Source organism: Ips typographus, linkage group LG11 (assembly GCF_016097725.1).
Source record: "Ips typographus isolate SLU linkage group LG11, UJ_Ityp_2.0, whole genome shotgun sequence".
Taxonomy (NCBI): domain Eukaryota; kingdom Metazoa; phylum Arthropoda; class Insecta; order Coleoptera; family Curculionidae; genus Ips; species Ips typographus.
In genome coordinates, this window is record NC_138432.1 from 10,855,415 (window position 1) to 10,916,315 (window position 60,901).

Genomic DNA, 60,901 nt, shown 5'->3' on the forward strand with positions numbered 1-60,901 from the left:
ACTGTATCTAAATCATTTAACCGTGACAAATGCAATTGATGTGGATATATAGGAAAAAAGGAGGAAAACATCTCCCCTACTGATATATTAATGGTTCTTAAGCTCGACAATACAAAAAGGGGGACAATTTCCGTACCAATAATCAAACAGATTAGAATGCTTTGCATTTTGTCTCTTAGAAAGCCAAAAACTAAGTACGTAATAGTTTCCTTTTCGATTACATATGAACTGAGCAAGATGGATTGTTTAACTTTTAATTACCGTATAATTGCTTGGTAAATTAAGATGTTTGGTTGGTTTGGGGAAAATGTTGCTTTATATGCAAATATTTACCCAACGTGGAAAAGTTTGAAAATAGGACCAAACTGGGTCGATTAGTTTTTCAGGTCGTTTAAATTTTTTATTGACCTGTTTACCGGCCCTTGATGGAATATTTAAGTGACACGTATTATAGGTTATTTACTTTTTTCTTATTTTAATTACTCTTTACTAGGACAAGTAAATTTAAAAAAAAATTAGGACAGTAGTCTTCTTAAACATCATTTTTAAACTAAACTGGTGCTTTTACCTACAGAAAAATCTTGGGTAGAGTGAAAAAAAAAACAATATCCACTCTTGCAAATGGGCCATAGCGGTCTCGTAAAAATATTAAATATAAGAGAAAAAGGTCCTTCCCCAGGGTTTCAACTAGGTCGAAAGCTAATAATGCCTGCGTAATTTGGACCCTTGCTTAATTACCTTTACCCTGGTTATCTCTAAACAGATAAACCCGACCGCGAGAGCATATTGACTAATTATACTCTGGATATGTCCTGTATGGGTACGTCATAATTCTGAAGGATATGATACTCAAATAGTCGTAAAAGTTGCAAAAGCAAGTTATTATTACGAAGTGGAATTTAATAATAATTATAACACTCTACAATTTAGAATGAACAACCCTTAATTTCTTGGTGTTTTACACCTGAACAGCTGGAATTACTGGCAAATGTTTGAATCGCGTGCTTACATCGTCGATCCGATTAATCCCTTTCCAATACAAGCCTGGATAAATTTTTGGGCAGGTTCACATCGAACAAACCTAACCGGAAATGACTGCCTTAATATATTCTAGACGAAAGTTAACGACGAGTTTACCATCGTAACAGGTGCTTAAGCAACTAAAAGCAACGATAGTCGTTTCCGTATAATCTTGCAAGCTTATCCGGAAAAGGGAGCTTTTAAGCTCAGGATAAAATATGTTTGAGATTTTGCTTCGATGCTAGGAACCAAAAAGTTAGAATAATAGTTATTAACACTTTTGCACGCACTGTTTCTACACTCTGTGGAGTACAGTTACATTAAAGTTTTTACGTCAGCAAAAAGCCAATAAATCAAGTCCAATGACAATGAAATGTTTAGAATTTAACCAGAAGTGTAATTGGGTCGCAGTTAATTTAAAATTTCTTTTGTTAAAGGTAAAACGTTACTATGAATGCAGTAAATATCCAAATAGAGCAGTTTTCAGTTTGTCTCGAATTGCGGAACCAAATAACGTTTTGATAATTATTTGGAACCAAAACCAGCAAAACTTAAAACATAGAAGAGTGATAAAGAAGGTGAGTTCTGTAAACTTCATGGATTATTAGTATTGGTGTTAAATGAATTTAAAAAACAAAGTGATTAAGGATGAGTGTTTTGAAATTTGTTGGCTTTTTTGTTGGTGGCAAATCTATCTGTAACATCCTTAATGAGAAACAATTTTGTAATGCCAGAAGCCTTTGAAACCTTCTTAAGGTAGTTATTATAAGTTATTATTGCTCTAGAAGCAAATTTTGTCATGTAAAAAGCCTCTGAAACTTTCTTAGGACATTTACAAAACCCTTTTAAGCTTATCGAGACTGTTTTTAATGTGCCAGATGCCTCTAGAAGAAATTTTGTCTTAGCAGAAGCCTTTGAAACCTTCTTGGGACATTAACAAAACCTTTTTAAGCTTACCAAGACTGTTTTTAATGTGCAAGATGCCTCTAGAAGCAATTTTGTCTTACCAGAAGCCTTTGAAACCTTCTCGACACAATAAGAAAACCTTCTTAAGATAGTTATTAAGTTATTTGTTGCTCTGGAAGCAAATTTGTCATATGAGAAGCCTCTGGAACCTTCTTAGGACATTAAGAAAACCTTTTTAAGCTTATCGGGACTGTTTTTAATGTGCCAGATGCCTCTAGAAGCAATTTTGTCTTACCAGATGCCTTTGAAACCTTCTTGGGACATTAATAAAACCTTCTTAAGCTTATCAAGACTGTTTTTAATGTGCCAGATGCCACTAGAAGCAATTTTGTCTTACTAGAAGCCTTTGTAACTTTCTTGATACATTAAGAAAGTTATTAAGTTATGTATTGCTCTAGAAGCAATTTTGTCTTATCAGAAGCCTTTAAAACCTTCTTAGGATATTAATAAAATCTTTTTAAGCTTATCGAGACTATTTTTAATGTGCCAGATGCCTCTAGAACCAATTTTGTCTTATCAGAAGCCTTTAAAACCTTCTTGGGACATTAACAAAACCTTTTTAGGCTTATCAAGACTATTGAAACCTTCTTGGGACTTTAAGAAAACTTTCTTAAGTTAGTTATTAAGTTATTGCTCTAGAAGCAATTTTATCTTGTCAGAAGCCTCTGAAACCTTCTTGACACATTAAAAAATCCTTTTTAGACTTGTCAAGACTTTTTGACGAGTTTTTGATGTGTCAGATACCTCTATTGTTGACAACGTGGTTTAGTAGCTTTGTCCCTAATGTCCAATACAGGAAAATGCCCATATTTCCCACCTTAACAAAAATTAAATGTTTGAAACCATATTTTTCAGTGACATTAAAATGCATATATGATAATTCGCGATTCTCTGTAGAAAATGGAACAAAAATAAATTATGGTCGGATGAAGACGGGACCCGTAAAAGGCACCGAGGTTTCTCGAGTAATAAATCACCTCTTAGAAATCACCTACAAGCAAATTCGCTTTTAAGAAGAGAAACTTGATTGGAGTAATACAAAGGCTTCGCAGTTCGCTGAGCAGCTACTGAATATGTATAAGAGAGTAAATCAAGACGCTTTGAATAGAATATAAGTTGCCCAGTGTCGCTGTCGTAAAACCTTTTAATTACGATCCTGATTTTGAAAATCGTTTCATTTTCAAACACAACCAATGTCCGTGTGCAAGTAACAGCGCTCCATTCCGAAAAATGAATTACGACAAGAGACCGGATATATTAAGGCAGAAAGCACTTAAAATATTCTCCAACGAAATTTACATTGACGTAGTCCTTTTTCTCCCGTTTCGAAGCAGTATTTAATCCAGGAAAGAGGTTCCCGACACACACAAAGTCTTAATCCGGCTCTCTTTCCCAGATTACGAATTTTCCGCGCAATCTTATAAATTATACTCGTACGGAGGGACTTTTAAAACTACAGCGATTTTAGCTGCTTTCAGTTTACTCTTATTGTCTGTTTGCCCTCGTCGGGTTAGTTTACTGCAAGTGGCTTTTTACTTAAATAAAACAAGGGTCACTTGGACACCAGATCGTTCTAGTATTATGTTCTCTGTATACAACTTAAAATTGTATTTATTTATTTAATTATTAGTAGCTAAAATTAATAATTAAACTAAATTGATGTTCGCTAGGAGTTTTAAAATTTTGAACGTTTACATCTCTTTAAACCGGTTCTGTCTTATATAACGAGGTGATTCTAGGAACGACTATCCGCCTTAATGTATAATTTATGATTTGTTTGGTGTTGGTTTTAAAGGTTCTCGAAGGTAAGAAGAGAGGGTCGTAAATAGTATTTAGAGGTGACGTTGTACTCGAAAATCCGAACACAAATTTGCCGCGGAACGGAGGCGATTTGTCACAATTTTCCCGGGCGCTTTTCCAAAACGGTATCAAGAGGTACTTGTCGTAGTATTTAGACGGAATTAATGTTCGGGAAACACTCGTGGCTAAAAGGCCATTTCGAATAAATTTCAGTGAGATTTTCAGTTGCAGACCTACCAACGAAAATTGATTGGAATTATCCACTTTACGTCTAAGTTATACTTTTAAATCGATTTTATGTTGTATTCAAACATGACTTAAATATTAACAAGCTTATGAATTAATTACTATTTGTCACCAAGTAGGTTTTCCAACACTAGTTCAATGTGTAACTAAAAAATAATTAAATTATTCATGCTTTACCACTGAAATTTTCTTTTTGGTTTTTCCTTTCCAAGACCATGGTTTAATACAAGGTTTTTGCGGTGAACCTTTTCCAATATGGCTGGAAAAAGGAAAAAACGCCAAAAAAACGCCCCATTAAAGCGGAAAGCTGGCATCGATTCCCTCTTTCCTCCTTCACTGCCGTCGCCGACAAATTTACCGAAATATAGGCTCTAGTTTGCTAATTTGCAGCTGTCAGGTCAAAACCTTCTTGAAATATGGCGCCTATGTAGACACTTTTGGGGTTAAAACAGTTTGAAGCACGCCACTATCGATCCCCTTATTACTTAAAATCCCATAAAAATTGGTAATCACCCTTCTTAAGTTATTTAGCATAAACCTCATTTAGATGCATGGGCAGGTGCTTGGATGTGCCAAAGACCGGCAACAAACTCGTAAACTTTGGCAAGTTGCTTGTGTGCTTCGACGATTTTCAGGAATCGTTAATCTCCCACTAATGGTAATAAATTTTCAGGCACGTACCTAAATAAACATGTGTGTCATAACCCACCAAATTATGTTTTGAATTCATTTGGTTTTCTAAGCAGGGGAAGAAACCTTAGCATTGCAACCTGATTGACTTAATTCATATTATCTTTAAAAGACATTGTTAATCTTATGCTAAAGATGATAACACAAGCACGTAAATAAACGTGTGTCGTAACTGAGTCGATAATGTTAAACACTTAAAAAATGTATCATCATCCACTTTTTTCCAAGTACAATCAAACTGAATTCAAGGGTTTCGCAAACATTTTTTCTCCATCACAATGAGAAAGCGTTTAATCCCTTTCCATTCATTCGGGACGCCCGTCGGGGGGTCCGCTAGCGATATTAAAAGAATAAATAAATTAACGGTCCGAATCCTCCGGACACCTCCTGAAATCCAAGTAATTGAAAAGGATCGGGGCCGCCCTTGCTTCTAACGACTTTTGTGGCTTTGTGTATCGGTCTGGTGTTAGGGCATAAACAGAATTAATTGTAACCGTTTCTAGTTTCTCGGTTCGGGATTTTCAGACCAAAAGCTTAACCCAAAAAATGTTTTTTAACTGTACAGGGTGTCTCAAATTTGATAGTTTTATGGGGTATCTCCAAAACTAGCAAAGGTTTTTACTTGTGCTCGATTTTTACAATTGACAATTTGGAACCCCCCTTCGTATTTTCTTTTATACTAGCGTTGTAAAAAAGCTACAAATGGTTTCCTATAAAAACACACACACATTGTTTTAAAATTATGAACCAAACATTTTTTTGTAATTTGGACACACTATATATTTTTGCAAACTTGGAATATCAAAAAATTATTTAAAATTTTTGTAGAAAAGCTTCTAAATTTTGCCAGAACGTTCCAGAGCTTTCTGCAATATTTCAAACAATTCCACATTTTGAGGAAGCATTTTGAATTAGTCAAAACGTTCTAAAGCCTTTGGCAATACGTTTCCCAACCTTCCAAACATTTGCAAAAGTTTCTGGAACATGCCAGAATGTTATAATGCCTTTGGCAACATTCCAGAACCTTCCAAATCTTTAAAGAAGCTTCAGAACGTTCTAAAGGTTTTTGCAACATTTCAAAACATTCCACATCCCTGATAAAGCTTTTAAAACTAGTCAAAAACGTTCTAGAGCCTTTGGCAATATGTTTCCCAACCTTCCAGACATTTGCAAAATTTTCTAGAAGTTGTCAGAATGTTATGGAGCCTTTGGCAACATTCCCAAACACTCCTCACCTTTGTAAAAGCTTCTAAAACTTTTCAGAATGTTATAGAGCTTTCTGCACCAATCCAGAATCTTCCAGATCTTTGATAAAACTTCTAGAACTGGCCGGAACGTTATAGAGTCACCTGAAATGTTTTAGAACCTTCTGTTACGAAACTGTTAAGATTTTTTGTCTTTTTTGACTTTTTCTAGGAATTCGGTCAAATTTAGATGTTTTCTCGAATCATACCGAAATCGACACAAAAAACGAAAGGGGTTCCAAAAATTGTCATATTTTTAAAATCACCCTGTAGCTCAGAAACGAGGTCAGTTATGCAAGAAACGACTGTTCTATCGTTCTTTTCACAAAAATTGAGCAAGGATTTTTAAGAGATTGTAGACTGGAGTGATCAGTAAAAATTTACAGAGAAGTAATTTCAAAACGTGGATGTCGTATCTTCATAAGTTGTGAAAACTCTCTAACAAAATTGTTTTGTTACTTATTCAACCGGGTTTTTGTTCCACTAATCCGTAACAAGGACAAAAGCGATGTGTACTCGGTGCTGGCGCTCTTTTAATTGAATAAATACCATTTTTTGCCATAACGAAGAATGGAGCAGATCAAAGCGATGCGAGCGGTAAAGCCTGGAACTGAATATAGCCAATTTGCGTTTGCAAATTAAAATTCGATTCAGTTTTTTTTTTTGCTCTAATTAAGGTCCCATTTTGATTTTCACATTATTATAACACAGTGGCGTACCTCGGTTCGAAACTATTAACATGAAAAATGCATGACTGAATTAAGAATGTGCACGAACCAGCCCATCTGTCAAAACGGTAATAAATTGCCGTCCAGGTCCACTTACTGCGACTAAGAGGTCATAAATAACCCGAAACTCTTTAAACTGCTAGACGATTCGAAATAGGAATTAGTTATTTTTGTCCACTAAAAATGGGGTAAAGTGGAAAATTCCTCTAGGGTAGTATCGGGCTCCGGTAAAACTTTCTTCAGTTTTGATAAAACGAAACTTATCAAAAAACTTGGAGGAAACAGCACGTCTACGCCCAAGTTTAATTTATTGTTGAAACTTTACCGTTGTGCAGACTCCTAAAACCCGAAAGCAGAAATCCAGCATTCGACTGGAATTTATATTGGAAAGGAAAATTGAGATTTCTCGGTATGACGTCACGGGTACAATGTTTTCCAATTCGTAGTGTCTAGAAACACATTGTATCTTCACCAACTGTCTGTTGTGTATTTAATTAAAGTTTGAGAGTACCTTTGGGTGTCCAGAAATTTGAATATTGCTGTTACCGCATGCAAAATCGTTTGAAGGGTCAAAACTGAAACAAGCATGACAAGTGGGCGTATTGTTCGTTGCAGTGGCAAAGTTTCAGCACATACGTAACACAATGTAAGTTTGCACGAAAATTAAATTTAGGCAAACCCGTCAACTTCACGTAAGCATAAATTCGTGACCGGACTCTGACCTACATCTCTTCCAGAGCCGAAAATCAGCTGCAACTATAGAGATTAATATTGCAGCCAAGTATACGTTTAGTCGACTTTAAAGGGCACTTTTAAGTAATAAATCACGCGAGTTCAGACAGCTACAAGAAAATTTGCGTCTCGCCGAGTTACGACTCATTCGCAGTAATACAAAAGGTGCTCGGTTCGTTGAGAATGTTCGAAGAGAAAAATGCGAAAAGGGGGATAAATCAAGTTACACCCGATGGAATATTGAATCGTATCGAAGTCGGAACTTAATCGGTTTTCGAGTTTTATCGGGCTTTTCTGACGCAAGAACTTTGATAAGCAGTTAGTTATCGGCAACTATTTCGCGTCATAAAGGTATAAATTCACTTCTTGCCCGAATTTGTCAGCTAAATAATCCCCGTCGCTTCGCATTAATCGTTGTATACAATGATAAGCTTAAGCCCTCGTAAAGTGCCAAGTGCTATTGTTCGATTTAATTAAGTCGGGAATTACTATTGTCTTCGAATGAACGGCGAGGGAAAATAATCGAGTCGCGCTGCAGATAATTCGCGCCCCAAAGCGGATAAATATTCCAACTATCCAAATTGATTTACGCTACAAACATTTGTGCTAAAAGTCATTCATAATGCAGTTTTCACAATTTCCAGAGCTATGACACACATTTATTTATTAACTAGTCAAAACAAATTACAAGAGTATACATAGTTGTAAGATTGTATTGCTTGGTGCTTTATTGGCTTTGAACGTGTACAAAGACAATTTGCTTTCTGGCCTTGTCCTGAGGGACCGAGGTGTAAAACTACGTTCCTGTTAACTTCCAACTCCCAAAGGGAGCTGTCGCGGCGTGTCCGAGTGCCGTGATTGTCCAACTTTACTAACTTCAGGAGTTATTTAGAGTCAACGGGCAGCTCTATTTACAATTATTGCCCTCCATTTCGGATTGGTGAGGCGTTCTCCAATTGTTTTGTTACCGTCTTAATTTGTATTTCAAAAAGTGTTTAGCCGCTATAGTTTTTTTTTGTTTTGGTGTATCCTTTTGTTTAATATTCAAAAACCCGTTTAATTGCACTATTTTTGTTATAGTTTTATACGTCAATGGATAGCAAATAGAATGAGCTTTTTAAAAATTTCCCATCCGGTTTGGCCGCTAGAGAGCGTCAAAGTTGACAATTTTTTTATGACTTTTTTTGGTGCATCCTGTTGTTCAATCTTCAATAACTCGTTTATTTGCACCATTTATCGCAGTGTTTTATACCTCAATGGATAGCCAATGCTATGAGCTTTCTAACAGTCTCCCAATTTGAATGAATAGGTTAGATGGTTTGGCCGCTAGACTATTTTTTTCATGACTTTTTTTGTGTATTATTTTGTTTAATCGTTAAAAATGCTGCATGCTCTTGCAGAACATCTCGAATGTATCCATCTGCATTTAAAGTTTTATTAATGCTCCATGCCTCTAAGCATATTCCACCCCAGACCATCACTGAGCCTCCACCATAGGAGACAGTGGGAGTAAAATTAAATTGTTTATCTGGTTCTCCTCGGCGGCGATATAAGCTTTCCTTGTCGTCGATGGAATTAACACAAAATCGACTCTCATCTGTAAACAAAACATTGGCCCACTGATCATTTTCCCAATTTTCGTGGAGCAAAGCCTAGTTTGGCCACACAATGACGTCGCTGGACTAAAGGAGCTTTCTTGGTTCTATAGGCCTTCAAACCAACTTCTGCTAATGGTTCGAGCACTGGTTCTTCTTCCAGTTCGCTTCTTAGTTGCGGTACTGTTTTACGCCTATTCAATAATGGTTGCAGGTATGAATCTGTCATCTCTAGCCGTGGTTGACCGTTTTCGTCCCTGACCTCGTCTCTATCCCGTTTGTCTCCAACATCTTACATTACATTTTGATTTTCCCAACATGTCAGCCCATGTTGGATTTTTAAAATGAATGTTCTTGATTTTCGCTTGACAAAAACCAATGACGTATAGAAAATTTGATTAGGAAACCATGGCAATAGATTACCTCTAAAACAGGTGTGGAAAAATAAGATCAATATCGGCATTTTCTTCGAAACTCTGTATTTTCTTTACTAATAAAGATATCAGAGGGAGTAAAAAAGGGAAATGTTCAGAAAATAACGGGCTACAATTTGATGTTACAAACTATTTTCAATTCTCAGTTGTTTTCTCCACAGGGTGTCTCAAAGAGCACGGAAAATCCCTTACATATATTTTTTGCCGGTGTGTATATAATATAAATTAAAGGTAATAAATAATTATGAATTTGATTGCATCGTTCTAGAATTGTGTATACTGTTTTGTGGTTTTTTGCTTGGTTTCACTTCGTAAATTTTTCAATTATCAAATTGTGATTTTAATTAAACTCGCCGAGTGTGGGACGAAAGAAAAAAAAAATGGAAAATTTCGAGGTAAATGCGGAACGCTTCATTTCAATTTAAAACCTGTCACGGAACGTATTTTTATTTTCCGACGCTCGGAATAAGAGTTCCCGCAAATACCAGTATAAGTACTCAAGCCAACAAAAGAGAAACCGTCACGGCATAATAGCTGAACCTGGCTCACGTGATGAATCGTCGCATTAAGTTGTAGAAAACTTGAGTTTGGGCTATCAGTTTTGTACGCTACATTGCGCCCTTCGCTTGATGAAATATCCCCTAACCCTCGGTAATGGGGGTGTATTTTGCGCCCTTTCGTTTGCTACGTTGTTCTTATACTTTCAGTTTAAATAAACGCCCTTTCAACCGTCCCATCACTTCAAACTAATTGAATCATTCGTCTAGTCTTACCACCACAAAAAAAAACGATTAACACTTTCGAATAATATGTAATCACAGAAATAGACAAGAGTTACATCAACTTAATTCAGTAACAACCTTTTCAGGAATCTTGGAAAAAGGGTCTTAAGGTCCAAACCGATGCTGAAAAGTCTCGGAATTTCAATTACACTAATTGAATAGATGTTTGGATTTCTTTTTAGTAGTTGACGTTTGATTTTCCCATTAAAAAGTAGGTCAACCAGCATGTAATGGTAGCTATTACTCACGAAGATGAAGTAAATCATTGAATGAGATAGAGCCATTACATGCGTGTAGAATTCTATACTTTTTCTACAGTTGTGATAAGTATTATAATAAGGAATATTGTTTTGTGCCTCCATGGGAGAAAGGTAAAAGCGGAATTTTTAAAAAAAATAATATTTATAAATTTATGCAAGGGTTTAGTAATCTGATTTAATGGAACAGATGTTCTATATGTCCTTCTGGACAACACATTCCCGATATAAAGACTTCAATCTTTCGGTAGCGTGACATTGCTACTATATATGGTATACAGGGTGATCAAAAGACAATTTCAAGGGCTACAAATTGGTATATTGAACCACCCGATAGTATCATTGTCAAAATAACCGAGGTATTGAAAATACAATGGAGTAGTTTACAGGGTGATTCAATGAATTTTTAACATCCTTGTAACTTGTTTAATTTACATTTTATTAAAAAAAATACCAAATATGAAACTTGTAGATATTTGCATGCACTTTATTCCTAGATAATCAGTATACAGGGTGTCCAAACCAAACTTATAATTTTTTATTCGATTTAAAATGTTTGTGTCGATACTCAATTGTTTTTGCTCTAGCAGCCTTACTTTGACCACCCTCCTCGAAAGCGAAAATTCCCAATTTGAGCGAAATTTTGGTGCACTTTTCCAGAAAATCGTCCATAACTCGCTTATTTCAAACACCCTGTATAAACACACTGTAAAACAAAAGAAAGCTAATGAACAGTGCTATCACGTGACGTTGAGCGGGCACGGCTAAGTTACCCCGTTTAGCCGCTAGAGGGAGTCAAAATTGACTCTCGTTTTTTGCAGTTTTTGATCAATATCTCAGGAACGTTTCAGGTTAGAAATCTGAAGTTTTTACCACAAATACACACACACACCGAAAATTTTCTGGATAAATTTCATATATTTAATTTTCCGGAAAATTTACATCCCTGTTTCTAGGTTTAGAACAAAAACAAAAGAGAGAGTTGTAACTGACAGCCAATGACATTACTCACGGATAGGTAATGGGTGTTATTATTATCTATTTAAAACTAGTGAGTATTTAAAACTAAATTTACTTAATGTATAACGAGCAGTCAATCGACACGTAAATAGTTGTTTTAATTTAAAATATCTCCAATTATTATTAGTCGGTAAAGCTAAATGGATATTCGCAAAACTGATCAATTATTACAAAGTATTTTTGTTTAAATCAATGGAAATGATAATTATTATAAAGGACTTTGAAATAAAAATTGTATATTTGACATCGCATCATGATCTAAATTAAACAAGTGGCTTACTTACTCAATCATCATTGATCCACTTAACCCCAGTTTAAGTGTTTTCTAAACTAGGCAGGTGTTTTAAAAACACGTTATGTTCAACATTGTGACGTGTAACATTAGCTGCAGATCTATTTAAATTAGATTCATATTGAATATTAAAACAGTTTAGGAAATTTTCGATTTTTCAGTTTTTCCAAAGACTTTTTTTATGATTCGAATTAGGAAATTCAGGGTTTTCTTACTGACGTAAACAACTCCAAACAGAAGAAAAGTTAGGAAAGCCAACACATCTAAATGGTAGTTTTGGTAAAAAGGTAGGTTGGCAGCTTCGTACTTTAAGTGGTGGGCTCCGTTATGTCTGAGGACGTACTCGATCCAAAACGTTGCCGTGTCTAACGAACTCATCGGTTGGTCTTGCAGGATTTTAAACTGTTTTTCCAAATTTTCCTGGTAGCTAATGGTATTAAATGTATTTTTTTGTTATGCATCTCGATAATTAGTGTTACCTTTGGTTAGTAAGTAGTTTCAACATTTTTTCTTTCACTTCCTGTTCAGTGAACGACTCATAGTCAACCGACTCAGCTATTCCCAACTTAACACTTCTAGCTGTGTTTTGTTTTTGATCTGCAAACACGGGAACCATTAGTAATGGTACCTTTCTCGATATGGCCTCATCTATGGACTGTATGCCTGTAAATTGCCCTTTTGTTAACAGTATAAGAGGCAATTTATTGACATTTACCTCCTTGCATAATGAATAGCTTTACATTAGGATGTCCTAAAACGTCTTGTTGAGGAAACCACTTCCTGACAAGAAAGTTTTCAGGAATATTCTCTAAATTAGATTGGTTGGCATGTTTGAACAGCACTGTATAAGGTAATTGACTAAGGACATTGATAAATTTCTTTAGCATATCCTGAGAGACTTTGGAGGCATCCACGTTAGTCCCCATACTGAAGTAGATTACCCCTTTACTTTTGTCAAGGATGTCTTGCAAATCCTTTTTTAAAAAATGTTACTAGAATGCTTAAGAAAATCAAAGAATACTTACTTGAGGTAAGGGTTTTTGAGGATGAACGTGTATGGCACTAATTGGAATGTATTGAGGAGTCATTGGGTGTGGTTTTTGATTAGCAAAATTGTAGTTGGCTAACACCAAACTGACCTCATCGGACAGCTGAGCTGCAGACTTGCCTATTGTACCGAAATGTTTGATAATCTGATCGTTTAGTACTGGAGTCATTTTCAAAGGCCCTATCAGTTTTATAGTCCAAGAAAACAGAAAAGATTTCACTCTTTGTTGAAAATTTTCTGCGGTTTCAAATCCCAGAAAAAACTCAGGTTCCACCACTGGATGCCGATCCATTCCTATAGCTTGCAAAGACTTTAAAGTCATAGGCAAAGATATCATTCCCACCATAGGCACTTGGTACAACTCCTTAAAAGCGTAATAAGTTGGCCATAGATATTCAACCATTAACAGATCGAAGGTATCATTATTAGCGTTTTTGATTAAATCTTTTAAAAACTCATGACTTAATTGAGCTTCTGAGATGTTGATGTATGCCTCAACAACCTTGCTAAAGTCATATCCAACCTCACCAATTTTTGCCAAGTACGGAAAACTGAACCCTAAATCATACTCAGTCAAGTTGGTCAAACTTGGATCGTTTAAAGGACAAGGAGTATACACAGTCACTTGATGGCCTCTCAACGATAACTCCTTCCAAACTGGTTGGAACATAATCTGGTGACTGTAACTGGGGGTGAGGAACACACCCAAAATCCTCGCCCCCATTGTAAGGGTGGACAAAAGAGAAACACTCACTACACAACGTAACCACATGGTCGAGAACTGACTGAAGAGGAATGATTGTCAGGAAACTTATTATAAGAGATAAGATAATTCAAACTTTTAGATTTTTTATTTAAAACCACTTGAAATATAGTTGAGTGACAATACAATATTGTAAGTAAACCATAAATCTTCAAAAAGAAAATATAATAATAGGACTTTACAAAAAAATACTTTATGTAAAGTCCGTCTCAGGGCTAGTGGCAGTGACGTAATAGTTGTCATTTACGAATTTTTAAATTAGCTGGTTTGTACGTTCAGAAATAACTCCACATCTGTAATTTGACAGTGTGTCATCTGATTAACATATTTTAAAAAAGTACGGGTGTCACGTGACAAACTGTCAAAGGACCCCATTGATTATTAGGCTTGTTCGCAGAGGCAATCCCTGATTGGCTTCCAAGTCAGAAACAGTAAATATCAAGTTTTATTGGTTGAATGCTCACGTGACTGTGACGTTTTCTGACTTGTGGCCAATGGATGGATTACTAGTTGGAGATTCTCTCTGCAAACAAACTTATTCATTTTGACTTTTTGACGTTTGTTTTCTCGACATTTTTTCCAGCTATAATTTGAATTTTTTGATTTAGTTTTTATTTAGTTGTATTTGGAATTTTGCCAATACAATTACTTTTATTTTGTGTCATTTTGACAGCAGAATCATATGCCCAAGGTCACCGTAGTAAATTTTGTTGAAACTTTTCTAAAAATTCTCTATAACTCGCTTATTTTAAGCATTCTGTATAAACACACCATACAATAAAATAAAGCTAATGAATGAGGCTATCACGTGACGTTAACCGGACTAGGCTAAGTTGTACCGTTTGGCCGCTAGAGGTCGCCAAAGTTTTTTAAATATCTCAGGAACGTCCCAAGTTGTTGCACGTCGTTGGATGTCTGGTTCAACAAAAACAAATCTTGTTAAACCAAAAAGAAACTGTGTGAATATATCAACAAACTAATCTAAGAGAAAAGTGAATTTTAATATGACATCACAGTCACTGCCACTTCTCCTGAGACCTTTTACAGCATTGTTATCATATCATCAGCTTTTCCAAAAAGCCCCTTATTGTCCAACAATGAAAATAATTCCCTGACCACCTGCCTGACTTTCCAGGTGAGTTCAGACGTACGTTCCGAAAATTAGGGATGCGTGTAAAGAGTGGGGGAGAAGCGTAATCGAATATGATTCCTGAGGGACCTTAATTAGGGCCCGTTATGGCGGCTGAATTTTGCCCCCAGGACAGCCTATTCGAAATACGTCCCGTTAACAACCGCATTTAAATATTGAGCAGTGCCTGAATGTTTTTTTTTGCTGTTTGCTGCTGGAACTACCATTTAATTTCACGGTAACCGGTAACAATTAATTAACCCGTTAAAGCTAAACTCCCACATGAATTACTGAAAAGAGCAAAGTTTTTCCATCCAACTATTTTCCAATAAACAGCCTCTTACCGAGTATTTACCACTTGAGGAAAAGCCCGAAAACGTAAAAGTAGAAAATTAAATAATGCATCGGCAAAAGGGAATCGAAAAAGCTCGGTACATTCGCCAGTTTAAATAATGACCGTGTTGCTCCCGTATAATTTTAAATAAGGGCGTTTTCACGTTTAGAAAACCGGAAACGTAACACCGACCATATATTTTATTATGCTATATAAGCCGGGGTGCGAATAAAAGCTCTTGCGCAATTTAGAGGTTAGAATTCTGGATTTTCTTTTGATAAAAAAAAAATCAGGAAAAAGGTTAAATTAAACTCTTGCGGTGTACAAAAGCGCAACGATCAAAGCTTTAATGCCCCTCTCGTATCAAAGCTTTTACTCGAACAAAATGTTCGCTTATCGGTCATTTTTTTGTTGCAAGAGTGTACTTTTCTGTCTAATTAACCATCTTAAATGCGATATTTATCCGAATTACCAGACTTGCTTGGTACTAAAGTTCCAGACACATTAAAAGTGATACGGGGAAAGAGTTTTATAATCTACAATAATTTAAACAAAAATTCTTTAAATCTTGAATGAATCAAATTATCTCTCAGGAGATTTTCCTGTTCTGACGAATTTTTTCTAAACTCCCTTCAGCTTAATGTAATTTTACCGTAGTTTAAACGGTTATTAGGTTAATGGCTGACGTTAACTTCATACAACGATATCCGCAGGGAGTTGAGAGCAAGACGGCGCCCGAATAATTATCATCATAATCGCATCTGCGGTTGATGTGGGTGCAAGGACAAAATTTCACCCCTCCACCCTTTTAATCCTTTCGCCTGTTTTTCACTTCTTGCCATCCTCAAGACCGATGAAAAATTGCTTTTTAATTTCGTTAATGGCGAGTTATTTACTCGCAGACCCTTTTTCTGATAACTCTCGAGGCGAATCTCTAATTTAATTTGTTCGCTGTTGTTTAATTTAATAATTGCCAGCTGAGGGCGTTAAAAGCGACATCGCAAATTTTCCCAGTTTTCCTTCCTCAAACCGTCAATTTATCACTTTCACGTACATGCGCCCGTGTATACATATTATAGTTTGCCCGATGCTGCAGAACAGCAGCCCTAATCAGGCTTTCCATTTATATGGTAATGCCCTTTAATAAGGCCCTATTTATATTATATCCATTAGTTTGGCACGATGTAACGGCACCCGATTCATAATTCAAACGCTCGATTTCGTTGTTTCCAATTTGCACCTGGATTTGGACGTGTCTATACTAATATTGATCATCAACAGGCGTTCGATTGACTAAATATAGTCGGCATTTTGATTTATTTACTTAATTTTATCAAACCAAGATGGATTTTGTACCGTACAAAATAGTGTAAGAAAACAGAAAGAAAATAGTTTCTAAGATAGTGCGTGCGTGCGATCGTGCGTAATAACGCACTAGGGTGCGGAAATTAAATTACGTAATGTATGTATCATATTCTAAATTATGATTCCATATAACAACTGTTAATTTATTATTAATATTAGTAACAAGTAGATTAGAGGAAATTTATCACACTAATAACCCATTTGTGGTAATCAAGTTGGTAGGTTGTAATAAAGTATTAATTTTGCAAATATAAATAAATATACAGGGTGGACCATAAGTAATGGGACATAGAGCTACAGCATATTCCTGACATCAAAATAATACGATTTAGCTGAATTGTCCTATACCGAAAGTTAATATTAAGAAAGATACAGGGTGTAAAAGTTGAAATTTTATTTTAGCTTTTTTGTCATATCTTCACGGTCTTTTGATATAAATTACTGAAATTTGGTATAAAGGGGTTTTGGCAGACGTAAAATACGATGCTTTCATTTGTTTTGTAGTAGCTGATAGGGGGCGCTAGCGGTAACCATCTCCGTCCCTTCAAGCTTTCAAAACTTTTTTTTACGGAACTGAAACGGCCATATGACTTCAAAATATGATTCTAAGATGTTTTCTACGTAAAAAAGGTATACTTGTTGTAAGTCTTAAAAGTCGACCGTTTTCGAGTTATTTAATCTTTTATTATTGCATGCATTTACATGTACAGCAGATTTTAATTACTATTTTTTTTTTAATTCTAAGTAGGATTTGATACAAAAACAAAAAGGGCGTTCATAACAACTAGCTTTATTTTTAAGTTTACAAACATTTTTTAAACGGTCAAATTTACATACAGAAACTGTTATGTGTGTAACTTAAGGGTATACAGCACATATCATATTAACATACGACAATGCATGCAATAATAAAACATTAAATAACTCGAAAACAGTCAACTTTTAAGACTTACAACAAGTATACCTTTTTTACATAGAAAACATCTTAGAATCATGTTTTGAGAGCATATGGTCGTTTCAGTTCCGTAAAAAAAAGTTAGAGTCTCTTGAAGGAACGGATATGGTTGCAGCTAGCGCCCCCTATCAGCTACTACAAAACAAATGAAAGCATCGTATTTAACGCCTGCCAAAACCCCCTTATACCAACTTTCAGTAATTTATATCAAACGACCGTGAAGATATGATGAAAAAACAACTTTCACACCCTGTATCTTTCTTTATATTAATTTTCGGTGTAGAACAATTTCGCTAAATCGTATTATTTTGATGTCAGGAATATGCTGTAGCTCTATGTCCCATTACTTATGGTCCACCCTGTATATAAAAGAACAATATTGTAAATTAATTATTAATAAAAATTTATTTTTCAATTTTATTTTCAGTATTATTTATTTTCAATTATTGGAAACCCTCTCTAATACTACCTCTAATCTACTTGACATTTTGTAAGTTTATAGGATACATAATTTAATTTTCCCATCCTAGTGCTGGAAAATCATTTCGTTCGGCACTAGTGCGGGAAAATACGTTTTAATGTTCTCTTCTGCACAATTTTAGATTAAGGTCCAAGAAAATGTAGTCATTAAGGGAAAATATTGCTATAAATTTAGAATTGCTTTAAAACAGAATCTGCACTAAAACAACATTTTTGTGAATGATTGTTGTTTATTTTTCTCTATTTAGATGACGTGTGACCCAACTTGAATGAAGATAAAATACGAAAAAAAAGCTTTTAAAAGAGACACTTTCCTAAAAAAAAAAAATTTCAAATCAGCAGTGCTTATCAAACTGTTTGCCAGAAATTATTCTAATAGGGCAGTGACTCTCAATAATATAGCAACTGCCCTAGTATACAGGTGTGATAAATCCAAAACCGACCATAGGAAAACCGTGTTACAGACAGAGAAACGTAGATAATTAAATGCGCGGGACAAAGACAGAAAAGTGAACAAATATGAAGTAGGCCATATTTTTAGCGCGCTGTGGCCAAACGCCATGTATCCAATAGCGTCGACAAAATTAATTTTGTTGTTGGATTATTCCTAATTTATTATAGTCGGTAAGTGTGAGCTGTATTTAGTCCGATTTCTGTCAAATTTGTTTAACGATTTGAATGAAATTACTTATTTTTCATTTAGCAGTTGAATTGCTGTAGCGTTACGAGACCTACCTATTGTAGTAATATTTCATCTGTCATCTGCGATTAAAATCTAACCTCAAATGCAGTCGGTAAACTCAGTCAGTTTGACAACACTGAAGCAAAATTATGGCCTACTTAAAATTTTTGGAGGTGTTCTGTCTGTGTCACGCGCATTCAATCATTTATGTGTCTCTGTCCGTTACACGATTTTCCTAAGGTCGGTTTTGGATTTACGATTTACCACACCTGTATAGTAATTTAACGTAAACAAAAATAGTCTTAACTTACATTATTTAATATTAAACTGTCACTTTCACTATCATGGAAGTGGTCACGTGACCAATCATGCACATAAATTTTGATGAATATCCTGAAGAAGTTGTTTTAGTTATTTCTGCATATTAACTTTACTGAAAAACCTGTAAATTCAATTTATTGAGTACTAGTTTTATATTTTAACGGAACAAATTACTCAACTCGTTCTATTGACTGTCTCTCTAACCTAAATTTTCAGATATAACTCCAGACTACCAGATTTTTTTTCAGATTAGATTTACCATCCAAATAGACCTTTTTACTTTTAAAGAAGGTTTAGGGAGGAAAAAGCAAACCCTTCATAAGTAAATAATATTAAATCCGACGCCCTTTTCCTGTCCTTCGTCCCCCCTTCAACATTCCCCTACCGTTAATAATTAATGAAGGAATTTGGGCAACGCAAATTCCTTAAAGTTAATTAATCACGCACACATACCTGAAAGAAAGTGTTGTTGAAAGTTGAAATTTACCGTAAATTATCTTTTCATTCTCTCTGAGTAAACTATAGTATGTGTTTAATTATTTATTTGTAACAATTAGGAGAACAGTCAAGGTTGTTCTAATCTAGAAATTACAAAATTAATAAGCAGCAGCCAGAAACTCTGTTTAAATATTATTTAGAAATTTGTAGTGTTGAATCGACATGCACCAGGTGACTTTCTTCCTGTTTTTGTTGAGTTTTAGTGTGGGTGATGCCTTTAAAATTCTGTTTTTTTGTCCTGTGCCAGCTCACAGTCACCAGAAAATGTACAAAGAGGTGTGGACAAAGTTGTCTGTGAAAGGGCACCAAGTGTTTGTAGTGACTCCGTTACCTGATTTCAACCAATCCCTCACCAATCTAACCGAGTATGATATTAGCTCAGTGGAGGAATTTGAGGCCACACAAATTCAACCCGAATGGAAAGTGGCATTTTACAAGAAACCCACCTTTTTGGGTACCATTATTAGACAATTCATCATTCAGAAGATAGCTGGAGATGGTATGGATTTTCTTTACAATCACCCGGAAGTTCAAAGGCTTGTAAAAGAGCATGACAGCTTTGATGGGTGCGTGTTTGAATGGTTCCATCCGGCTATAGCAGTCTACAGTCATTTGTTTGGCTGTCCAATGATTGGCTTAGGTTCCAACAGCTTACCAATTCAAATGCTAGATACAGTAGGAAATCCTGCACACCCAATTGTGGCTCCAGAACAGGATCTTCCAATTTTAAGGAACAGGATAACGTTCTTCCAAAGATTGTGGTCAACTTTCTGGTCTGTGTTTGTCAGGTGGCATCAGCACTATTTCCTCATTCCAGCTGAAGATGCTCGAATCCGTAAATACTACGGAAACCACGTGCCTTATCTAGGAGACTTGCAACGCAATATCAGTTTGGTGATTTTGAACCGAAACCCTGCCTTCCACAGACCAATCCCTATGAACCCAAACGTGATTGAAATTGGTTACTTAAACTACCAAAAACCGATAACCAAAGTGGACTCGGTAAGTTCTTAAAACAAAACTCACTCAACTCCATATTATCAACTTATTGCAGAAACTCCAAAAATTCCTAGACGAATCACTAGAGGGCGTAGTGTACTTCAGTCTAGGGATTAGCATGGAAGGTACGTCAATGCCCGCACAATACTTGATCAAACTCCAAGCCGTCTTCAGGGATTTGCCGTACAAAGTGGTGTGGAAATGGGAAAATTCCACAATGACTGACAAACCTCCTAACGTGTTTATTGCAAAATTTTTACCTCAGGTGTATGTACTAGGTAAGTTTTATCAAATGGAGGTTGATAAGTAGCAGGTGTTGGCTAAATGTGTTGATGTAACAATACATTGACGTAACAGTTGCACATAAATGTTTTGAATGTTACTTTTACTTCTTCATTTGTGATATTCAACTTATTTACCTTTCTGTAGCAAATTTCAGAGTGTTAATTCTAAACTTTGATTTTCGTTTACATTATTAAGTCATATTTTGACAGATGATATAATATGGCTGTCAGTTCCAAACGTGGAAACTGTCAATCCCAAGGAGGTACAAAACAACAAAGCATCCTTGAAAAGTAACAAAACCTCATCTTCGTGAGTAATAAACATGCTTGTTGAAGTCATTACATGCTTGTTGAATAATATACTATTTTGAGATGTGACTAAAATATCAGGCAATATTATTTATTGTATTGTCAGTATTTTTAACTGTTACAAAAAATCCAATCAGACCAGTTTACTTCATCTGTATTAGTTTTAAAAATACGATATGATTATTGAATGGTACTTCAGATTGCAAATTAGCACTTAGATAAACCATTGAATAGTATTTAGATTAGATAAAACTGAAATACACAGGTGTTAAATCTAGTTTAGTTGGTAGTACCATGTCTCAAAAACAACTTACTATACTAGTGTTGATGGTGACCGCAGTATCAGCCTCAAAAATTTTATTTTTGAGTTGTTCCCCCGCCCCTAGTCACCAGAAACCTTTTCAGCAACTATGGAGGGCTTTATCCATCAAAGGTCATGATGTGCACGTGTTAACCCCTAACCCTCTGAACGATTCGACTTTAACTAATTTGACTGAGTACGATTTGAGTGATTTCTATGCTCTTTTAGCTCAATTTGAAGGCTCCATGAGGTTTTTAGCTGAAAAACCCGACTTGTGGAGTGTTTTTATAAAGGATGTCAAGGCGACTGAAATTTTTTCCAGACTGTACAACCGTACTTTGCATCATACTGAAACCAGGAGGTTACTGGATAACAATGACAGTTTTGATGTGGTTATAGTTGAGTGGTTGTTTCCTACTTTGGCTTCGTTTGCTGCGCATTATAATGCTCCATTGATTGGGATTACCTCCCTAGGGGCACCTTTGGTGGCTTTGGATACTTTGAGCAATCCTTCACACCCTGTAGTGAACCCTGACATGAATTTACCTTTAAGGGTGAAGCTGGGTTTTATGGAAAGAGTGGTGTCTGTTTTGTATTCAGTTTACGTGAGATTGTACTATAAATTGGTGGTACTGCCTAGGGAGGATTTCAACGTTAGAAGGCTTTTTAAGGAAGATTTACCTTACTTAGGGGAGGTAGAAAGAAACGTGAGTGTTCTGTTGATGAACCGAAATCCGGCTTTCCATAGACCTATGCCTTTATTCCCTAACACTATTGAGTTAGGAGGGATTGAGTTCCCTGTCAGTAAAACTCTTTTAGAGGATGTAAGTTTGCTTCATCGAGTATGTTAGTGAAGTTAATAGGGCTGTTTTAAGGGGTTGAAAAGTCTGTTAGACCAAGCCACTGAAGGGGTGGTCTATTTTAGTTTAGGGTCAAACGTTAAGTCAATCTATCTGAACCAAAACACAATTTCAAAATTGCAAACTACGTTTGCTTCTCTGCCCTACAAAGTGGTGTGGAAGTGGGAGAATGACACCATGGAGGGTAAACCCGATAATGTTTTTGTTACTAAATGGGTGTCCCAAGTTTCTTTATTAGGTACTTACCTCTATTTCAACACACTGTCAAGTAAAACTTAACTATATTTGCAGAACACCCTAATGTAAAGCTTTTCATCACCCAAGGAGGTTTACAATCAACTGAGGAAGCTATAGCAGCCCATAAACCCATAATAGGAATACCATTCCACTCAGACCAGACCACCAACGTGGACACTTGCGTCCAGTATGGTATGGGCAAAATGATAGACCTGGAAGAGCTGTCTGAATTAAGGAGCTACATCCTGGAAGTTATTGATGATCCCAGGTTAGTATGTCGCGTAAAGTATGTCCAGTTTATAGGGAACTTTTTGGATGTAGTTATGCTGCCAATGCCAAGAAACTGGATCAACTTTTGAGGGACCAACCTCAAGATGGAGTGGAAAAAGCTATCTGGTGGATTGAGTATGTTATAAGGCATAAAGGTGCTAAACATTTGAGGAGTATCGCAGCTGATTTACCTTTATGGCAGTATTTAATGTTGGATGTTTTGGCTTTTTTGCTAGTTATTTTAACAAGCGTTTTGTTCATTGTTTATTTTGTTGTTAAATCAATATTTAGAGTAGTTTTTGGTAGGAGAGTTAGTAAATCTAAGAAAGAGTAAATTTCAGGTTGTTTTATAAAAATAAATTTATTGTCTAAAACAGGGAATTTGAATTTGTAAGATTTTTCAAATGGTTGGGATGAACTTATTAAAGCCCCACAAGGGTGGCAAAGCCCCACGTGTGAAATAAACGTATTAGCACCTACAAGGGGACCCGAACGGCAATTAAATAGTATTAGGAGTTAATTCTGGATTGCATAAATTCCCCATGGAATAATAATCTACTCAGTCATGCCGTATTAACCCTTAATGCTCGTATATGTGTTCTTCGGATTACTCGTAATGGTTGATATTGTACGCACTTTCCCACGCCCTGTATATTTAAGGGTTAATGGGTCGTAAATTTGCGACGGTGATTATTTTCGCGTTTTCGGGAGAGCTGACAAAGTTACCCTAAACCGAGTTCGACTTTTGCTCTAAAACTAAATTTGCACGTGCTGGCAGCCCGAATATGGCAAAACAGCTGCTTTTCACCCCGCGTTAACCGAAAGTTTTGGACGTTGAATTTACGGCCCTGTTTGTCCACGGCAAAAACAATTTAACCCGGATTTATGCCACCCTCTTCTGGCTTTTCAACCAAAGTCATCCAGTTTGCAGTGATTTATGTTTCTGTGTCACTCAATTCAGATTAGAAAATTTGATTTTTAGGTCACACATTTGTAAACGTCTATATTTAATCTTGAAACTACAATATCTGGCCAACTCGAAGTGTTACAACACTGAATTTTCACTCGATTATTGTAAACAATGTCCGGTTGACTGGACGTCCGAAACGGCAATATTGACCACCGTCCAATGCACACTTTAAACAATCGAAACTGGGCTGAAATTAAACCGCAAACCTGAAATTACCATTTCAGATTGTAACCGCAGTTCGATAGATCCTACGGTCAATTCTCAGTCTCATTCACTCTTGAAAAGTCCAATTTTTGCTTCACTTTGAACCAGCTGACTCACGATAACCGAAGGTGGAAATCGGCTATGGTTTGGTTCAGGTCCCATTCAAGAGAACCCATCGGTTCTGGTGAATGTGACCGCATAATAAACGTCATTATTATGGGTACCGTGAAGCCCATAAACTTGAAATACACGCAGCTGTCTGATACAAATCAATAGCACTTGATGATTGTCCATTGGCAAACAATTTGACGCTATGAATATGCAGGATAGCGTTAATAAACTGTTTGAATTTGCATTTTGTCAACTCAACTGTATATAGGGTGTCCCAAGTGCAAGTTTATTATTATAAGCATTTCTTTCTATTAAAAAATACTAACCTAACGAGAAATAATGGTTCTAAAACCTTATGGTGGGAACATCCTGTATTCTGGTTTAGAAAATAAAACCAATATTCTAATATATTTCATAAGACATTTATTAAAAGACTTTTTTTTTTATTGTTTGTCACTTATATGTACATATTACGGTAACATTACGAATACTGAATTTTATACGCAATTTTTTCCATTCAGACTTTTGACAGTAACCAAAATTGTATTTTTCTTACAAACACTGGATACAATAGTTATTATTAGTATTAGTTTAAGAGTATACACAGCAATTCTCCTACAAAATTATAACAACAACATGTTTATAACACCATCCGTTTTTTTTTTGTATTATTATTATAATAATTAACCTTCTCCACCTACTTTGGAAATTTACAACAATATATAAAAATAAATTAATCAATGTACACTGTTATTTTTGTTACTGTACAATATTTGAGTCATGTTTACGCCATGGTTTTGAATTTCAATTTGGAGTTTCTCTCGAGTGTTAATGACGAAACCAGTTTCCGTGGGAATATATCTGATGTAAACGAACCCCAAGGTGTATTTGTTTTCTCTCGTTTATACAGTGTGCGCTATGAATTTGACTTTAACAGCTGGCAAATATGGTGTTCAGTACTTGCATAGAAGATGATTAGTCACTATTTCAGTGCAATAATACAAAATTAGCAAAAAAAATTACACTATAGCAATAAGTCAGAAGAGTTTTAACAACAAAAACCAAAAAAGATGTTTTAAAGCCTGAAACGAAAATCAGACGTTTCGATTAAATTAATGATCATCACCAGAACTCTCAGTACATTTCTACACTACTACCATAAACATAAACGTAAAAAATTACTGCTAATTCAGCCTAAATAGCAGCACTATTGGTAGTTTGTGATTGGTCAAGAAAAAGTTTGCAGTCAAAACATCTGCAATTGATTTTAAAATTAATTTATGGTATTCAAGTTAAAACAAAACTATAGGAAAAGCTAACTAAAAGGAAAATAGTCACATTATCATGAAAAAGTTATGTAACTACCACATTTTGAAAATTAGTACATTAAAAAAAATCAGTTTTTACACCAAAAATGAAACAAGAAATCTTAAAGTGCATTAATTTCAAAATAACGAGAAATGTCACGTGTCAATAAATTTTTTTAAAAGATGGGAAATAAAATTGCCCTTCCAAGGTACTACTAACTAAATGATTCAAAAACAATTTTAAGTTATAATAATATATGACAATTAAGTAGTCAAAACTTTAGGTATTAACCTGATTTTCATTAAGGTTAAGGAATGCAGTTAATAGAGTGTTTTTGAATTGTTTTAGAACTTCTGGAAGGAGCTAAATTAGCTTCAGAAAATTACTCAAATTAATTAATTAGGCTAATCAACTAAAGTCTTCTGAATTTGTCCTGTTAAATTGGTCCTTTAAAGGGCGTGGTTCTAGTGAACGTCATCTGACCAAGCATTCAAATAGTGACTAAATAATTATAATACAGATTGTAGATATTGATTAACTTCTATTAATCCGAAGGCAATAATTTTTTGAATTGAAAATTAGTGAGAAACTCCAAATCCCAATTTCTTCCTTTAATTAATTAACCTTCTAAAAGTGGATTTGTGGGATAAAATCCAAGTAAACTAAAATAGCAACTTTCACATTACCTAATTACTTAGTTATCAGTCTTGTCAATGTATACTTCAACAGGGAATTCAACCAATACTATATTTACACTTAAAAAATAGTCACCAAACATTTTAGTGTGTATATCACAAAAATTCCACGTTTCGCACCTCCGAAACCGTGATCAGGATCATCACAGCACCCATCCACTGTCATTATTATAGGAACCTAGTCTTTGGTATCAAGTCGGCGTGGGGCCCTCCAGGCCCTTAAACGTCAGTGCCACACCCTTCCTGGTAGCCTTCGTCTGGCGAATTTCTACTACTACTGCTCAACGCCCTTTTCAGGGCTGTTACAGGTGGTAGTACCGGTACACCACCTTTCTGCCACACCCTTAAAGTTTTGGTGGAAGCCGGTGGGGTGGCAGGATTACCGAGAACAGGAAGGCCGTAGTCGGGAGGGTAACCCAGTGCTCGGTTTCTGTAACTTCCTGAATCTGAATTGTTGGCACTGGTACCCTCAATAATGGGGGTTTTATCGTCGTAGAAGGCCGAGTTGTTGCTCCCCACTCTCTGAATATTGCAGGAGTCTTCCCATAAACTAGAGGGGTAAAGGGAATCAGCGTTTCTGCTGTATTCTCCACTACTTGGTCGTGGTAAAGTAAGCATTTCACTGCTACCCTGTTGTCGCATGTCGTTGATTAGATCAGGATTATTGCCAGAATTTGATGAAGGTGACACCAAATTATCATTCACTCTAGGGGGTTTCTGGATGGGGTTGCATAAGATAAGTTCATTGGGTTGGCTGCGTTCCACTGGGGTGGGGTTGGTGGGGGTTAACGGTTTACCATTAGGCAAAGCTGAACCGTTTACAACAGTCACAACTTCCAGTTGTCTGGGTGTTTTAGTTTCAATGTAAGGACTGCGACGCACTCTGACTAGAAGCACTAAGATAACCACCAGCACTAGCAAAATCAACACAGCTAGGGCAGCACTAAGTCCAGCAATTTGTCCGTTATCAAGTGAAGTTATTCCAGTAGGGCGTGCAAACACCCTTAAAGTGTACGTAGTTTCGGAACTTCCCGCCCTGTTTTCTGCCACACAGTAAAACTCGTATGTATTCAGTTTAGTGGTTGGTTCATCCAAGTTGGTAATGACCAAAACGCTTTTTTTCTCCACTCTTCCGTATTCAAAGATGCTGATTTTCTGGTGGTTGGTGAAGAAGGTGTTGTTGTTTAACAGTTTCCCGTTCCAGAACCATTTGATGTGGGGTGGTGGAACTGCGTGTGCGCGGCAGGGGATGGTGGCATTATCCGATGCTGTGGTTTCTATAAAACGGTTGGAAGGTAAAATATCCGGTTTGCAGGCTAAATCATCCAGATGTAAGTCTGTGAATGATTTTTTGCTTAAACGTTCTGGTCCATGACAAATGGGAGCTATATGTAAGGGTATGTTGTTATCGACTAACCACTCTTTGACCACTCTTAAACGGCAATCGCACTGCCAAGGATTGTTGTGGAGTTCCACTCCATGGAGTTTGTTCAGGACTTCAACGGTGTGAGGTCGCAGTTCTTCTAAGTGGTTATCATTGAGTTTGAGTGACTCCAAACCCTCAATTCCCTCAAAAGCTTTTGGGACCACAGTCTGGATTTCACAATTTGACAGATCTAGCTTAATTAGCCCTTTTAAATTTCGAAACGCTCCAGGTTCAATTTTTTGAATTGGATTATTGGAAATGATCAGTTCTCTCAAGAATGGTGTATCCCTGAACGTGTGTGATGGTATAGAAGTCAGTAAATTACTGGACAAATCCAGCTCAATTAAATTGGTAACTCCTTTAAAGGCTTGATGATCAATCTCTCCTAAACGGCAACTTCTCAAATACAATCGCTGTAAATTCACTAAACCATAACGGAAAAAAGTTTCTCTAGGAAGGATTTGGATGTTGTTGATCGACAAGTCCAACACTTGAGTTTCAGGATCGGCACTTTCAGGAATCGTTATCAAACCGCGTTCCATACACTCCACGGTCCGTTTACCGTTTTTCCACTTGCACGTGCACATCCCCGGACATGATTCCGCCCAAACCGACCCCAACACGCACACAATCAGCATACAATTCACCAGCATGTTGATGATGATGATGACGTTAGGACATCGACGAAACGTCGCGATCGACCAAACAGTTCGAGGACGACGCGCACCCGAACCGCGAAGCTTCAAGACTGAAATGCCCTCTCTTTCTCCTATCCTAACCCGATTTTCAACACTGTTATGCCCGCACCCCCGAAACGAAAAGCGTTGCGCACTGGTTCATAAGTAACCACCGCATAAACGTCCTGATTTTTGTATTGGACTGGTTGCTTTTTCTATTGTTAATGCCAAAAGATTCGGAAGGATGAATGACGTGTGTGAAGTGAAAGCTTCACCGAAAGCACATCAGAAAGAAAACTTCTTAGGCGTTGTCGAACTCAAAAAATACGAGATTTGAATTATTTTAAATCAAAAGTCTTTTCATCATTTTTGACAGCAAAAAACTATTAGTATTTTGATGAAACTGAGGATGAAACATTAAACTGTGTTACAGATTTTAGAAAATAGTATATTGGATACTCAGGTGGAAAGTGTTTGATTTCGCCGAGACGAAGTCGAAGTGAACTTTATCTCGAGACAGAAATTAAACTTTCTACCGTGGTTTGTGTTCTATTTTATTTTCAACCATTTATCAAAATCTCATTCTTTCATTCATAAATCATTCAGTTGAAATATTGATTGCTAATAGTCCTATAACAATAAGGTAATATAGGTGTACGAGTAGTTATGACTTCAACTATGATAAAAGAAGAGAGATTTCTGAAGACGCAGATGTTACTCATCATCACCTGAGCTGCGAGCTGTTGCAGAGGTGGCGGCACAGTCACTTCACTACAAAAAGTAAGCCCAGATATGACAAAACGCATATTGACATTCACCCGGGTGGAAAGTGACATTTACCTGGGTGGAAAGTGAGTACTATCCACCCGAGTGGAAAGTAAAAGTAGGTAATTTTCATCTTTCCACCTGGTTTACACATAAGAAATAACGTTATTACATACCTGGTTGAAAATAAAAATATTTATACAAAAGTTGATGATGATGATTTGAACGCAACTTACTTGAATTATTCAGGATGTTCCAAAAAAGTGTAATAGACCAAACTTATGTTTTTTTTAAATGGAACACCCTGTATTCAATTGTTGAATAGAGCACGAGACGATTTCTACGATATATGGTTTGTTGGATTTATTCTAATGAGCTTCAGATTTTGGAAGTCTAAAATGATCGAAAATGCTACAGGGTGGTATATTTTTCATGGTCAGATTTCAATTAATATTCTAGAACTTCTTTTGGCGTTCCATTGCTTATTTGTCACCATTCACTTTGGAATTACGGACGTAAAGTTATTTCTGACCGAGCCTCTGAACCAACACAAACATAACACAAATTAAAAAAACCTACGTCAATGTGATAGAATCGTGTAATAAAAGAAGAACAACAATTATTACGTCACTGCCACTAGCATTGGGACGGACATTAGATGATCTTTCTTGATGAAAAGTGCAATTAACACAATTTTGATCAATTTTTTATAGCGTTTTACTTTAGTAAACTGTAAATGATTTAACATTAAATAACATTTTTGAAGCAAGTATACAATTTTTGTTATATCCATCATATAAAGGCAAAATTAAAGTTTCTGTCAAAAACGAACCACTAAACCGGATGAAACAATTACATTTTCCAACGTAAAGTGTTCTTCGAATTGGTGCTGGCGGTCCGCAAAATTAAATTTCACGTTGTCAAATTGCACTTGTATCACTAGCGGCATCAAATTAGTTGTTTTGCCGAAACAATCCGAGAGAGAAACATTAATTTTTCGAAAGCATTAAAATTCCGCTCAAATACAACCAACTTTCGGACCACAAAAATGCCCCAACTTATTATTTCTGAATTTGTACTGGAAACTTAATTTACTTTGAGTTATTATTACGTGATAGTGAATTAATTGAGGTTTGATTGATGGCGTATTGAGACTCTTCCCCCCCCCTACCTGCTTTATTGTTTAGCACCATCCACTCAATTGCTCTATCTATATCTCTGACGCTGTCACGAACAGGCATTACCTATGGTCACCGGAATTAATTAGGGAGCTGTCCACCCCACTCCAAAATTGATATGACATCCAAAATATAATAGGAAGTGAGTTTTTATAAATGAGTTCAATTTGAATTTCCAAAGCTAAAGTTGGCGATGATTGATGTCGTGTTTTGCTATATTAAAACCAAACCCCGAGAGCCGAAACTTTACTAGCAAACTTGCGTATGAATGAGAATAGCCTAATGGAAGTCGTTAAAAAACGCTTTGCAAACTTTGACCTACCAAAGATGGCGTGACTGTTCTCCACCGAAATTAATTATAAAAATATCTAGATGGTCGATATGACATCTCTATATGTGTGCGACCCTGGATTTATTAACATCGCCACACCTCAATCTACACCTTACTACTTATGGAAATGTTTTTCAAAAGGGAAGCGCAATTTTACGGATGCTGGTAATAAACGATTAATTAATGCTGTGTAAAGTACTGTGCGGTTCATTAGTGGCACTTGATAACCGGTGTGGGAACATATCAGGCCCTGGACAAGTTGTTAGATCACCGGAAGTTGTCATCTTACTTAATTGACTATTATATTAAATTTTTAAAAAGCAGCAGAGCAATTTTACTTATTCATGAATCAATTTTGTAATTTAAAAATAACAAGGCACCGCGAGAATAGACTTGCTGGCCAATTTAAACGAGAAGAAATGTAATCCTATATAATGCGAAACTCAAAATAAATTGCGATGTCGCACAATGTAACAGAAAGGTCACAAATAAATACTTTAAATTTTGCTATAGCATCAAACAGCAGTTTTTTTTTCTTAAAGGCTTTTAGAGGTATTATTGAGATATAGGGTGGACCATTAAAATATAATTGTATGCAAAAAATTGGTGTTTAAGTATGGGAATCTCGGAAACGTTACGAGATACAGAGTTAGTTAAATTATGGCAAAATGGTTCCATGTGGATTTTAATAATATGCAAGCTTAATTTCGGAAATGAGTTTTTATTATTTTGTTAACATTCTGAATTTCCAGAACTTTGTGGTATTCATTTTGCTACTGTCAAAGGTCGTAAAACCTCATTTACTAAAAGAGATTTTGCAACTGTCAGAGGACTCTGAAAAGGTCTTTCCGTTGTTTAGAATTGCCATAAGTCTCTAAAAGTTATTTTGCAACTGTCAGAGGTCTCTGAAACGTTCTTCGATCATTCAGAATTGCCAGAAGCCTCCAATAGTCATTTTGCAACTCTTAGAAACTTCTGAAACGTTTTTCAGTCATTCAGATTGGCCAGAAGCCTTCAATAGTTATTTTGTAATTGTCAGAGGTCTTAAAGACCCATTTACAATAGTCAAAGGCTTCTGAAAAGGTCTTTCAGTTGTTTACAATTGTCATAAGCCATCTAAAAGAGATTTTGCAACTGTCAGAGGCCTCTGAAACGTTCTTCAGTCATTCAGGATTTGCCAGAAGCCTTCAATAGTTATTTTGCAATTGTCAGAGGTCTTAAAGACCCATTTACAATAGTCAGAGACTTTTGAAAAGGTATTTCCGTTGTTTAGAATTGTCATAATCTTCTAAAAGAGATTTTGCAACTGTCAGAGGCCTCTGAAATGTTCTTCAATCATTCAGATTTGCCAGAAGCCTCCAATAGTCATTTTGCCACTTTTTTGTAGAGTGTTCTGAAAAGGTTTTTCAATAATTTGTTAATTTAATTGATTAGATAACTGAAAGTAAATGACATTTATTAGAAGATAGACGCAGACAACCGAATATTAATAATTGACTAATGACAACTATAAAATTACAAAGATGACTCTAAAAAAACACAATTTTTGGAAGTTTTATAAATTTTGTAAAGTGGAGAAAAACAGATAATTGATCTTAGATAACTCTGAAAATTCCAAGAAATCGATATCTAGTTTTAAAATGAAAAAACTGCGTAAAAATTGCAAAGTGAAAGTTTCAGAGTATTAATTTTCATGAAAAAAAAAAATGTATAAAATGTATAAATGTATGTCACTTAATAATGCTAATTTTGGGAAAAAGGAAATGACAAAGTATAATTTTTGAATAGTATTGTTTAACGATAAATTATCCCATCAACCATAAAAAAGTTAAAAAAAGCTTTTTGAATAGAACACAAGTAAATTCTTCTATATTTGAAGTAATTATTAGTTTAAAAACCAACGATTGATCATTTTTTGGTTTTTAATACTAAAATGTTTGTTCTGTCTGGTAAAGTCAGATGTCGTGTGAACAGAAACATTTTATAATGAAAATCGAAACTCGATAGGGCACATTTAAAACTGAATAAATCTCCTCTCTTCTCCCCCTTCGGGGGGTGTCTCGCGTGCTCAACGTGGGTTGAAAAACATGAAAAATCCCGGCATATTTTAGAACCGGTCCGTTAAACGTGTTGTTTTATTGCGAATGACATTTTTCCAGCAACAGGGGCACCCCAAATGCGAGATGAATTTTTTCCAAAGAGTTACGATATTCGCGCTGTTTGCCCTACAGCGATTTTCTTCAAGTTTATTCGCCAACTGTTACAGACGAAATATATGCAACCCCTTCGGGCGACTCATGGAAAATTGCTTTTTGAAATGCTTCCATTCTCATTAAAATTGCAACCGGATTGAAATCCAACAGACCAAAAAACCTAATTAGGCAGAAACAGGTAAAGCGGTAATGTGACAGAGCAAGACAGAAACAGTGGTATAATAAGCAAAAGGCGTATCTTTTACGCGACAGATGCTTAGAAATTTATCAGACCGTGCTTCCTCGAAATCCCGCAAAAACTTCTCTCAGTTCTGAATGGACGATTTTTCCGTTTTTTTTTTCTGGTCTCGACCCGTTTACGATGATGAAGAGGGTGATGCCCTGTACCAGTGCCTTTTACCTGAAAACGACCCTTCTTACCCAAGAATGAAGGCGGCTTCCGGTCCTAAAATCATCAAGTAGTTTGTCCACCTCAATAATTCAGAGAAGTAAAACGTAGATTAAATATTTTACTAAATTTAGAACTTTTCAGTTGTTCACTAGTTTTGATCCGAAGCAAAAATAAATTAAAGCAGCCATAACTCTAAAGCTAGTGACAGTTCAATAAAAATTCAAATTCTCAAGAGAAAGAGAAATAAAAATATTCCAAAAAATAAATCAATTCGTTTACGTCGAAGGATATGAGACAGTTTCTGGAAACTAGACAATGGACGAAAACGTACCAAACCTAAAAAATGTTGGATGGGGAAAAAGTGCGTACCTCAAGGGTAATAAATTTAAATTTAACCGGTGATTACGCCATATATGATATCGAATAAATCGCGTCGAAAACAACCCCCGGGAGAATTTTGAGTTTCGATATTTTGCACGCAACAACACGGAAAACTAATAAAACTCACCGTCATTTTTCTGTATTTCCATTCACTTTTACCGTTTTATTTTGACCGGTAATAGTTATTGATAACTTGGACTGGCTGTCATTGGCTCGGATAGTTCAATAATCGAGTTAAGGTAACGTCAAGGTGGAAACCGGAAGTGTGGCGCAGTTTTATCAATGTTAAAAGCAAGAAAATCAAACAAAACTTTATTCCTAGTCCTAGAAGTCTCTGGCAATTTCAAAATGGTCCTAAAGGCCTCTGGCAATTTAAAACACTTATGGGAAGGTTTAAGAGACTTGTAGAGGCCTCTGACATTGTAAAGAAGGTTCTCAGTAGCATTTAGAAATCTCTAGCAATTTCAAAATGGTCCTAAAGGCCTCTGGCAATTTAAAACACTTATGGGAAGGTTTAAGAGACTTGTAGAGGCCTCTGACATTGTAAAGAAGGTTCGCAGTAGCATTTAGAAATCTCTGAAAAATTTCAAAATGGTCCTAGAGGGCTCTGGCAATTTAAAACAGTTTTGCGAAAGTTTAAGAGACTGGTAGAGGCCTCTGACACTTTTAAGAAAGTTTTCAGTAGCATTTAGAAGTTTCTGGCAATTTCAAAATCGTCCTAGATGCCTCTGGCACTTTAAAACAGTTATGGGAAGGTTTAAGAGAATTAAATCAAGCAAGTTCCTCAATCCAGTTTTTATTTCCGGGAATGGTCTATAAAGTCTTGAAATAAGGATTTGTTCCTTTTCACTAATACTTGAACGTCATTTCGGACAAAGCGTCATAATAACTTGACATTTGTTGAACAGTCAAGTTGACAATATCATGTTATAAAACACATATTATTATTCGATCTTTGTCTAATGAAATGAGATAAGAAATGTAACAAAACAAGTCACTAAACTTGACTAAACGAATGACATCAAAAAGGTCGCCAGAAGATAAGAAATTGATGACGTAACAACCATTTACGTTGGTTGGCACTTTAGAAACCAAAATTCATTTTTTCCCACCTTAACCCGTGTAAACCTAAGTTACACCCTGTCAAACTGACAACCCATCCAAAAATTCCCAGTCAAAAATCAAACATGGACGTGGAAGCCAAACTGGACGATGACTTCCTCTTCTACACCAACTTCACCAACACGTTCCTGAAACGAATCTCTGATCATGACGTTTTCAGAATGTGCCGCAACTGGATTTTGAAGCTTTGCACTGAACCTTGTGAAGGAGTGAACAAGAAACGTTACAGGAACATGTACCTGTCCAATTTGTTGGTCTGCATGCAAAATGGCAAGTTGGAGGACCCGTTCTTACAACCTCCCTTCTACGTGGATATATCCGATGCTATGGAGGTATGTTGGGGTTGAGGTTGTTTTTGGCTTACTAACGGTTTGTAAAGGTTTTCGGGAATATTCCTGACACAGTCGAGCCACCTGATTGGTTGAATGACACTGAAATGACAGTACGACACCCAGAAAGTGAAAAGCCTGGACGTACTTATTTTGCCACTAGAACCCTACCGCATGGTCAAGGAGCTTTTGCTTATATTGGCGTTAGTTTAACTGGTTGTAACTTAATAATAGTTTACTCCTACATTTAGGAATTAATTAAAAAAATTGCAGGAGATGACTGGTTCAGCCCTTCTCTAGGTGCAGGAGACACAACAATGCAAAGACACGCACTTATAGAACGGCAACTAGCCGAAAAGCACCAGGAAATGATCCCAGACTACGAAATGGAAAAGATTTTAGTTAAAAGGAAAAACCCGAAAGAACGTGAAAAGGTTCTGAGCTTCTATGACACGTTGCTCCAAATAGTTGCAGATGAACTCAATGGCAAAAGCCCTGAATACAACGAAACTGTAGAAGGTCTATTAGAACAACTAGTTGAAGACCTAAAAGCCAAAGGCCAGTACGGGTGTTGCTACGAAAATTTAGAAGACTACGAAAAAAGAATGGAACTCTTGATGATGCTTTACGACAGAATTAAAATCCGTAGAGATAAAGTGGCTAAAAGAGAAGAAATCCTAGATGATATAGAACAAAAGGTGATGCCACATTTGTTTGAAATCTCAGCAGTAGAACCTGACGACGAGTACCAACTCCCAGCTGCAATGTGGCAACAAGCCATAGAGAAAATGCCCAACAAACGTCACATGGAAAGCCTTAAAATGATGTATCCCATACCTGTAGTGGAACAATTCATCATCCTATTAGCAGCTTTTAAGGAAGAAATTGCGAAACGTATGCATCGGAGACACGAAAGAATCGCTACACAAATGAAGAAGGAACTGAAAAAAGAGGGAACTAAAAAGAAAAAAGAAGCTGAGAAAATGGAATCCTTCTGCCTGGACACTGAAGTAGTCTACAAAGCAGTGACGGCACATTTCAAAAAGAAACAAGCAGTGGAGGAACAGAACCGGAACCAGTTCAAACTTCCGGTCAGCGACCACACCAAGTTGTACGAAGATCTAAAGGCGGCAGCACTAGACGCTCAAAAGTTGGTGGAAGAAGAAGCGGCCAAAGGCAAATTTTTGGCCGAACAAATCAACACAGTTGCAGAACAAAACGAAACCGTGAAAGAAATCCACGATGGTTCGGTTAGAAAGTGCGAAATTGCCAACGCTAAAATTTTGAGAAACATCCAGAGACTCAATCACGCTATCAAACAATACGAAAGCAGAATTGCCAATATTAGAAATCTCGGAGACAACACCAAAGAAAACGTACAGAAAATTATAACCGGAGTTAAACGCAGATAAACTAATACAATAAAACATGATTCCACAAAGTGTGAGGTTATTATTTGAAAAAAAAAAAACTAATTGGTGAACGAAAGCGTAAAAAGAAAACTGAGAATGATCTTGTACTTATCTTCCTCACTTTAGCTAATTTATGACAATCATTTGGTAATTTAAGCGGAATAAGAGTAAATCACGTCTTAATTAAAGAGAGGGTTAGAGGAGCTTAGCATATTTTTCGAGGGAGGAAATTGCAGGGAGGCGCTGTTTAAAGGTTAAGTTTCCCAAGATGGGATTTGCCAAATTGAGGATGCATAAATTATGTTTAACATTTTGTTGAAATGTTTTAATTTAAATATGTCCACAAACGTTTTGAATGGACCTCTGAAAGTAGAAATGTTTACAGGGTGTCCGGATTTAGAGTGATATTTTCATAAACAAGTCCATTATAATGGGCGAAATTCAGAAAACGCCCTCTAGCGCCGCCGACTGACAAGATATCCAAAATACGGTTTTCCTGTCAAAATACACTAGATTGAGACACCTTGTATATTGTACTGGGTGACCAATTAAGAAAGCGAGGTAGAGTATCTAGGAAACCAAAAATGATACATTTTTTGAAACAAACATTTTATTAAGTAATATGCCAATAAGGAATGCATCCAAAATATTTTCGTGATTCCAGCGTTGCCCGATCTACATGAAATCAGTGATAACAACGGATTTTTGTTCGACTTTTTTAAGACCTAGGTTATGATGGTATTGTAAAAATTTTCAAAACTCAAAATTGTTTGAAAATTTTGGAAATCTTCAAAAAGTAAGATAAGATCAGGTAAACGGTTTTGTTCTATCTTGAACCATTCACCTGGTATCCAAATAGTGAAAATTCCAATGTTTAATAGAGAGCAACTAGCAACTAGATTAAGCAAAATCCGTTGTTGCCACTGATGTAGATCCGGCAACGCTGGAATCACGAAAATATTTTAGATGTATTCCTAATGGCCATATTACTTAACAATATTTTTGGTTTCCTAAATAATCTACCTAGCATTCTTAGTTGGCCACCCTGTACATTAAATTAACTACTATAACAAAATATGTAGGATAAATCGATAAACGTTTTAAGTGACCTATTGATAGATTATGAATGTAATCAGGTTGAGACCAAAATTGCAATTACGGTGTCAGCCTTTGGAAAACTATTAAGCACTGCGCTATCCATTAATAAGACTAAAGTTCCCATGATCGATACCAGAGAAATAGAGGAGTCACGACCGGGATTTCCTTTAATAACAAACATTATTCGCCTATCGTATTTTACCGTAAGAAAGAATACTAAAGTAACCGTTTATGTTATTTAAATATTTAGATTTTGTGTATCTAAATCTCTGAACATGCCCCAATGTTTAAAGAGTAATGGAAACATAATTGCGTAAAAGCAAATAGTATCTTCATTTTGTAATATTATTATTAAGGGACAAGGGTGGATACTATGGAATTTTTGAACCAAAGAGTTTAAGCTTTCTAGGCTATAATGGCAACTAGCTGCAAGCACGCAAACATAGCCTCAATGAGTATTTAAACAAAGCCTCTCGTAAATAGTTGGTTATGGGAAATGTAGTAGATTTCCAGTTGGCGATAGTCGACTTCCTGGAAAATTTTATTCTTCAATTTTCCAATATTAGTAAAAGCGTGTTTTTCTCTCTAGTCAGCTCGAAGCATATAATCATTAATCCGAATTTAATCCGATTGGATTATCCTCAAAAAACGACGTCATTAAGGCCTTAAGGCGACCACCGATTCATAAATTATATTTAAAATATTTTCAAACACCGTCCCCCCATCCATTAAGGCTTATCCACCCTATCGAAAACCTCATTAATACGTTCAAAAGGTGATTAATTTTTCGTTAATTTCCGCTTTCCTTTTATCTAAGACTTGTAAGAAAAACCGGAAAAGTAATTCCTTTTTTTCCTCAATTTTTATCTTATTCGTTGAGTTCTTCTCAATCCCGGTTTTAGCCTTGAAGTTTGATTAATTCGTTTATTTTCCACACTCACGAGTTTGGAAAGCGTCATCTTTGCAAAACAACCAAAAAATTCAATTTGCTTGCTTGCAGTTGCGTTTCCGGGCAGGTTGTCGGTTAAATTAAATCGAATCTTCCCCGAAGTTCGATTAAATATTTCTTATTTCCAGAAACGAAGCAAAGAGTCAGTTTATCTAAATTGAATGCAAATTACGTTTCACATAAAGTACCACTACAATTACATTTTTAAAATCTTCCAGTTTTAAATTATTAGTAAAATGTTTTAATTTAATTTTTTCTTCAAAAATAAGATTTAAAAAAAAACCCTTTGCCACTGTTTTCATCAACTTTTTGACCTTTAACCCAATCATAGTAAAAACCAATAAATTAAATAAAACGTTAACTCAGCTTTATGGTTGAAAATGTATTATATCACGTGACAACCAGAACAGTGGCGTGTTAGAAAATCAATTTGAAGCAAATGCATACAACTAACTTAGGAGCCAATAAATTTTCGGCGGCCTAAAGAAGCCCCTTTTATGGTAATAAAAGAAATTAATCACCCCTCGAAAGCATTAATAAGGGCTTCGATAGGCCACGAGGCAAAAATCAATAAACATACACTAACAAAGAGCCACGGTCTGGGCCCCGGTTCGCTTTTTATGGCCATTTTGTGATTAAAGGGCCCCCTTCATTTTACTTTTAAGAGTATGCGGAAAATAGGAAAAAAATAACGTCTGCGCCATTTTTTTTCCCCAAAACCCTGATCCGGCTAAGTGTGCCGGTTTGTTTCGTAATTTTTGGTTCGACAACGCCATTATGTTTGTCGAGTACTCATTAATATGAAAGCAAACGTTGCCGCTCCGAATATAGGCTGTATATAGGAGAGTGATTGTAATAAAACAAAACTAACTTGAATTTTCTACAAAAATCTCCGCCATTTGTCATTTTTGCTAAAAAGTGCAATTTTGCCAAAAATTTATTTTGCTCCATAAGGGTTCCAATGCACACGAAAGGGCATATACCAAGGAACCTTAAATTAGGTGAAATAAACACAAAAGAAGCACTTTAAAATTTTTCACTTTTCAAAAAAACTGAAAGAATTGGCGGCGACTGAAAGAAAGAATAGAATAAGCACTTTTTGAAATTCAATATCTCGGTAACATGAAGAGCTAGAGAGGCCATTTTTAACTCATTTTGTAGTATTTTTTATGCTTTTTTGAATGGCGGTGGAACGAATTTCCTGCGAATTTAAATAAAAGAGCTACGATTTTTCAAAAAGTCAAAAAATTCAATTTTTGTCAAAAGTGCAATTTTGGCAAATTTTTATTTTGCTCTATAAGAATTCCAATGCACAGCAAAGGGCATATTTATACAAAAGAACCTTAAATTAGGTGAAATAAACACAAAAAAAGCACTTTAAAATTTTTCACTTTTCAAAAAATTTGAAAGACTGGGGGGGTATTAGAGGTGTTTTTTAAGCACTTTTTGAAATTCAATATCTCGGTAACATGAAGAGCTAGAGAGGCCATTTTCAACTCATTTTGTAGTATTTTTTATGCTTTTTCGAATGGCGTTAGAACGAATTTCCTGCGAATTTAAATAAAAGAGCTACGATTTTTCAAAAAGTAAAAAAATTCAATTTTTGTCAAAAGTGCAATTTTGGCAAATTTTTATTTTGCTCTATAAGGATTCCAATACACAGCAAAGGGTATATTTATACAAAAGAACCTTAAATTAGATGAAATAAGCACAAAAAAAAGACTTTTAAATTTTTCACTTTTCAAAAAAACTGAAAGAATAGGGGGGTATTAGAGGTGTTTTTTAAGTACTATTTGATATTCAATATCTCGGTAACGTGAAGAGCTAGAGAGGCCATTTTTAACTCATTTTGTAGTATTTTTTATGCTTTTTCGAATAGCGGTGGAACGAATGTCCTGCGAATTTAAATAAAAGAGATACGATTGGAACCCTAAATTAGGTGAAATAAAGGGTACCAATACTCAGCAAAAGACATATTTATTATATTTTTTTAACTTGCCTTTTTTGGAGTTATATTCACAGTGTAAACCTTCAGTGTCACTTGTTATAAATATTGTAGTGTATTATAGAGTATGTCCTTGTCACCTGAAAGCATTTCCGTGTTATACTTTTTACCATTACCTCGTGTTGTACTTAAGGCAACACTCCATTTTCCAGCACGTATTATCTACTTAATTAGCATATTGTATAGCAACATTTTTACGGTAAGACTGTTGTGTATTCCTAATGGAGAAAATTTGAGATAATTTTCAGCTCCACAAGCAGACACGTTAAGTGGGAGCAACAATACCTTCTCCCGCACCTAAATATACCATTTAGCGGACTCGAATTGAATGTTGGAGCAATCTGCTTAGCAGTAATAATGGGCGAGCAAGACAATTTCGGGATGCGGAGATGCTCCTGCTACACCCGTACACACAAAAGCCCGTCTTAGGTAGTTCCCAAGTCGTATTAAACAACGTTTAAGTGGTGCAACGAACAATGGTCCAGAGATTACGGTTATTCCGAGTGATCCTTTATGAATTTCAAGCAGTCGAAACTTTGTATTAACTCCTCGATACTGCTATTGTACGATCTACATACTGTTTCCACAGATTTTTCTTCTGACTTCGTAATACCTCAAAGCCATTTTAAGCTAATTTTTCCTTCTTCCAGTTTCTGTATTAAGTCTGAATTTGAAAGGCTTAGTGAAATCGCTTTAATAGACAAACTAACAAGTTCGATTGGTTAAAGTTTCCTACTTAGCTCTAGCCGCCCTTCTGGGATCTACCTAATCTGTTTCGGGCACCATTTAACGAAAACGGGATCAATTTTACTTTAGGTCCCGGTTTAGTTAAACTTCCCGAAGGAGTCAGCGTGCTGCCTACTTTGATAACCAACAATTTCGAGTAGCTTGGAAAGGGGGATAATTCCCGTGCAGTATAATGAAGTGCAGACACGCCATCATATGCCAGCAAACCAGGATCGATCCGGGAATAATTACACGCTTTACCCCCTTCCTCTTCCACCACCCCAAATTCCAGACAAAAAGCTTGGCAAAGAACAGCTCTATTACCTGCGAAAGCATTATCCGGGAAATTGAAAATGGCAATTTATCAAAGACATAAAACTCTGGGAAAGGAGTTCCACTCTTAATGGCAAAATGGATTACGGACCGAAGATAAGAAATGGGATCTAATTGTTAAAGTAACAAGTTTACAGCTTTGGGACTTTAGTCCCTCCTAAATCGAAATAGGTTCTATTACCATTTGATTCTTTCAAAAGAGGGAATAAAACAACAATCAGGTTGAAAGTGATTTTCTTTTTGAGAGAAAGAAATCACGGACTAACTTGAGTCACGTTTCCTCCAGGAGCATTGTTTCCATTTTTCGGACCCTCTATTTTGCATTAAAATTTTTGCGTGACCAGCACACAAATAATGCAAACATCCACAACAAGCAGTGCGTATCGTACAATGCTTTTCATGATCTATTAATCGTTAACTTTCACTTTGACTTGCAAAACTAAATGAAAAATCATTAAGAGGCGTTGTTCTTGAACAGACACAATTCCAATAAAAATCTCGAAATCCCGTCCAACTTTTTTAATTAGAAAAGGCCGACCCTTGTCGTCGCCTCACCCAATTTCGATTTAATTCTCTCCAGCTCCGAGATTTCGAACTAAACAAGGAAAAAATAATTTATCTATACAAAAAAAAATTAATTCGAAACCGTATTGAAAATAACAGAAATACTTTCTGTTCCAAGGGAGTGATAGTGACGTGTGTGACTATCAATTCACTAAACTGCCAGTAGAAAGAGACTCAAAATGAGTCAAATTTTGCCCCTCTAGCTTTTTACGTAACCGAGATATTGAATTTTAAAAAGTAATTAAAAAAAGACCTTTAATACACCTCCCTTTATTCAATTTTTTATCCACAACTGAAAAAAATATCTAAATTTTGGAGGCACTTTAAGTAAAAGAAAATCAACACCTTAAACACTGATTGAATAAAATAGCATATTTTTGACACACGTTGCTTTGACCCTAAATTACTCCCTTACTTGACAAGATACGTCAAAATGTCTTAGAAAACAAAAGATAGATCAGATTTCAAGGTTTCCAAAAATATCCCCACATGAGTTGATTGATAACGCTGTTTGGCCGCTAGAGGGCGTCAAATTTCCTTTACCATAATATCACATGTTGTATTGTAAATATTTTTTAGTCAGATTTCATGTATATCTTAATCCGGCCGAGTTCCTGGCAAAGAAATGGTTAAAATGTTAAAGTTTAGGTCTAACTCTGTTAGTTTTCGAGATATCAAAAAACCGACTGCACCAGCGTCTTTTCCGGCAAATTTTAACATAAAATGACACCGAGATGTCAACTGTAACTTGACAAATAAAAAAGTTGTATTTTTTGACAGTTCCAGGCCGCCATTTTGAATTTTCTGTCAAAATATTGACTTGCACTTCATTTTAAAGGAAATTTCACGTAGTTTCAATAAATGAGAGACAAAATGGTATCCCAGGCCGCCATTTTGAATTTTCTGTCAAAATATTGACTTGCACCTCATTTTAAAGGAAATTTCACGTAGTTTCAATAAATGAGAGACAAAATGGCGTCCCAAGCCGCCATTTGGAATTTTTTGTCAAAATATTGACTTGCACTACATTTTAATGAAAATTTCACGTAGTTTCTAGAAATGACAGACAAAATGGCGTCCCAGGCCGCCATTTTGAATTTTCTATCAAAATATTGACTTACACCTCATTTTAAATGAAATTTCACGTAGTTTCAAGAAATGACAGACAAAATGGCGTCGCAGGCCGCCATTTTGAATTTTCTGTCAAAATATTGACTTGCACCTAAATTGTCGCGTGTTTTTACAATTTCGGCTTTTCCAACTGTTTAAATGTAATTTGCAGATTCTTAAGGGTTAAGTTGGCATTTTTCTGGTCACGTGACTGTTGGTAATAAGCTTCAATTTAAGTTTACAGTGTTGCCTGTTGCAAATTTAAATTATCACGATCACGTGACGTGCTAGTAAGCGTTTTAAATTTTCCAACTGTTTAAATGCTTAATTTAAAGACTTTTTTTGGTGGTACTATTTAGAAAAAATAAATAAACGTGACAATTATCGGGATGGTACGGATTGGGTACCGTGGCGTTTTTCCGGTTTTAACTTCACCGAAACGTGACAAAGCCTAAAACCGAAAATAGGATTAGTGTGGAATGCCCTTAAGGTACGACCCAATATCTCATTGACTGTGGTATTAACATACCTGTCCCAACCTGAATGGTTGTACTGCCTATATAGACGAGTAGATTGTACCACCTTGTCGAATACGGTTCTTGGTGTGTTTGTAAGCCCTGATCTAACACCGTTTGAATTTCTTAGTAAAACACGTTTACAGGCAAGAATGGTTCCTATATGTAGTAACCTTGATCTTTTGTGTTTGGCCAAGGTTGGGTACCCCATTCTTTCGTGGGTATTGTGTCGCAAATACGGGATTAAAACATTATGGGTGGTGGATGTTTATTTGGATTGAACCAGAGTGTGTAGTAATGAAACCTAAATAATTTCAGACGCTTTAATTAGTAACAATCCCAATTTCCCATTTACGCTCCTTTGTTGGCAATTCAGAACGACTGAAAACACGGATTGATACTTTGTTCCCTTTAAGGATATTAAAAGTTCACCATCCAGAACGGTTAAGGTGCTTAACTTGCCTTTTGTTATAATTTAATTAGAACGCTGAGAGTCGAGAAAACTGGAACGACAATCGGTACTAAACAGACTTTTCCGATTCCAATTTACTGGGTCGGTCCATACATCAAACGATTGTTTCGAGAAGAAAAACCAACGATTTATTTCCCAGAATAGTGTCCCTTAAGGGATTTTTAAAAAGGGACAGCCCCAAGAACACTAATTTAGCAATTTAAAAGCTGCGAAAAAGTCCCTAGATTTATCTCAATTTTAATTTGAGTGTGTTTTTTCAGTTTAACCTACTCTAGGTCATAATATTCTAGTTTTATAACGTTATCCTGGATATGAATAAAACATTTTTCACTTATCTGGAAAGGTTTGCACGCTCCGGTCGCGATTTAATTAAGGTCGTTTAAACAATTGAAATTTTGCAACTTCAACCCGTAAATAAACTGAAAGAACAAAATTTCCCTTGTTAACGATAATCTAAAGACCTGAAAGAAGGAAAATACAAGAGTATATTACCCTCATTTTCGATTCTGTATGCTTTTTGCTCGTTCCCATTATGTTATCAGCAAACGTAAGGGATATATAAAAGGTCCATAATTTAGGAGAAAAAGAAATATTAGAACGTTATTATTTGAGAATTTCTTCTTTTTCTTTCATTTCAAACATTTTTTTGCGACCTTTGATTGTTTATATTGTGTTAGCTAATATAAATTTCTTTTTTAGGAAATATTCACGCTACATTTACCTTCAGACTAACACTTTACGACTACATTCATACCATTAGGTGCCTATACATTTTTCAATCATTGATAAATGTTCAGTGGCGACGAAACTAAATTTTTTGGATGGTTTGGACTATCATTTGGCTCTTGGTTGATGGAGAAAACTCTGAAAAGGGTGGAAAGGAAACTCCAATTAATGAATAATTTTTATTTGGTTTGTTTTTACCTAAATAAGTGTTGTTTAGATCAATATATCGGGACGATTTTAACCGTTCCCCAATTAACATCCTGTGACTGAAGAAATATCGTCATTTTAAGTCACGTGTAGGTCGCATATTATGTGTTGCATAATTTTAAGTCAACGCCCTTGATAGATAAAGCCATACAGGGTGTTTAGTGACAGTTACAGTGGAAGAACACCTTGTGCAAACAAAGTTTCACTCATTGTTGCTGGACACTCTGTGAGGTCTTACCAAATATGGGGCTTGTCAATATTTCTTGAAACATGTTAATAACTTAACACTGTTCGAAGTTTGTGTGTTTTGTGACCAACTTTACAGTGAAAATACTTTTAAAGCAAATTTTGTGAGATATTGGGCTGCCACTGACTGTTTGAAACCATAAAGTTTGAAGGATGGGGGAGGGGAATACAACAGGGAGAAAACTGATATTTACTCTCGCCGAATCCACAAACGCACTGCATTATCCCTCACTTTCTTATCTTATTTATAACTGAATAGGTTTCTAAAGAGACGACGGCACATTGGAGCGGAAACACGAAGTAGGGAAATGTAAATTTGTAAGTCTAACTTTGGGGAGCACATTAATCATCCTCGGGAGTGTTTGACTCCGGCTCAAACTTTCCGGAGAGGGCCGTCTGGAGGGATGCACTACGCGGACTCTCATTAATAAACTTAGATACCGTTTTGGTACTTTTTTTTCTAAAAAGAACAACCTCCCTACAAGTCCTTAACATGTTTTTTTTGCTCAAATTTCACCTCATTTGCGATGAGTGGGAAATGTATTAATTTTAAGTACGTGATAGTTTCAGTTTTCAGTTTATTCAATGTGGAGTAAACTTGAAATAGCGTTATTTGTTGGATAAACTGCTTTGTCGACAAAGTTGAACGTTGGTAGTTACTTCAGGCGTATAACCTTGTTCTGTTTTACGTATAAATTAACTTGTAAAACAATTCAAGTGTTTCGTTTAAACTAAAAATTAAAGATTTTTTTGTAATTCAGCAGTTACAGCTAAATTTAAATTTTGTTTTATAAACCAGGCGTCAGAAGTTAGGTTTGACTATCAAATAATAATACAAACGGTTTTTTGAAAGTATCTCGTTTATTTGTATTTTTTTAAAGAAAATTGTGTTGCGATAATAAAAAAGCTGAAACTACTGGCTATGTTTTGACGTTTTTACGAAAAGTTAGCACGTGACGAATAAAGACACCTGTCATTTTCAAAGCAAGAGAAGAAAAGTGGCAGATTGAAGGAAATTGATTATATTTAGTCAATTTTATTGTGAAATGACACCACAGAACAGTATTAAAATTTAAATTGACACCTGTCAGCAACAGTTGGAAAATTTAAAACTATACTAGCACGTCACGTGATTGTGGTAATTTAAATTTGCAACAGGCAACACTGTAAATTTAAATGGAAGCTTGTTAACAACAGTCACGTGACCAGAAAAATGTCAACTTTAACCTTGAAAAGTCTGTAAATTGCATTTAAACAGCTGGGAAAGCTAAAATTGTAAAAGCACGATACGTGATCATGACAATTTAAATTAGCAGCTGGCAACACTGTAAAGTTAAGTTGAAGCTTGTCAAAAACAGTCACGTGACCAGGAAAATGTCAACTTTTACCTTGAAAAGTCTGGAAATTGCATTTAAACAGCTGGGAAATTTGAAATTGCACTAGCACGTCACGTGATGGTGATAATTTAAATTAGCAACAGGCAACACTGAAAACTTAAATGGAAGCTTGTTAACAACAGTCACGTGACCAGAAAAATGTCAACTTTAACCTTGAAAAGTCTGTAAATTGCATTTAAACAGCTGGGAAAGCTAAAATTGTAAAAGCACGATACGTGATCATGACAATTTAAATTCGCAGCTGGCAACATTGTAAAGTTAAGTTGGCATCTGTCAAAAAAAGTATAATAAACCGGAAAATATTGTCTTGAACCTTCTAATTTCATGGCAACTGTAATTTTAAAACCCAAAAAAATCCCAGATTTTAGAAGCTAATAATTCCAATACGACCTATAAAAGATCTATAAACTGATCAAAAAATATACAAGGTGTTTCATTCAAAACTTATCAACTTTTTTTTCACTTTTGTCATGGTTTATTATTTTATTCAATAAGATTTTTTGATGATTTAGGAGAAGTCACAATCATAATCTAAACCCACTGTACTGAAATTTGCCCAAATACTAGTACATGTAGGCTTTTCAACTTCTATGTCGTTCATGAATAAAAATTCAAGAGTTTGAAGACCTTTCGCTCCCGTGGCGAACAAAAACCCGATCAGGACGGATGCAAATCGAATTCCTGCGATAAGCAAGACTTCTTGGTGTGTAGAACTTAAAGGATTAATAAATATCCATCCCGGCGTTTTAAGCCGCACAGGTTGAATGTAAATTAGCGTCGATTTCCGGCCATCGCCAGGCAATGACCATTTTATACGATGAAGAAGAAGATAATGAAGCATGTAGTCGGTTTCTTCACCTCGCCAGACGTTTTAATCGACCGGATGTAGGTAATGTTAAATTACGTTATGCTTTTTTTTCGGACAAACGAGAAGAAGAAGTAGATCCTCTATATCAAACACTGACCATAGTGGGACAGAGCCGGATTGCTTTAATAACCCTTGAAACTCGAAAAACCCTCTCTGTTATAGCAGGAAATACTTAAAATACCTTTTGTTGTGTTCTGCGTATTGTTTTCCTTCAAAGTGGAGGTGGTCGTCATTACAATCAGCAGGAAATGACTGTATGCAGTGCAGGCCAGTTCTAAAGACAAAATTATTAAGTTAATATCTAACCAGACAGGTCCGGACTCAGTTTTGTCAATAATTTTAACTCACACCAATTATGACTAAACTATCCAAGCTTTCTTCACAAAAAAAATCCATATGAACATTATAGTAAAAGTAAAAAGAGTGCGCACCTGGTGCTTGCGGCTAGGTGGTTGCACTTCGAAGGAGTCGGTCTCGTCACACCCAGTGAATACTTATCGTGTTTTTTTCATCATCCCATTGTATAGTTTGTGATTTTTGGGTTGTAGGAATTAGTCAAGCATGATGGAAAAAACGGGCAGGAGACAGTAGCGTAAATAAAACCATACATTTAACTCTCCAGCAGGCTTGGGAAACTGTGGTCGATTGCCATATACAAAAGGATGTTGCGGCTTCGAAATTGGATCGTCGCCATATTGTTTGATGATCGTCCTTTTGTTTGGTTTTTGGGTAACGGACGACAATTAGACAGGCAATTTTTTCTACGCTCTAGTTTTTTGTTAAACTCGTTAAAACCACGCAGAAAAACCGATAGTAAACAAAGTTTTTTTTTGCAATTATCACAGGCAATTTTATAATAAATAATGTCTTTTCAAGCATTTACAGTATAAAAATTTGTTGTTGCTTATCAACGTGAGAAAGATAAATAATTGTAAACAATAAGATAAAAAGAGACATCCTCCACTTGAAAATAAATTTGAATCGATACAGAGTATCGTCTGGACCTTTCTGTTAATAATTCTCGGCCCCAACTGAGATTAATGTTATTTAGTTCGGTTTTACCCCCCCAACTTGGTGAATGAAATTTTAATGAAGAATCCCTACGTTGATTTAACTAAATTTATTATTAACCGGTTCTTCGAAATAGTGAATTTAATTAATTAACAGCTTGGACAAAAAATGATAAATGATGAACCAATCAATCTTCATTTTTTAACCGTTTTCGAATCCCTTTTGTTATTAATGATAGTTTCTGGTTCGGTAATAATAAACCGTCCTTATGGTTTTTACGTTTTCGATGCTAATCGTGGTTAAAATTCCGCCGGAAGACTGGAAATCGATTATCCTTAATCTGGAAACCGTCGAAATTCTTCGGGAAATAAAATATTATACTGCATTCCCTAATTCGATTTCCCCCCTTTCGGAAAATAATGAAAACTGGTTATTCGTTAGGCCAGAAATCGTAGATCAAACACAGGATATAATGGGATAAAGAGGTATCCACTTGAAAATAAATTGGAATCGATAGAGTACGTTGATTTCATTTTGTGTATGCTCGTGGCATCCTTTGTTACACTCAGGGCTTTGCCAGAGATTAATGTTATTAAACCCACCTTTTTGATTTAACCATCTGGTATGTATCGGATTATAATTCTGGTTTTTGCCTTTTGTGTCTCTAATTTACTCGGTTGCGTACGAACAACTTTAAAGCCAGATGTGAGTTAATTCATTATGTTCGCCATTTTATCAAAATGCTAATTGTTAACGTTCATAACTTCAGCAAGTACGACACACCATTTACTTTATTCCAATGTTTCGTCTTTACGGAACCACTATAAATCCTCAAATTTGTATCTCTAACGGTTTTCGAGATCCCCATAGTGGCCCTCCTTATTCTGGTCAGACTGTATTAAGAGCGCATTTGCAAAGTTTATGTCAAAGGTGCAAGTCAATATTTTGACAAAAAATTGAAAATGGCGGCCTGGGACGCCATTTTGTTTGTCATTTCTTGAAACTACGTGAAATTTCCTTTAAAATGAGGTGCAAGTCAATATTTTGACAGAAAATTCAAAATGGCGGCATGGAACGCCATTTTGTCTGTCATTTCTTAAAACTACGTAAAATTTCCTTTAAAATGAGATGCAAGTCAATATTTTGACAGAAAATTCAAAATGGCGGCATGGAACGCCATTTTGTCTGTCATTTCTTAAAACTACGTGAAATTTACTTTAAAATGAGGTGCAACTCAATATTTTGACAGAAAATTCAAAATGGCGGCCTGGGACGCCATTTTGTCTGTCATTTCTTGAAACTACGTGAAATTTGCTTTAAAATGAGGTGCAAGTGAATATTTTGACAGAAAATTCAAAATGGCGGCCTCGAACTGTCAAAAAATACAACTTTTTTATTTGTCAAGTTACAGTTGACGTCTCGGTGTCATTTTATGTTAAAATTTCCCGGAAAAGACGTTGGTGTAGTCGGTTTTTTGATATTTCGAAAACTAACAGAGTTAGAGCTAAAATTTAACATTTTAACCATTTCTTTGCCAGGAACTCGGCCGGATTAAAATATACATGAAATCTGAAAATATTTGATATTATGGTAAAGGAAATTTGACGCTCTCTAGCGGCCAAATGGTGTTATCAATCAGCTCATGGGGGGATTTTTAGAAAGCTTGAAATCTGCTCTATCTTTTGTTCTCTATGACATTTTGACGTAACTTGTCAAGTAAGGGAGTAATTTAGGTTCAAAGCAACGTGTGTCAAAAAATATACTATTTTTACAAAAAGTGCAATTTTGGCAATTTTTAATTTTGCTCCAGGAGGGTTCCAATGCACAGCAAAGGGCATATTAATACCAAATGACCTTAAATTAGGTGAAATAAGTAGAACAAAAACACTTTAAAATTTTTTATTTTTCAAAAAAATTGAAACAATGGGGGGGAGGTATTATTCGTTTTCACGCTCTATTTATTGACGTCACAATGACGTAATTTGACAATTGATCAAATTATGATTTCGCCAATTTACGTCATCATGACGTCAAACTGCTCGCTCCATAGTATGGTAAAGTGCTTTTTGTTCAATGACAGTTTTAATTAACCTCCATTTGCACAATTCTACTTTAATCTAGGCTTACATGTGGTTCAGTCTGTGCCATTTTTCACCTGTATTGTAACAGTCTGAACCACACTTAATTATGACGGTGAAAATGGGTTTAAGAAGTTTGGTAATCCACACTAAAATCATTATTGAAACTGTCATATTAAGTTTGAACTGTAAGTGGTTTAAATCAAGATATAGGGAAGGGTTAAACTTCGAAAACTGCTTTAGGGCTAATCGTGCATAGTTCTTGCGCAAACAACATTTGGGCATCTGCTTAGCAGCAACAAAACGCATTCCGAATCGTCTTAAATCTGGTAAAGTTTGCCGCTCAAGAATGTCAGTTACGATAACGAACGGGTCATTACAATTACGGTCCCCGGAGTTTGACTTTTCCAATTCCCTGAGACTTCTGCCGCCCCGGAAATGGAGTTTATGGTTCAATAAATTTCGGTCATTATGTTGCTTCTCCCTCTCCGGTCTTTGTCTGTGATTTAGTATCCCCGGGACCCGCCCGGAATAATATGTATATTATTTCGAATATAGTTAACAGCAACTTTATCCTCTTTGTTTCGTGTTCGTTCCACAAAAAACACACTCCAAAACTCCCGGATGTGTGTAAGAATATTAATTTCTTAGTGGCGGCATCGAGGCGTGACTCGGTTATTTAACACGAACGGAATGTTAGTCGTAAATTAGATCGGCAACTTTTGAGGCCCCTCCCCATCTCTCACTCACGAAACTCTCGCGTAAACAAGATTAAACTTTAAATTGGTACCACTTGAAATATGAAATTTCAAAAAAGGAAATGTTTAATCACGGATCGTGTTCAAAACGTTTTCAGATTATTCACACAAGTCAATAATGTTTCTAAACGTCCAGAAAAATATCATTTTTCTAATTTTGGCATATAAAGTGACACTTTTCAAAACTAATTAGAGTGACAAAACGTTTTACTTTTCGTAACTATAGTCTATCCGGCGAACCTACGGAGTAATAAAATTCGATGGGCGGCAACTTTGGTCGACCCGCATTACACTGTAAAACAGGTACGTAAAAGTGAATCGAGACATGAGACCCGAGAAGTCCTTATATTAGAGAGAGAACAAGATATTATATTGTAAAACGGACCGGATATAGACCAATACTAATGGACCCTCCTAATTTTCGCTTTTATTACTCCGTAGGTTCGCCGGATAGACTATAGTTACGAAAAGTATCAGTTTATGTAACTAGTTATGAAAACTTAATTTCATCACTCCCTGTTTTTATGCATTTCCGTAGAAACATATGGGCGACATCCATCATAACATGTTGTTGTCACAGTTTATACAAGGTGCTATGAAAGTGAATATTTGTGTTAAATCACTTTAAAAGAGGGTTTTTACCGCTTTTTGGTCAAAATTAGAAAAAATTATGTATGCAACACCTTTCGAAAATGTCTTATTGTGTAACTCATTCAACAAAATCGATCTTTTCGTAACTGGTTACATAAATAGCTACTATATTAGCAAACTCGCCTTCTGTATCACTTTATTAAGGAAAAACACTACAGCGATCATCTCCTAGACAATTTCCACTCTTCATCAAACTAAAATTTAAGATCCAATTATTAAAATTTATTGAGATAGAAAATAGAATTTTTAACGTGCCCAGCGAAGTTTTTCTTCTTTTACCGAATCCACTTTGTGCCAAACCGAAAAGGAGCACTTAAGACATATTTCGGCTTTTTGTTTCAAAGTTATTCAGAGAAAAAGGAAGAAAATGTAACTCGACGACCGTCGTGGTTTTTCAGTTATTTTCTTGTCTTGGTAGTGATGGATTTTTAGTCAAAATTAATGATTGGACAAAAGTCCATTTTAGGGTTTGTGACAGTGACTTACATGTGAACTGAGCGAGATTTCCATGTCAATTATTGAGAAAATAGAATGCAGTACCAAAACGCTAAGCACGCCACTGGAATTACATCGTAACAGTGCCTTAAAAATGTTTGTGTTTTACTTTAATATTTTAATAAACAAAACAGTTGTGAAGAGTTTTTTTTTAAAACGCCCTCTAGCGCCGCAAACTGACAAGATATCAAAATACGGTTTTTGCTATTAATTTTTTTCCAAAAATCAAGCTCTACACTTGTATCCTAGTTCCTGTCAAAACACACGAATTGAGGACACCCTGTAAAACAAATGACAAAGAACTAATCTAAGACAAAAGTGAATTTCAATATGACGTCACTTTTCCTGGAGTAGTGAATGCCGCCTAAATTATAAAACTCAAAATCTCCATAAAATGTGTTATAATTCCTAAATGTATGATACACCAGTTATTATGTTTTGATCTGAAATCAAAGGAAAAGTTTACTCCCTTATTTGACAAGTTACGTCAAAATGTTATAGAAAACAAAAGCTTTCCAAAAATATCCCCCCATGAGTTGATTGATGACACTGTTTGGCCGCTAGAGGGCGGCAAAATTCCTTCACCATAAAATCACTTTTTTTTGGTGACACTCGTTGTTTAGACCCTAAATTACTCCTTTATTTGAAACGTTACGTGAAAATTTCATAGGAAACAAAAAATAGAGCAGATTTCAAGCTTTCCAAAAATATCCCCTCATAAGTTGATTGATCACACCGTTTGGCCGCTAGAGGGCGGCAAAATTCCTTCACCATAAAGTGAAGGAATAAGTGGGAAGTGATTTAGGAAAGTTTAGAAGTGGGATTGAGTTTCACACATTGAAACTACGTAAAATTTCCTTTAAAATAAGGTGCAAGTCAATATTTTGGCAGAAAATATAAAATGGCGGCCTGGAAAGGCATTTTGTCTGTCATTTCTAGAAACTACGTGAAATTTACTTTAAAATGAGGTGCAAGTCAATATTTTCACAGAAAATTCAAAATGGCGGCCTCGAACTGTCAAAAAACACAACTTTTTTATTTGTCAAGTTACACTTGACGTCTCGGTGTCATTTTATGTTAAAATTTCCCGTAAAAGACGCTGGTGCAGTCGGTTTTTTGATATCTCAAAAACTAACAGAGTTAGACCTAAAATTTAACATTTTAACCATTTCTTTGCCAGGAACTCGGCCGGATTAAGATATAGGTACATGAAATCTGATTAAAAGATATTTAGAATACAATATGTGATATTATGGTAAAGGAAATTTGACGCCCTCTAGCGTCCAAACGGAGTTATCAATCAACTCATGGGGAGATATTTTTGGAAAGCTTGAAATTTGCTTTATCTTTTGTTCTCTATGACATTTTGACGTAGCTTGTCAAATAAGGGAGTAATTTAGGATCAAAGCAACGTGTGTCAAAAAATATGCTAAGTTTTGGTAATTTTTTAATTTGCTCCAGGAGGATTCCAATGCACAGCAATATAGCATATTTTGATATTTTTATATTCATCAATAAAGTAAACAACAATTAACAGTAATGTTGAAGTTAATCAAGTCCAAAATACGGACATTAGTGCTGTTATAGCTTTCACTTTCTGAAGTCATTAATTTGTTTATGATTGTGAATAAAGGTTTTGTCAAGCACTTAAAGCGATTAATCAAGCGAACGAGAACAATTTAGTTTTGTTTGGAATAATTCACAACAACAGACTAAGTTTATAAGTGGGATTGAGTTTCACTTAAATGTTTCCAGAAGGAAAATCTGAGTTAATCAGAGTTCTACTTATCCAGTCAAAAAGAAAAACAATTTCGTCGATACAGACTGAAAATTAAACCGATGATGTTTATGAAGACAGTTTTAAAGTTTCGCAAAAGACAAAAAGGGGGAGGATAACAAGCGTGCTGAGTCTTTGTCAGGGGGTTGCGAAGCGTAAACACAAAGTAAAGTGCTTTTGCGACGAGATTCTCTTTGTATATTTCCCCTAGTGTAGTAAAATAACCTTCCGGCCCTAGTGAATTCATAAAACTTTAAAAATCATCTTAACTAGCTGTAGGTGGTTCCAACTAAACTGCTTAGGCAAGCAAAAATTCTCGAGACAAAACGGAACAATTCAATATCTCAAAAACCACTTAGTCGTAACACGGTCTCGAGAGCTCAAAAGGAGCGAATGCACACGTCGCCTTCCGACCTGCAGCTACACAAATCAAAAATCCTTACCAGGCAAAAGTTAAATTCCTGAGGCAGGATCTCCGCCTTTATCTCCTCGCATTTAATGGAGACAGAAGTATCGTTTTTAACGCGGAATATAGTGTGTCTCTGCCCCGCTTTAGAGACCACTTTACTTCAACTTCACGCCCCGCAGGATCCATACAAGGGGGCCGAAGCGGCCACTTAAGACTTATTACGCTTTTGTTTTGCTTTCGGAGACGCTGGAAAGTTTCCAAGTAAAACGCGATCTAAGTAATAACATTCAAGAAGACGACGCAAATAATCTAGTGTATTGTCACTGAGTTTAACGAAAAACTCACAGATAAACCAACATGTTTTGAAATCTAGAAATGGCTGTGCAAGTGTTCTTCATCATTGCGTTGAGTTGTCACAATTCAAAGCTTTTTATAAATAAATGTTGAAAAGTGCAAACTTTGTTTGCAAGAAAAAAGTAACTAAAACCCTGATTTCACGTGATTGTAGAACAATATATAGCTAGACGGTCACGTGATATAAAATGGACAAATCAAGCTGAATCATTAATGACTACCTAATTAGACAAGCAAACCAAGTACAGTGTTTCTACCCTTTGTCTAATTAATAATGATGAATTGTTGGAAACTACGATCCTTGTCAGTGAACCACGTTAAATTTGGATGATTACAACCACTAGATAAGCGTAATTTGGTTTTATTAGTCTCCTAAGTGAGCGTTAATAAATCAACTTTGGAATTATTTTTACCCTTCAAGTTTCAACCCTTCTCACTTTGTTTTCAAAGTTGTATATGTAGTATCGGGCAAACAAGGGAAAGTAAACAGTCAAAAACCAATTCCACGGATCTCGTTCTCGAAACAATTCAACTTATCTCTGGATTTAAATTTGTTTCTATTTACTTCCATGCCCCACTTTCCAGAAAATAACAACTTTTTGCGCAGTGTGTATACTTAACAAGTTGTTAATCCGCTTGATGGCTTTGAGATGGCCCGAATAGCATTCATCAAACGTTTCTAACGGCCCGAAAAGTATCTCGTTTAGGGCACTTTTCATTCAGATTTCACATCAAAAACCGACGTCGTCGTCATTATTCGACGTTACAAACAGCTGTTACGTGTCTCGCGTTCCCTATTCCCTTCCAAATATTCTATTGACATTATGAAATGCCCTTCCGGAATTTGAATGAACCTTTTTCAAGAATGTCGATTTTCGTTTTTGACTACTGTTCAATTGATTATTACAGTCAGTGTTAAATAGTTATATCTACATTTATTAAAAGCTGAAAATGCCACTTTAAAAAGCTTTAAAAGACAGACAGCTCTAAGTGACAAAATTACGAGCCGTTAAAGAGGCCAACAGCTCTCTAATTTGATATCCACACTGTATCACTCTAATGAGGAATCTTTAGAAGATTTCACGGGTTACGCAATGGTCTAAACTAGACTGATGCAACTGTCAAATTAACAAAATTACGAGCTGTCCAAGTTTGCACCACTGTTTTCGACAATTTGACAAACATCTGGTTGTTTATGGTGCTATAGCTCTCTAATTTGCTTTAGGGATTTAAAGAGTATTTTACTGGTTACACAGTGGTCCAAACTAGACCTTTGTACCAAAGTTTGCACCATTGTTTCGACAATTTTTGCAAAACATCTGGGTGTTTACCGTGCAAATTCCTTCTAATTTGTCACCTTTACTGTATCACACTAAAGAGAATTTTACGGGCTACACAGTGTCCAAACTATGCCGCTGTATCTGTCAAAATAACGCAATTACAAGCTGTCAAACTTTACTGATTTCAGACAAGTTAGAATTCCAAACTTTGCTGTTGCTCCTTAGAATAATAAGAATCAGATAAAAGCTATAATGTGCCTTTTAAATTAACTGCTAAAATCTATGTTTTCCACTATGTTATTTATTCTTGTCATGGTATTATTCAAGGAAAATACCATGTGTATATGTATACTTGTGCAATCCACAACATACTTTACAATTAAATGTTGTGGGTACTATATTGAATCTGGATGGGTAATTCTCTCTAAAATCAATGTATTTCTGAGGTGTTATAAACGTTCCACTTTAAATTGATTACAAACCGAGAGGAATTGCGCAGACAAACAAAAAAGGCCGACAAAAAGGCGAAAGCTCAAAACCAAACAAGAAAGTTTAAAATTTTGTTAAAACCCTCAAACTGATCATTTTTCAACTTGCCTGGAATGTCTGGGGCTGAAACAAATTCAATTAATTTGGTAAACCAACAGGAAGATTTAATTCTGCACAGCGCTGTACATTTGAAGTGTCTTAATACCTGCATAGCCCAGCTAACATAAATTAGTCATTACCGTTTGGAATGTCCGCAAAAGTTGCTAAAGGGCCCTTTTCCGAATTAAACCGGAAACTGTTTAGTAAATTTACCTCGTAGGTACACACTTAAAAAGTTAACTGGAAACTCTCAGGCTCGGGCTCAATTAAGACCCGAAAGCGCCGAGCAGTTTACTCTATAATCAGAGTGGTGGTCCATGAAAGTGTTGAATTTTCCAACTTTTTCCCTGTTTTTGGCCTTTTTTTATAGCTTGGTCGACTCAAAATCTGATTAATTCCCAAGTTCGAAACGCATCGAAGTATTAAGATGTCACAGGACGTTACACCGAGAGTGAAAAGAGTCGTGACAGACACATTGCTTATTCATTGACAGGGCCTTGTTTCGAAGTTCCGAAACGAGGTAATTTAAACTTTCAGCCCTCTCAGCCCTTCTCAATTTTTTTTCTATTTCAATATGGAAGCCCTTTCTATAAAATCAAATTTACAACTAACTCGATTATGCTTTACTCTGTTAGTGCACTTAACAGGGTAATCAAATAAACAGCTAATAAGGGACTTAACAAAGGACGAAAGGAAATTATTTTCGATATTGTCTTTTGATCTCCGAACAGAGATTGCTAGTAAAATTATTGCATTATTGGAAGAGCTCGCTCTGTTAATTATTAGCTTGGGACGGTGCAAAGTACATGGAATTTTCATGTCAAATAGAATTATTGGCACAAAAAAGACAATTACTTTATTGCCCTACAGATAAATTTAAACTTTTAAATACTCTAAAATCATCTGCTCCAATTAAGACAGAAGTTAAATTATTTAAATTAAAAAAATTTTAGTAGCAAGGTACAGGACCGTAACACCGTCTTGTCCGTCTTAAATTAGTAGGACAAGCTTTGCCTCCATTTTGAGCTGGGCGTTTTACCATCCTGACTTTTTCCTCAAAACCAACACCACAGGTAGCGCTACATTTACTCCATGGACTCCATGGAGTCACCATACAGTCCACGACTTGACCAAACGGTTCGTTTCTGGACAGTTGCAGGTTTGGATTAGCTGATGGATTATTCCCCGATAAGGTGTCTAAAAGTTGAATTTAGTTTTTCAGTTTTTTTTTTAATTTAGGGTACCAACCTTGGACAACTCCGCAAGAGTTCATGCACTCTTCAAAAGTGAGAAAGTTGTTCTGGTTGCCTCTACAACCTCCATAAGTAAATTGGACGCAGGTGAGCTGATCCACGGCAAAATGCCATCTACTATAGAAACCTTGGCAGGGGCCATGATCGGGGGATTGCATACACACCACTATAAAATAGTTTGTAAGTTAAGCCATTCAGTAATATTTGTGTTTACAACCTTTGGCAGTTGCCATATCAAAAGTACAGTCAGGAGTGTCCATGCAGGGCGCTTGCTGAATTAGTTCCACTCTACTTTGACATTTCTCCTGCAACTCAGGCAAAACTAAAAGAAGACGTTGCCGGAACTTTACTCCTTTTCCGCAAGAAGCACTGCAGGGACTCCAATCACTCCAAGGGGTAGTGGGACACATTGGGTCCTGGACTTCGGGTTTTTGAGCCAAACAAGGAGGACCCATACATTTATCCTTTTCCACTAAAATACAAATTTCATCCATTCCACGCCTTCATTGCAATTTTATGCTAACCTGTAGTAACATGTGGACACTTCTTCATCCCCATATTGTCAATAAAAAATCTGTTCCTCATTTTGAAACCCACACCACAACTCTCTGAACATGTGGACCAAGGTCCCCAAGGACTAGTGGCGCATACTCCACCAACTGCTGTATCTAGACTCTCTAAGGGGATTTCTTCTTCCACGGATTCATCAGTGTGTCTATAAAGCAAATAAGAAAATGTGAAGGATTACAAAGGTTTGTTTGGTTCTAAACTAACCCTTCAGGGCATTCAGGCACAGCTGCCACACACATTTCTTTCGAAATCAACTGACGATTGCATTGGAACATTTGAGCTTTTTGTGGAAGAAGATACTCTCTAGTTCTCATACTCAAACCTTTTCCACATGTTACGGAGCATTTGCTCCAAGCTGAGTACTCGGTAACAGCACACTCGGCTAGATATAAAAATGGTTTTTAACAAGAAAATGTGGTAAATATATAAATTACGTCGAACTGTGTCTTCTGTGTTTTCACTAACATCCAGCTGGGCATTCAAAAAACTTTCATCGCACTGTTTAGGGATCACCTTCTCTCTTTTTAGGTACAATTTTGCCAAAGGCTCCATCTCCTTTTTATAAGGGTCATAAAATGGCGCTCGAGGGTCTTCAGGGTACTTGGTGGTAATACGTTTAATTCTCTCCCTAGGATTAGTTTCAGCATTAGGGGACTAAAAATTATATTCTGTTTAGTATTTCCATAAAAGAGATTGAACCAGTTGACTAACCATGTAGGAGATTCCACTGTCAGTACCAGCATCGTAAGGAAAAAGGGGCACCATCAATTCAGAGATCCAGGTACAATTTTTAAGGCACAAGTTCAACCCGCTAATTCCTACCACCCAATCAGGTGAAGGACCTAACATGGAGGCTAAAGACACTAAATGATGTCTCCTGTCCACTTTAAAGTTAGCGGAAGTGTTGGTGTTTACATTGGGATGCCACAAACCTGCCGCCTTAATTATGGTTCTAAGGTACTTGCTCTTAGCTCTTAATTCGGTCTCCATCATCCTAACCGAACCCCATTCGGCCAAACTCCGGAACCCTTCAGAAGCTATTTGACCCTCACCCCAAAATGAAAAGTTTCTTTCATGGCTAGCACCGATTACGTCAGACAAATGGGTCAACCACAGTGAAAACGGAAAGTCTTTGGGATGAGTTTTTTTCGACCAGATCCCTTCAAATATTAACTACACAACCCCTAAACCTGTATATCAAAACCATACAAAACAAACTTACACTGTATTTAGCTTCTTCACAAGCACAACAGTCTTCTTCGTCATATTTAACATCCTTTTCTGTTTGTTCACAAAATGTTTTACTTAGACCACCATCATCAGCGTACCAATGTTGAGAATCCTCAAGTATCATAGCTCTGAAAACCAACTAATACTACCGTAATTAAAAACGTACGAAATATGCAGTTAAACCTGAAAGTGACGCATCCAGAGCCTGGTGGAGGTGCCGACCACATGAAGAAGATTTCACTTTTAAGCTGATTGTCTTTTTCCGAGATGGTATTGACGCATTCCTCGTTGAAGGTGGTGTGATTGTCTCCATAGAGTTGAAAACTCCCCACGTTTTGAGGGGAAATGTTTTCAGGATGATCGGTAGACTCCACGTTAATTATGAATCTTTGAAAGCGCTGGACGTGGAGTGGAGAACTGGACCCCATCAAAAACACTAAAAAAGTATAATTTAGTACTATTAAATTAAAAGAAAAAAAAACACTTACAAGTGTACAATTTGCCTGGTATGTACTTGTCAGGGTCGCCATTGATTTTGATTTTATAGCCGTTATCTCCAGGAAATTTCTCCACTTTAGAGTGGTAAATGCTGGGGATGCGGGGGCATTCTCCCAAAATGCAAGTAAAAAGCCCAATCAACAGCACCGGCTTAAGCATCGTGCCTTAACTGAACTGAATACAAGAAATGGGGATTTTTGTTTTGTTGTTATCACCCATTTGGACTGACCTTTCACACCAACGCAATGCAAACAGTGATAAGTTTCACATCTCTTTTCTCATGTTTATTCATTAGGAATCATTGATCCACTTTGTATAACATTTGACCGCTGATAAAATGGTCACGCGAACATATTTGATTTATTTTCTTGTTTTTGTCATTTTTATAGGAAGGTTAGTTATTTGCGCAACAAGGAAGGAAAATGCAACTTTTGTCAATTTGTCAAGAAAGTGTCATAAACACGGCATTAAGGACTCCTAATTTGATACTGTCTTAAACTGAACATTGTGATCACCAAAGTGTCATCAATTTAAAGTTGTATGAACTGAAAATTTAAATTGCTTATTTCCAATTATTTA

General features: G+C 36.0%; 5 protein-coding genes across 6 annotated transcripts; 2 read left to right on the forward strand and 3 right to left on the reverse strand.

The window, feature by feature from the left end:
* Positions 1 to 11,392: 11,392 nt before the first annotated feature.
* LOC145735303 (UDP-glucosyltransferase 2-like) lies at positions 11,393 to 13,640 on the reverse strand. The gene is made up of 4 exons (XM_081989149.1): positions 12,832 to 13,640; positions 12,522 to 12,780; positions 12,286 to 12,469; positions 11,393 to 12,233 (listed from the first exon to the last, which is right to left on the reverse strand). The coding sequence occupies exons 1-4, from the start codon at positions 13,624 to 13,626 to the stop codon at positions 11,945 to 11,947; spliced, it is 1,527 nt and encodes a 508-aa protein (XP_081845275.1). The 5' UTR covers positions 13,627 to 13,640; the 3' UTR covers positions 11,393 to 11,944.
* A 5,850-nt stretch (positions 13,641 to 19,490) lies between these two features.
* LOC145735118 (UDP-glycosyltransferase UGT5-like) lies at positions 19,491 to 23,015 on the forward strand. 2 transcript variants are annotated; one of them, XM_081988867.1, is made up of 4 exons: positions 19,491 to 20,383; positions 20,436 to 20,658; positions 22,426 to 22,639; positions 22,693 to 23,015. In XM_081988867.1, exons 1-4 carry the CDS (start codon positions 19,544 to 19,546, stop codon positions 22,973 to 22,975), a joined length of 1,560 nt encoding a protein of 519 aa, XP_081844993.1. In that variant the 5' UTR covers positions 19,491 to 19,543; the 3' UTR covers positions 22,976 to 23,015. The 2 variants fall into 2 exon arrangements, with proteins under 2 accessions (XP_081844993.1, XP_081844994.1); XM_081988868.1 differs by lacking the exons at positions 19,491 to 20,383; positions 20,436 to 20,658 and adding exons at positions 21,192 to 22,098; positions 22,150 to 22,372.
* A 1,317-nt stretch (positions 23,016 to 24,332) lies between these two features.
* On the reverse strand, positions 24,333 to 28,128 carry kek1 (leucine-rich repeat, immunoglobulin-like domain-containing kekkon 1 protein). Its single transcript, XM_081988866.1, has one exon. It carries the CDS (start codon positions 28,006 to 28,008, stop codon positions 26,149 to 26,151), a length of 1,860 nt encoding a protein of 619 aa, XP_081844992.1. The 5' UTR covers positions 28,009 to 28,128; the 3' UTR covers positions 24,333 to 26,148.
* Positions 28,129 to 34,333: 6,205 nt separating this feature from the next.
* LOC145735431 (uncharacterized) lies at positions 34,334 to 36,183 on the forward strand. Its single transcript, XM_081989329.1, has 3 exons — positions 34,334 to 34,745; positions 34,793 to 34,958; positions 35,016 to 36,183. Exons 1-3 carry the CDS (start codon positions 34,479 to 34,481, stop codon positions 36,152 to 36,154), a joined length of 1,572 nt encoding a protein of 523 aa, XP_081845455.1. The 5' UTR covers positions 34,334 to 34,478; the 3' UTR covers positions 36,155 to 36,183.
* Positions 36,184 to 57,601: 21,418 nt separating this feature from the next.
* fat-spondin (extracellular matrix protein f-spondin) lies at positions 57,602 to 60,503 on the reverse strand. The gene is made up of 10 exons (XM_081989168.1): positions 60,313 to 60,503; positions 60,008 to 60,260; positions 59,817 to 59,952; positions 59,306 to 59,767; positions 59,029 to 59,248; positions 58,799 to 58,976; positions 58,549 to 58,739; positions 58,242 to 58,496; positions 58,020 to 58,190; positions 57,602 to 57,968 (listed from the first exon to the last, which is right to left on the reverse strand). The coding sequence occupies exons 1-10, from the start codon at positions 60,479 to 60,481 to the stop codon at positions 57,721 to 57,723; spliced, it is 2,283 nt and encodes a 760-aa protein (XP_081845294.1). The 5' UTR covers positions 60,482 to 60,503; the 3' UTR covers positions 57,602 to 57,720.
* Between the last annotated feature and the right edge of the window lie 398 nt (positions 60,504 to 60,901).

Coding starts and splice junctions, on each gene's coding strand:
- LOC145735431 (XM_081989329.1), top strand. CDS start 34,479: ATGGACGTGGAAGCCAAACTGGACGATGACTTCCTCTTCTACACCAAC. Junction 34,746..34,792: donor ATATATCCGATGCTATGGAG/GTATGTTGGGGT, acceptor CGGTTTGTAAAG/GTTTTCGGGAATATTCCTGA. Junction 34,959..35,015: donor TATTGGCGTTAGTTTAACTG/GTTGTAACTTAA, acceptor AAAAAATTGCAG/GAGATGACTGGTTCAGCCCT.
- LOC145735303 (XM_081989149.1), bottom strand. CDS start 13,626: ATGTGGTTACGTTGTGTAGTGAGTGTTTCTCTTTTGTCCACCCTTACA. Junction 12,781..12,831: donor CTCAAAAACCCTTACCTCAA/GTAAGTATTCTT, acceptor TTTTTAAAAAAG/GATTTGCAAGACATCCTTGA. Junction 12,234..12,285: donor AAACTACTTACTAACCAAAG/GTAACACTAATT, acceptor TAATACCATTAG/CTACCAGGAAAATTTGGAAA.
- LOC145735118 (XM_081988867.1), top strand. CDS start 19,544: ATGCACCAGGTGACTTTCTTCCTGTTTTTGTTGAGTTTTAGTGTGGGT. Junction 20,659..22,425: donor ACCTCAGGTGTATGTACTAG/GTAAGTTTTATC, acceptor CTATATTTGCAG/AACACCCTAATGTAAAGCTT. Junction 22,640..22,692: donor GAAGTTATTGATGATCCCAG/GTTAGTATGTCG, acceptor TTTTGGATGTAG/TTATGCTGCCAATGCCAAGA.
- fat-spondin (XM_081989168.1), bottom strand. CDS start 60,481: ATGCTTAAGCCGGTGCTGTTGATTGGGCTTTTTACTTGCATTTTGGGA. Junction 58,497..58,548: donor GTGTCCACATGTTACTACAG/GTTAGCATAAAA, acceptor TTTGTATTTTAG/TGGAAAAGGATAAATGTATG. Junction 58,191..58,241: donor TGATATGGCAACTGCCAAAG/GTTGTAAACACA, acceptor ACTATTTTATAG/TGGTGTGTATGCAATCCCCC.
- kek1 (XM_081988866.1), bottom strand. CDS start 28,008: ATGCTGGTGAATTGTATGCTGATTGTGTGCGTGTTGGGGTCGGTTTGG.